This window comes from Lactuca sativa, chromosome 4 (assembly GCF_002870075.4).
Source record: "Lactuca sativa cultivar Salinas chromosome 4, Lsat_Salinas_v11, whole genome shotgun sequence".
Taxonomy (NCBI): Eukaryota; Viridiplantae; Streptophyta; class Magnoliopsida; order Asterales; family Asteraceae; genus Lactuca; species Lactuca sativa.
In genome coordinates this window covers 109,120,388-109,192,476 of record NC_056626.2, presented here as the reverse complement: position 1 = coordinate 109,192,476, position 72,089 = coordinate 109,120,388, and the positions used below count along the sequence as shown (strand labels likewise).

Sequence of the window (72,089 nt, the reverse complement as noted above, 5' to 3'; positions counted from 1 at the left end):
AAACCTACTCTGGAACTAGTCGCCACTAGTTATCATGCCACTATGACTCTAACAACTTTCTAATCTAACCAATCGGGTCCATGCATCGAATCCTGTCATCATCAAATCCAAGACTAAAAGTGATTGCTACTTGACCAATGGTAGCCTTATCTCACACGTCCTTAAGCAGTCCATTGCTTCCCTGGTCACATAATTGTAGTGACGTTCCTATAGTCTTATCACTGGCTTAACCAGATCTAATACCTCCAGGGAAATCCATAAACCAATCTGTAGATTTCCATATCCTCACTGCTACACCCGACTGGTGGGTACTATTGTTCCTTCTGCGTCCTAACAACGCACTCATGCTATCTACCAACTTAGTGAATGCTACGACTACACCCGGAGACTTACAACACACAATCACTATCTGCCAACCCTTGTAAATGCTATGGCTACCCCACAGTCTTATACCACTTTCCATACCGATTGAACACGCACTCGACCTAACACACAACTGAACTTGAGTCCTAACTGGAGCTCTAACCTGGTCCCCTAAACTTGCTATCTGAGAGTCTCGAAGGCTGCCTGCTACTCAGGCCCCCAGTGAAAGGCCACCGACTTCTTCGTCAGTCGGGTCAAAGGAACCTCAATCTCGGAGAAGTCCCGTATAAATCTTCGATAATAACCCGCTAGACACAAGAAACTCTGAATCTCAGTTGGAGACCTCGGAATCTCCCACTGCATCACGACCTCTATCTTGGCCGGATCAACCAGAATACCCTTTTGGTTGACAAGGTTCCCAAGAGATTGCACCTCGCGTGACCAGAACTCACATTTGGAGAACTTTACAAAAAGTCTCTCCCCCACTTAGATTCGACTAACTCTTCACTGCACGTGAGAACTGAAGGATTCCTAATCCTTCTTACTTCCTAGTAGTCCACTGACGACAATCTAAGCTTACCAATGCTAACGATCAATTACCAGTAAAACCTTAAGATCACCCATCCTCTAAAATCTTGAAGAGTACTCTTGAAATCTTGTACAGTCGGACACCTCAGTCCATCTACCATGCTGTCAACTGAAGGCCTTAATCTTCACTCTGGCTGACGAATCCTCGTTCCTACTTCCAATATTTTAGCACCACTGAACTCTAACCGAACATAGCCCATGTAAACATACAATTCTCTTTAACATCCAATGACCAACCACTTATGCATCTAACACTCGCAACTGACACTACCATATTCATGCTACCAGTCCTGTCCTAGCAACGGTAATGCCTTGAACTCTAAGGTTCATCCATAGACAATTTTTCGACCATACCTGAACCATGATAGAACCACTGATCGTTGACTTCACTGGAGAACTATTGCTCTAATCCGAACCAAGTATCCTCTAAATAAGACTCTTGCACATATCCCGACAAAGATCCGGAATGATAACGGTCCACGCGGAACCCACTCCGCAAGATGCGTCCCTCTGTGGGTTCATCAAGGACTTTTCGGCATGCAGGATGGCATATATGATCCTTGACTAAGCTATCACGGTCTCTAGCTCACTTTCCAATGACTAAGCTGCAACAACTGGAACATCTTTTGTCTCCAAATCGGGTCACAAACACTTCCCCGAAGCTTCTCAGATTCTCCAAGACTTTCACCGATTCGAGTATGGATCTTGTGCTTTCAGTAGTACGGGCCCAATACTAGCTTCCACACCTATCCATACTTTGCTCAGCAATCCTCCCGAATCCTCCTAGTCACTTTCTCAAACTAATGCACCCAAGTCTCACAAAACCTCACTACTAAACCACTGAAGCATATCCTAGGCTTTCCTAGGTTCCCGAACTCACCAGTCCACAGGTGCTGAAAGATTCCTAGCAATGTCATATAGCTACCTCATAAATATAGCCACATGAAACAGAGATCAAATAATCCTTCGAGTAAAAGACCCATCCCTAGAATAGTTGGACTCAAACGAGAGCTGTGTAATAGGGTCAAATCTATCACTCTGAGATTATCTAGCCTGTGCCACATGTGACTTAGCATATTCACTTAATAGTTTGCTCACATTACTAAAAGTCCCACAAAGCACAAAGCAAGCAGCATTCAGACAATGGAAAATCTAACCATCATATTCCAATCAAATCATTATATCCTCTAATCAGGAATCTATACATGCAATTCCAAGGCTCATACAATCAAGCATAACCTAAACAGGCTATCCTATCAGTGACCGATCAGCACTAGCATGCAAGTCTACAAGCACATACAATAAGCATATAAGGCATCCTCCTAGATCCTCATCCCTAATCTAACATGCAGTTCTCATAATCATATCATAACATAACATATCATAACATGTATGGGTATCTTGGGGAAAACTTACATGAGCTCGGCTGATTGCACACATCACACACCTTGTTCTTTTCAAAGTTCTTTTCTCTTTTCAAACCTCTTTTATAAAATGATTTTACTTTTGAAAATTCTCATACCAAGTCCTTAGTTTGAGTTCATACACACCCGAGAGTGTGCCCGAATCCCTCAAACCAAGGCTTTGATACCAACTTGTAACATCCCAAAATTCAAGACCAAAAATGTCATTTTAATTAAGTTATTATATAAAATCAACAATATAAAAACATTCATAATAATATCTCATGTCAAAACCAAAGTGTCAATAATCAAAACATATTATCATAAAACCATATCAGAGTGTAATCCCAAAGGTATCATGTGCGGAAAACATAGTGTGATGCATTGCGATCAAGCCGACTCCTTTCCTTTGAAAACGAGTACATGAAACCAAAACTGTAAACTGTAAGCAAGAAGCTTAGTGAGTTCCCCCATCATACCATATACCATACAAATCACATACTTTTGGGCATATTTGGGTGCCCTGCCTAACCTTTCAGGCATATCTGGGTGCCCGACCTACCCTGCTAAGCATAGCGGGGTGCTCAACCTACTCCACTGTCAGGCATATCTACGTGCCCGACCTACCCTCCGGTGTATCTCAACCGGTTACGGGGACTATTTCACCCCTACCACTACCACGGAAAAACATAACATAAACATACTGTCTAGCATAGCTGGGTACTTGACTACCCCTTTGGCCCTATCAGCCGGTAACCGGGGACTATTCCCCCTACTACCACTATCACATAACGTCATATCATGCTAGCACATAAAACATACCAAACAGTGGCTAACCAAACAATTATCTAACAAACAACTCCTACTAGTGGGTCGACATTGTGGCCTTAGACCCACTTCTATTGGAAGGTAACTCACCTCACACTGGTGAAGTCCCGCAGACCCACCCCAGCTGCTGGATGACAGGTTCCCAAATTGTCAACATCAAAATAACACTCATTTAATAATTGGGTTCCAATACATAACCATAAGTCCATGCTTGGGGTTCAAAGACTACTCTACCCCTAACTTGGCTTGGTTCAAGCCCAAGGCCCAAACCAAAGGCCCAAAAGTCCAACTATGGCTCAAGGCCCAACATATGGCCCAATTGGGCCCAAACCTTCACATGGTCGCATTCTAAGACCCAACCATTTATTCCAGTCCAACAATTGACATTTTAATGTCCCAATATCATATAACCATTAAGGTCCAAACTATGGCCCATCTATGGCCCAATTTTCCAAATTGGGCCCAAATCCCTCACATGGGCCTTACCCTAAAGCCCATTAAATTATTCTAGTCCATTTTCTTGTTCTTGGATGGCCTATTGATAACCCATATACCAATGCCCAATAGAAAGGCCCAACTCAAGGCCCAATTAAAATTAGGGTTTCTTACATGAAATGATGATTAGGGTTAAGTGTTCCTACTTAACCCATTAAGGATTTAATCCATCAAGTCCAATATTGCTTTAGGTTGATTGAAAATGATTATTAATTAATATATTAAGTTTAGTGAATAATTCAAGTGCGGGTCCCGATCAACTTCCCAAAATTAGGGTTTCACATAAAATGTCAACTAGGGTTAAGTGTTTCTCACTTAACTCGTTAAGGACTTAATCCATTAAATCCACCACTCTTCTAAATAAATTATATGGTGTGATTGGGCTTTATACATAATTCCCATTCCAAATGCCCAAATGTGGGTCCTGATAAGTCCAAGGCCCATAAACCCAATATTAGGGTTTTCTAAACCCTAATTAGGGTTTCCAACCCCATCTTAGCCCAATAGGCCCAATAACTAGGTCTTTTGATCAGTTAAGGTCCATTAGTCACATGTTTGGGTTTTTAGGTTAATTAGGGCTTCACTGGGCTCATTAGGGTTTATTAGTCCCTTTGTCCAAATATCCCAAACGAGTCACAATACAAACGAGGCACACCACCACCCGACATGGCAGCCGGTGGCAGTAGGAGGCGGCAGCCACCACCTCACGGTGGTGGTTAGAGTTTCTTTTCATTATTCACATTTCTAATTAAATTTTACAATGCTAATCTCCAAAATAACACACATAATAATGCTAAACACACACACACACAGCCACCCTTGTGGTGGCCGGCGGTGGCACATGGTGGCAGCCACCACCTCACGGTGGTGGTGGTGGATTTTCCGGCTAAATAAACCCAATCACATACACCTCTCGACTTATAGCAGCAACACATAACACACACATCCCGAGTTGAACACGAAAAATGCACCCCATCGGCAATTGTGTGGCGACGGCTAGCTGTTGTGGAATGTGCTCCAAAGCGGCGGTGGTTGGAACAGAAGCGGCAATAGCCAAGGGCGCATGTGAGCGGTGACAGAAAAGAAAAGGAGGATGGCAGAAAAGATGGCGACGGATACCTCGGCAGTCACATCGTTGATTGCTCGTCGCCGGAAGACACACGTTGCTACTCTCGGTGGCTCGACTGGTCAGAAAAGCTAGCGACACGGGTGGTGGTGGCTGAGAGGAGAATAAGAGGTGGCGGTTGGGAGGACTCTGGAAGGATGGTCGACAAGCAAAAACACCCGTAAGCTTGATCACTCGATCCTCCCCGACTACGATGTCGGTTCTGTAGCTCTTGTCTTCGATGGCAGCGAGTATAACGGTGGATGACGACCTCAACGGAGGTGGTGTGGCGCCGGAAGTCAAAAGGGTGAATGGAGGCGGCTGAAAACATGTTAGGGTTAGGGTTATGGTGAAGGTGGCGGCTTAATACCCGCATACATGCACACTTTTGCTTATTTATTCATTATTAGTCCCTCCCCACAATATCTTCTTCAACTTAAATCCAACATTTACCCTTTAGCCCTTAATTCCATAAATTCCTTTCATTTTAGGTCCAAAACTTACCAAATAGCCCCTGCCGTCAGAAAACTTTACAAATTGAATTTTGGAATTTACCATTTAGCCCTTGTTTCCCAAAATCTATTCACATTTAGTCCTGATAATTTATCAAGCGGTCCCTGCCTTCATAATTAATTACGAAACCAGTCCAAAACTTACACTTTTAACCCCTGACTTCTAAAATTGTGACGGTTAACTCCTCGAGATCAACCCTTGTTACATAAGTATTGATTTTAGGGCTACTACTCGCTCATTAATTTATTTATTAATTCATTAATAAATGGTGTGTTACATGTGGAAGGTAGTATTAGGCTCGTATTACTGAAAGCGTAGGATCCATACTCGAATCGGGGAGAATCTTGGAGAATCTATGAAGCTTGTAGGATAAGGATCCTTGGATAGGTTCTGATCTTTTGCATGTTGTTTTTTAGTATGGTGATGAGCACACAGGAAGGAGGTTAATGTTCTGGTTCCAACTCAGGTGCAGGTACTGAGCCAATTAGCGAGCAAATATGGGAGTTCATCTCGTCGGAGATTACCCGTGGTATTTTGGAGCAGAATCCCGTGATCTTTGGGTCGGTCAACGAGGGGATTTTGGAAATTTTGGATGAGCGTCTGGGCGCATTCCGTGCTGAGATTTTGGCTATTGTTGGAGCTCTCACTCTTTCTTTCTGTGAGTTTCGTGCTTGTGGAGCTCCCACATTCTCTGGAAATAGGGATGAGAATTTGGCCCGAAAACCCAAACCGAACCGAATTAGACCCGAATAAGCAATTCAATTCGGTTTTCAGGTATCTATATAAGGCTTATTCGGTTTTCGGGTTATTCGGTTCGGGTTACCCGAATAAGGCTTATTCGGTCCAAAGAACCGAACCGAATATGAAGAGTCTTTTTGTTTCCCATGCACAATTTACGTATTCGGTTCTGTGATCATCACAATCGATCCCAAAAAAACCAAATCGAAGATCGTTACCCACTTAATACACCAAATCGAATATCCTATTACACCAAATCGATTCGACTAGTTCCATATTGATGATTGCGACAATTTTGTTTGATCGACAGTTGCTGATTGCGAATTGCTCCTTCCGACAATTTTTTTGATCGACAATTGCTCCTTGCGACATTAGTTTTTGATCGGCATTAGTTTTTGATCGACTTCCGTACTTCAAACTTCTGTGAATCATCTCCTCATCTTGTTTTCTAGTTTCTACTCCATTAAATTCATGGAAAATTGGGTTCCAAATCAAGAAACACAAGTAAGAATTTGTATCTTAATCTACTAATCAATCTTTCAATGTGTTATTATGTATGTTACTCATTGAAAATTGGATGTGTTAATCAGCTACTCAATCTTTAAATGTGTTATTATGTATGTTATCAATTGAAATTTGAATGTGCTATGTTAACAGTTAACTTTTTTTCTATAAGTCCAAGCAATGGGGACTTTGACCTTGAATAAGAGAATTTAATGAAAACAACCATATATGTTCTTTTACTTGTTTCATTCCATATTGATGAAGTTATTCGGGTTATATACTTATAGATAGATTTTTGGGTGTTTTGGATGTTTAATTTTTAGTGTTTAATTTGTTTCTTTAAAAGATTTGTTATGAAATCATAAGCTACAAAAGTAATACAAAATATTCGGGTTACTCGGGTTATTCGACTCATTAATCATCTTGTACATGTTATTTGGGTTATTCGGTTCGGAACCGAACCGAACCGAATAATACCCGAACCAAACCGAACTTGTATTGCTTATTTGGTTCGGTTTTCGGTTCATACAATTACCCTTATTCGGTTTTCGGTTTATTTGGGTCGGTTCGTTTCGGTTCGGTTCCGACCCGAATAACATCCCTATCTGGAAATAAGGACCTCATTGCTAGTAGGTGGTGGTTAGCAGATATGGCTAACGCATTCAGGACGAGTTTATGCCACGAGAAGTAGAAGGTCAGATTTGCTTCATGCGTTTTGAAGGACAGGGCACGGGACTAGTGGGAGGAGGTAGGGCGTGAGGTGGTGACGATGTTGTTGATACGATGACGTGGGATGATTTTCGACCAGGTTTCGAGTTAAGTTTGCACCAGTTATTAACGTGCAACAGTTGGCGCGATAGTTTCAGGATCTCCGTCAGACTACTAAGACTATGGAAAAAATCACTGCCAAGTTCTGGGAGAGGGATTTATTGGTTCCGTAGTACGCAACATATGAGGAAATGAAGAAGGTAAGGTATCATGATATGCCTGAGGATGACATTAGGGAGTTCGTGAGTATCTCAAGGTGCAAGACCCTGAATGATATGATCTCCAGAGCCCAGGAGCAGGAGATCGATTTGGAGCACCTGGGGAAGAGGGGGCAGATTAGGTGAAGGCAGTGGAGGGTCCTGTGAAGAGACTCAAGACTTCATATTGGTTATTGAAGGACTAATAAGGTCGGTTTCAGTGCAACATGTGCGGGAAACTGCACGATGGGGTTTGCGTTCCAGGGGCATGGGATGCTACAAGTGTGGCAGGGTTGGTCATGTCAGTCGGGATTGTCCTCAGGGGGCAAGCCCATTATGTTTTCATTACAATCAAGTGGGCCACAAGAAGGTCGTTTGTCCAGTGTTGAGGACAGGATCCATGAGTGTACATGCTCTGGTTACTTTGAGGATCACTGATGGTCGTGAGGGTAGGGCAGGATCCCTAGCAGAGAGGAGCTAAGCATTACAGTGTCAGACAGGGAAGTCCAGGACTCCAACAGGTGATATTACAGGTATGTTATCTTTTTCTTTCTCCTTGCTTTTTATTAGTTTTATATTGTTTGTTTTATATCATCAAGAATTATTATATGCCATGAATCATTAGTGGGTCAGTAATGGGCCGTATCTTGTTGAGCGGGTTTCAGTGCGTTCGGTTGTTGCTCTGTTCCTTTGATGGGATCAATTCGGGGGTATTGTCGGGAAGGTCTATGGTCAGGATCAGCGGGTTAGTTCTCCAGTAAAGTCAGGGTTCAGTGTTTTAGCATTTGATATGGTGGGATCGACAAGATGTTTATGGAAAAACTTTCAGGTTCAATCACTACCGTTGTTAGGGAAGGAGCGGTAGCAAGAAGATGGTGGTGCCAGTCGCATGAGTTAGTTTGGTCACTGGAGGTGCCAAGGAGATATATGTATCGCGAGGGTTATGGTCTTTGTCACCAGCATGAAGGACTTCAGGATTTGGGTGTGTATCACTGGAAGCGTTTTGGGGTTGTCGGATTTGCTGAGATTTCGGGAGTGTTCATCTGGATTTTAAGATTTTTACGGTCATTGGGTTTAGCTAGTGATGAAACACTAGTATTGGCAGGTTGTCAACGGTTTAACCATAAAGAGGTAAGATGGATTGGGGATCCGTCAAACTTTGTGGGCAGGGAGAGCTGCGACGAATCTAAGTGAGGGAGAATCATTCAAATTTCTAGAAGATAAATCTGGTGTGAAACTAGGATGAGTTTCACATCCCCATCCGAAAGGAAGGTGACTCAAGTGACCGTCTGGATTGAGGATTGTGTGAGTTGGTACTTCAGGAAACTTCCAACAGTTGGTTAGCGTCTTCTTGGTGATGGATAGCAGACATATAGATGGATCTAGGTTGGGGTTCCATGCATGACCCGTACCCCGAATGGGGCGCATAGTCTGGTGCGTGTTCGACTCAGGATGAGAATGGATGGATTTATAGATTAGCGGTAAGGCCATGGGCGGTGACCATAGCAAGGTAGGAGTGTTGTAAGACTGTGGGGCGGCTCGTAGCATTTACTAGGTAGGCAAATAGTGTGGGAGTGTTATAAGACTGCGGGGGCATAATTTTCTACAATGATGTCCTTCAACGATTATAGATATCTATCGATTTCAATGTATCTTCTACACATTTTAATAATACCAATAACCATCATTTTTTTAATAATTATTATGCAATATCTGTAGATATTTGTATGTTTTTTATGTGTTCCCCCACGTTTAACGCGGGTTATAATCTAGTTTGTTAACATCTAAAAGAGTTTTTTGCTAAACGCTAGTTGAAATAGCTTTAGGATATGAATTTTTTGTTTAACCAAAAAGGTAAAAGCTTCTCCTGCTAAACAAAGTTTTTTTTTTCGAGTTTTTTCTTAAAACATAAAAGTTAAAAGCTCCCAAAACTGTTTTGTGTGTGCCAAATATTTTTGCTAAACGCTAGTCGAAATAACTTTTGGATATGAAGTTTTTTGTTTAACCAAAAATGTAAAAGCATCTCCTGTTGAACAAAGTTTTTTTCGAGTTTTTTCTTAAAAATTAGAAGCTAGAAGCTCCATAATCGTTTTGTGTGCGCTATATATATATATATATATATATATATATATATATATATATATATATATATATATATATATATATATATATATATATATATATATATATATATATATATATATATATATAAACATTAAAAAAAATCTAATTATTTGATTGTGGGGTTTAACTAGTCAGGTCTGATGAGCCTATCCAAATGAGCATTTTAGGTTTTGGGACGAAGAAATAAAATGACAAGAAGATTGAAGTTGTTTTCTTTAACATAAATATATAGAATTAAAGATTTTAAACTTTGACCCTTCTAAAATAAAAATTAATATTAATTTAGCAGATTATGAGTCTGTTAAAAGAAAAAAAATTCTTTAAAGTATTGTGCATATATGTAGTTTTATATTCTTAGTCTTTATCCAAAACAGAAAAAATAATATCGACTTGGTATTAAAATTATTTTTTGTTTGATTTTTATTTTCTTATTTTAAAATAAAAAATAAACTTTAATTTTTTAAAGAAGGAAAACCAGACCATTCAACACTGCTCAATTATTTGTTTTTAATTTTTTGTTTTCAGCAAATAACCTTTGCATGTAACAAATGTAATTAAAAAAGAAAAAAAAAAGCTATAAAACACATGGATGCATCATCAAAGATGTACACAGTAAAACCTTCCATGTCATTTTTTTATATGACATAAGACTAAAAGATGCAAAGTAGTCAGAAAGGAAGTAAGATAAGAGTTTTGTACTTTTTGACTTAATGGACCGGATTAAGATGACTATGGGCCAAGGGACTTCTGATTTGGATTATGGAATGGAATGAAAAGATTATTTGAAGAAAATTCAATAGCGTTTACGTTGTTAAACCATCTATCTTCGTATGATGAAAGGCTTGCCTTAGGGGGACCCCATATATATATATATATATATATATATATATATATATATATATATATATATATATATATATATATATATATATATATATATATATATATATATATATATATATATATATATATATGTCATTTTGTTTTCACTATCTATTATGTGCATGTATAATTGATTCTTGATCAATCTTTTTAGTTATTTTAAAAAAGTAGTTAATGCATATTACATCTTGAAGATATAATGGATATTAATTACATCTTCAACATTTAATATGCATTAATTACTTTATTAAAATATCTAAAATAATTGGTCCAGAATTAATCATATATATATATATATATATATATATATATATATATATATATATATATATATATATATATATATATATACTAGTTTATAACCCGTAGGAAACACGGTTATAAAATTAATTAAACTTTAATAGTTAAAATTTAAAATTATTAATAATTTATTTTAAATAAATTATTAATTAAGAGGTTTTTTTTAGTTATATAAATTTATAATCATTGATTTAAATAAATATATAAAATTATATCACTTTGTAATTTGTATTAATTTTATTTTAATTTTTATTCTAATGTTGTTAATTTAATGTAATTAGAATGAGAAATTTAAAATTTGAAATTTGAAATGGAGAATCAATATGTTGACAAATGATATGCATTAATTATAAGACATAATAAGTTGAAACATGACAAAAGAAAAATAAAATTTGCATTAATTATGAGGCTTAATATGGTGACACATGTCAAAAGGAGATTAAAAACTACTCTTTTATTAGAATAGGGATATATATATATATATATATATATATATATATATATATATATATATATATATATATATATATATATAGAGAGAGAGAGAGAGAGAGAGAGAGGGGGGGAGGGTTCAATTGAGAAAAAAAATGTTGAGAATGGGGGAATCATTCTCAGCCAATCATTTAATTAGCATCTTACCTTAAAATACACGGTGGCAAACTTGTAAATATGATATGATATCTTTCAATCACAGATATGTAACTGTGGATAATTTAATAACAATTCAAATTCATTACTACTCGATCGTTCATCATCCAAATTTCTTCTCCAACGTTCAACGATCATCCAGATTTTTTCAATTAAATCATCGATCAACATCATCTAGTGTTAATCAATCATCCATCTTCGTCAAAAACACGTTCATCAACATCATTCAACAGTAGACCAAAAAAATTCGTTTTTGGTTCTTTCAATCCGACCTTCAACTATGCTTGAATACGAGAATATCTTCAACATCTACAATTAATTTTACTCCCAGTGTCATTAGATCAATATCATCGATAATCAACAGCAGTTTCACTTCATATCAGTCATTCAACATCGATCAACAAACAAAACTTCGAAATTAAGGTTAGAAAAACATCAAATCATTTTTTTTTTGAAAAAATTCATATAATTCTCTATCAATCTACTATTTCATAAGTTTTAAATAGTCAAAGTATCATGTTTTTAGCATTTTTAAGAAAGCTTACTTGTATACACTCCAACTGTTTGATGAAATGCATTAAACTAAATTACCACGTTATATTCACATATTAATATATTTTCGCACCTTAATCAGTATATAATTATTAAAACACAAAACAAATATACAATTTTATATGTTATTCATATGTGAATAACATATAAAAATTATATATTTTTATGAATATATCTTGTAATATGCATATGTTAATATCCTGTGTAATATTCATATGTGAATAAACTGTGTAATATTCACATATGAATATATCATCTAATATTCATAAGTGAATATATCATCTAATACTTACAAGTGAAAATACTATGTAATATTCACAAGTGAATGCATCGTTTAATATTTAAATATGAATATCATGTATCATATTCACAAGTGTATATATTATATATTATTCATATATGAATATACTGTGTAATATTCATGAATGAATATATATCATGCAATATTTAGATGTGACTAGAATGTGTAATATTCACAAGTAAATATACCATATAATATTCACATGTGAATCTACCATATAATATTCATATGTGAATATACTATGTAATATTCATTTGTGAATATAACATGTAATATCACATGTAAATATACAATATAAACAACATATATCATACAATATTCACATATGATTTTACATTCATATGTGAATATACCATGTAATACTTAGAATGTGATAAATCGTTATTATTATGAACTAAAAGTATATTTTTAACATTTTTTATGTATATTCACATGTTTTTCAGGCATCGTTATAACTCAATAAAAGAATAACATTTCAATCAATGGTTGGTTCATATCTCGGTGGTTGACGATTGGTTGACGTAATTGAGAATATATCATTGACGAAGACAATATATTTTATATTCACGTGTAAATGTTATACAATTTAATATATTCTTCATTTTGATCGTATTAAATTCAAATGCAAATGATATTCATTAACCAATACAATGTTGTTTGTCTCAGTATAATATTGATTTTACATGTAAAATAATATTGTTACATTATACAAAAAAAAAATTATGCACAAACCAATTCTTATAGTGTATTATTTATTTATATATATAAAGGTTGTATTCACAAAATAAATAAATTAACATGTATAGTTTATTCACATAAATAAAAATAACAGATTACAATAACGATGTTTTTACTAGTGGGGTTGAAGTTAGTAACATCATCAGTAAATATGTTGTAATGATTTCTAAACTTTATTCATATATGAATAATGATGATGTCATCACGAGTAAGAATGAAAATTTAGTGACATCATCAAATCAATTTGTCGCAATGAAGTTTAGTCTCGGAATTGGACGAAATTCGCATATTTGATGCAAAATGGTGCGATTTACAAAACTCACCGCTTAGCTGTGACGTACGGTGTTTTTTTGGCCATTTGGGACTGTTTAGGGCCTCAAAATGACGTTTTTCTATTTTTATAATTTTCTGAAGAAAAAAAAAAGTTATCATTTATTCACAAATGAATATAACATTAATAAAAATATATATGCTTATATAATTATTTTACTAACCTAAAAAGATTAGTTGTATGTGAATAAATATATATTCTTATCAAATATTTTTTATCTTTAATTTTATATATTTTATAGTCCTCGGTTTTATTGACAGTTTTATTCATTTGTGAATAATAAATATATATTCACATTTAATTATTACATATATATTCATTTGTGAATATTACATATGTTTACATGCGGATATAATTCTTATATGTTATTCACATATGAATTACAAACTTGCTTAGGACCTTAAAATGACGTATTAACTGTATTCATTTATGAATATTACATGTATTCATTTGTGAATATTACCTGTATTCGCATGTGAATATATTTTTTATATATTATTCACATATCCATTACATACTTGCTCTGTGTTTTTAAAAGATATACATTGATTCTCGTATAAAGGCATATTCACTTGTGAATATTACGTGATATATTTAGTTTATGCATTTCGTCGAACAGTTGGCATGCAAATAAATTAACTTATATAACTATGGTAAAAAATTCACAATTGAAGCCAATAATTACAAAACAAATCAAACCCTATCAAAATCGATTAATAATCAATAGGTTTATATCAAAAATTGTGAAAAAAAATGTATGAAAAACGAAGTTTTTCAAACTTGAAAAACGATTTTTTTTAAAAATCTTCAAATATATGGTTATGTTAATGAACTTTCGATTGCTACCTTTTGTTTGATATTGGCGAAGGTTCCTTTGATGAAGTTTCGATGATTGGTAATCACTAAATGATGTGACATCGATAAATGTGGATTATTTTAACGATTTTGCTTGATGTCAACGAAATTTGACAAGATTGAATCACAAGTTACACTTAATAGTACAAATAAATGTTTTTAATGACGAATCACAACATTTTGATGAATAAACGAAGATTTTTGATAAAGAATTGATGTTTTTATGAAGTGTCGATGTCTTTTTTTATGAAGAACATGTGATTTTGATGAAGAACACAGAGGAACAATCGAGATGAATGAATAACAGATGGTGTTCATGAAGAACAGATAAACGATTCAGAAGAAATGATATCTGTGATTGAAGGTTAATATATCATATTTACAAATTTGCCACCGTATATTTTATGCTAATATGCTAATTAAATGATTGGCTGAGAATGATTCCCCCATTCTCAACCTTTTTTATTTTCTCAATTGAAATTACCTATATATATATATATATATATATATATATATATATATATATATATATATATATATATATATATATATATATATATATATATATATATATATATATATATATATATATATATATAAGTTAGGTTCATGTGAAACGGCCTATTAGAATATTTCACGTATTTTTCAAAAAAAACGACAATTTTTTTTTATTTTTTTAGGTAATTAAAGCGAAGAAAATAATAATTAAAAAAATCGGATTATTCCTTTTATTTTGCATTTTAAAATTATTTTTAGATTTGGTATCACGGTCTCATAAAATTAACATTGTCTTTTATATATATATATATATATATATATATATATATATATATATATATATATATATATATATATATATATATATATATATATATATATATATAGGCTTAGGTTATTGTATTCTAACTATTTATTGTGTGGATGTAGGATTGATTGTGGACCAATCATTTTAGTTATTTTAAGAAAGTGATTAATACATATTACTTAATTAAAGATGATTGAAAAATAACATCTAATTTCATGATAAGGGTATTTTAGTCAATTAATGCAAATTAAAAAAAAATTACAGATGTTGTGGAATAACTAATTCTCTTAAATTTACAAATATGATTTTTATTTTTGGATAATAATTCTATTAATTCAGACATTCTTTATTATGGTTATCTTAAAAAAAACATATGTATGCCGAGCTTTGCTTGATGTCGGGTGGGGCCCGATGCCAGATGTTGTCTGATGTCGGGCGGGGCCCGATGTCGGACAATGTCTGATGTAGCAGGGCGGGGCCCAATGTATGTGATATGCGATTGTGTGATTATGTGTGGTATGTAGTAGTTTGGAGAGACTCACTAAGCTTCGTGCTTACAATTTTCAGATTTGGTTTCAGGTACTTCCGGTAGCAACGGGAAGAGTTCGGGATGATTGAAGTGTACACACCGCTCGTTCAACCTGGGATGTTTAGACTCTGATATTTTGAGACATGATTTTGATACAGTACTTTGTCATGATGATTGAGATATATAACTTTTGATCTTTATTGTGATGTTTAATGAATTACGATTTTCTTAAATGATTTTTAAAACAAAATTTTTGGACCGTATTTTTGGGATGTTTCAAGTTGGTATCAGAGCCTTGGTTTGAGGGATTCGGGCACACTCTCGGGTGTTTCTGGACTCAAACTGAGGACTTGGTATGAAAATTTTCAAAAGAAAAGTCATTTTATAGAAAGAAGTTTGAAAAGAAATGGAAGAGAGAAAAGGGTGTGGTGCATGCAATCAGCCGAACTCAACTAAGTACTCCCAAATTACCCATACAAGTTTATGTTATGATATGCTAGGAGAACTGCATGCTAGAGTAAGACTAAGGATCTAGGAAGGATGTTTTATGTGCCTGTTATATGTGTTTCAGTTTTATGAGAACTGCATGCTAGATTAGGGCTAAGGATCTAGGAATGATGCATTATATGTCTGTTATATGTATCTCAACTTTATGAATTGCATGCTAGTATAGATTAGTTAGGGATGGCCTGAATGAGATATGCTTGATCATGTTTACTTGATGCTCGAATGTTGTTTGCTTTGTGCTTTTAGGAGCTCTAGTTATCTTTTACTAACTAGTAAACGAATATGTTAAGTTAGATATTGCGAGGAATAAATAATTTTAGAAGGTTGGGTCTAGCTCTATTGCGCAACTCTTGTTTGAGTCCAACCGTTAGGGTAGGACCTCTCATTCGAAGAAGTATTTAGTCTTAGTAATATATAATAGTATTCGCAAGCTAGTTAGGGGGAGATAGTAGGGACTTCTTATGCAACTGATGATGGAGAGTGGGTTGGTGATTACCCTAGGGAAAGCCTAGGATGAGAGTAACGCATGAAGTAGTAGTAAAAGGGATTTGGTGGAGTCAAGGCAGTTCTTGAGAAAAGTACGGATAGATGTGGAAGGTAGTATGGGCCCGTACTACTGAAAGTAGAGGATCCATACTCGAATCAAGGAAGGCTAAGATGAATCCAAGGAACTTGTAGTATGTATGATCCCTCGAGATATGATTAGTATTCTGATGTTTTATGATGTGTTTTTCAGAATGGTGGTACTACGTACTAGACCAGTCGGCACTTCGGGAGCCAGTGAGGGATCATGCTCAGGCTCTGGAGTCAGGTAGCTAGACGACCAGATGAGGGAGTTCATCTCATCTAAGATCACATGCAACATTGTAGACCAGACTCCTGTGATCTTTGGTACGATCAAGGAGGGTATCATGGAATTGTTAGACGAGAGGTTGAGTGCTTTCCGCACTGAGGTGGCAGCCATTGTGTGGTCGCGCACACTGACATTCAGGGAGTTTAGAGCTTGTGGAGCTCCCAACTATCATGGGGCTCGGGAGCCCATTGCTAGCGGCAAATGGTTAGCAGATGTTGCCAATGCTTTCCGTACAATTCGATGTCCCGCGGGGGACAAGGTTCAGCTTGCATCCTGTCTTCTGAAGGACAAGGCACGAGACTGGTGGGAGGAGGTCGGACGAACCATTGAGTTCGGGCTGCTTCAAGTGCATCCGAACTAGTCACATGAGCAGGGATTGTACAACTAGCACCACCACCATAGCAGTTTCATATCTGATTAGCTTTCAGTGCAATTAGAGGGGCCACAAAAAGGCCCAATGTCCGAGTTTAGCAACATCAGGACAGGTGGTTGCACCCGCTTCTACGACGTTGAGGATTACAGATGGCCGTCATGGCCGGGCAGAGGCGCCTACGACGAGGAGCAGGGCATTTTAGATTATCGCAGAGGAGGCACGTGCTGCTCCTGATGTTGTGACGGGTATGTATTCTCTTCTTATCTCTTTATCTGTATTGATTATTGCTTATGTTTACTTGTTTTGTTATAGGATCATTCTTAGTGAACGGTATATCAGCTTTGGTACTGTTTGATTCGGAGACTACCCGATCTTTTTTGTTGCTCATGCTTAGCAAGCGATACGTAGGGGCTATGAGGGAGCTGGATTGCCCACTTGATCTGGAGATAGCAGATGATAGGACTGTTTGGGTTGCGAGGGCGTATCGGGGATGCACACTACAATTGTTCGACAAGCAGTTTTCCGTGGATTTGGTCCCCATTCCCCTACGGGGGAATAAGGTTATAGTGGGTATGGACTGGTAGAGCCCCAATGGGGCAGTGATCGACTATGAGCAGCAACTAGTGAGAGTTCTGACTCCGAGTGGTGGAGGGCTAGTGATTCAGGGCGAGAGGCCGCAGCGTGGACTGATGGTATGTTCAGCAGCAAGAGTGAGGCATTACCTTCAGTAGGGTTGCGTAGGGTATGTCACCTATGTTATGGATACCCGGGATAAGGGTAAGGCGACAGTGGATGATGTACTGGTAGTGCGAGAGTACCCGGATGTATTCCCAAAGGATTTGCCTGGGATACCTCCGAAGAGACAGGTTGAGTTCAGGATTGACCTAGTCCCTGGTGCGGCTCCGATAGCCAAGGCACTATATCGGTTGGCTCCTCCCGAGATGCAGGAGTTGTCTACGCAGCTACAAGAGCTACTATAAAAGGGATTTATCAAGCCGAGTAGTTCACCATGGGAAGCCTCGATCCTGTTTGTGAACAAGAAGGACGGGTCACATCGCATGTGTATCCCTTCCCTAGGATACATTGCATGTGTATCCTGTTTGTGAATAAGGTAACGGTGAAGAACCGTTACCCCTTCCCTAGGATTGATAATTTGTTTGACCAGCTTCAGGGCGCATCTTGGTTCTCCAAGATTGATCTACGATCGGGTTATCACCAGATGCAAGTCCGGGACGAGGATGTGCAAAAGACAGCTTTTAGGACTCGCTATGGTCATTATGAGTTTGTGGTGATGCCGTTTGGGCTCACCAATGCTCCAGCCACGTTCATGGACCGTATGAACCGCATGTGCAAACCAATGTTGGATCGGTTTGCAGACCGATGTTGGATCAGTCTGTAATAGTCTTCTTTGACGACATCTTGGTTTACTCCAAGACTCAGGAGCAACATGAGGAGCACTTGAGTGAGGTGTTGGCAACACTGAGGAAGAGACTTTTCGCAAAGTTCTCCAAGTGTGAGTTCTGGTTGTGCGAGGTGCAGTTTTTGGGGAACCTTGTCAACCAGAAGGGTATTCTGGTCAATCCGGCCAAGATATAGGTTGTGATGCAGTAGGAGGTTCCAAGGTCTCCAACTAAGATTCGGAGTTTTCTGCGTCTAGCGGGTTATTACTGGAGATTCATCCAGGATTTCTTCAAGATCGTTGTTCCTTTAACCCGACTGACCAAGAAGTCGGTGACATTCCACTGGGGGCCTGAGCAGCAGGCAACTTTCGAGACTCTCAGACAGCGGTTATGCGAGGCACCGATTTTGACCTTGTTGGAGGGAGTCGATGACTTCGTAGTTTACTGTGACGCTTCGATTATAGGCATGGGAGCGGTATTGATGTAGTGGGTTCACGTGATAGCTTACGCATCGAGGCAGTTGAAGCCTTACGAGGCTAACTATCTGATGCATGATTTAGAGATGGGGGTTATGGATTTCGCCCTCAAGATTTAGCGGCAATTCCTCTATGGGGTATGTTGTACCATTTACACGGACCACGAGAGTTTGAGGTACCTCATGGATCAGCCGAATCTGAAAATGAGACAGTGTCGGTGGTTAGATATGGTGAAAGATTATGACTGTGAGATCCTTTACCACCCGGGCAAGGCCAACATGGTGACCGATGCCCTGGGCCACAAGACAGTAGTGGCCCTAATTTGAGATGAATGTCTGAGGATGACAGTGATTACTCCATTGTTGGAGCAGATCAGAGAGGCGCAAGTAGAGGGACTGAAGGAGGAGCACCAGAACTATGAGCGGATCATAGGCCATGTGGCCTCCTTTGATTACGATAGTCGTGGATTGTTGACCCTGCATGGGAGGGTCTGAGTACCGTACTAGGGTGGAGTATGGCAGATTTTGATGGATGAGGCCCACAAGTCCAGGTTCTCCATCCATCCCAGGGTGACGAAGATGTACAGAGATCTTCGTCCTGATTATTGGTGGCCCTGCATGAGGTGGGATGTAGCCTGGTACATTAAGAGATGCTTGACCTACAGGAAGGTCAAGGCAGAGCACCAGAGGCCCCACAGCAAGATGCAGCCGTTAGACATTCCCGTATGGAAATGGGAAGATATCACTATGGACTTCATCAATAAGCTTCCCAGGACCGCACATGGAGTTGATTCGATATGGTTCATCATGGATCGCTTGACTAAGAGCGCTCATTGAATGCCTGTCTCGGTGGTGTCAGACCGAGATGTCCGTTTCACTTCTAGATTTTGAAAGCGGTTTCACGACGAAATGGGTACTCTTCTCCACTTCAGCACTGCTTTCCACCCCCAAACGCATGGATGAAAAGATCGAGAGGACGATTCAGACTCTCAAGGACATGCTTCATGCATGTGTTTTGGATTTCGGTGGCAGGTGGGATACATATCTTCTGTTAACGGAATTTTTGTATAACAACAGCTACCACGCCAGCATAGACCGACCTCCCTTTAAGATGCTCTACGAGAGGAAGTATAGGACCCCAATCTGTTGGGGCGAGGTCGGTCAAAGAGTCATGGGGAGTACTGAGGTAGTACTCAAGACCATAGAACAGGTTCAGCATGTCCGGAATAGGCTCCATACTGCTCAGAGCCGGCAGAAGAGCTACGCCGACAAGCGGTGTTCAGCCTTGAAGTTCCAGGTGGGCGACATGGTCCTCCTGAAGGTGTCACCTTGGAAAGGTGTCATCTGGTTCCGGAAGCAGGGCAAGCCAAACCCCATGTACATTGGTCCTTTCAGGGTTATAGCCCGGGTGGGAAAGGTGGCATATCGATTGGATCTTCCAGCAGAGCTCAGCCAGATCCACAACTGTAACACCGTAAAAATTTGAACAATTTTTCACTTTTGAAAAACCATAAAATATCATTCACAATCATTTAAAAAAAACATTGTATCAACATTGTATCAGTACAAAACCCCAAGATCATAATATATAAACTCCAATGTGCGTGTGTACGAATCATGCTGGCGCCTTCTTGCGCTCATCACTGGTACCTGAAACACATAACACAACAACTGTAAGCATAAATGCTTAGTGAGTTCCCCAAAATACCGCATACAACACATACGCCACTCGAGGCTATAATACGACCCCCCGGTCGATGTGTCTCAGCGGGACCCTCCAGTCCCGTAGCTCGTTGGACCCTCTGGTCCGGTCATAGCTCGTTGGGCCCTCAGGCCCGGTCTGTATCGTTGGACCCTTCGGTCTGGTCTATAACATCATACAACATACATATAACACATAGCACAATAATCTCATACATAACACATAAGACCCTCAGGTCCACATATAATACCACTCTAGGTAACGTATAGTGAGAAGACTCACCTCGGGTGTCTCGGTAAGTCTCTGACTCGGTAGAAATGTGATCTAGCCTCCACCTAATCACACAAAATAAATACTCTCATAAATACCACTATACTCAACCCTAAAAGTCAACAAAATTCAACGGTCAAACTTTGACCCGACTCGTCGAGTGCACTTGGGCGACTCGGCGAGTATACACATGTCCACTAACTCTCTTAGTCCCTCTATTGGCACGTCGAGTACTTCCCCTGACTCGACGAGTCACACCTGGCATGAATCGCGGGACCACCCCGACTCAACTCGCCGAATCTCAAGAACAACTCGGCGAGTTCCGCCTTGAAGTCCAGTCCCCCTAACTCTCCCTGACTCACCGAGTTATTCCCCAACTCAGCAAGTCTACTTACTGAGTGATTTACAGGAAACCCTCATCCTACTCGCCGAGTCTGTTCTTCGGACTCGGCGAGTTCATGCCATGCACAAACTCCACAGGCCTCCTGAGGTCAAATCTGTTCCATACATTCATAGATCTGGCCTTCCCAAGCATGATAATCACGTAAATTTCAGACCTTGACACTCATACAACATCAAAATGGTCTAACTTGGTGATTTAGCCCCAAAAATGACATCCCAAGCTCATAGCTCCCAAAATGACTCGTAAAGCTCCAAGGGTTAAGGTCTCTGGACCTCTTTGGGTCCATATCCAAGACATAAACTCGAGAAGGGACCAAATGCTCCACTTATTCAACCTCTAAAAGGGTTATAAAACCCTAACACTAAGAATCAACACCAAAACTGAAGAAGGTCCGAGAAAAATACCTCAATATGGTCTCTAAGAACTCAGAAATCACCAAAATCGCACCTCCTTCAGCCTCCTCTTGCCTTGGTCACCTCCTTCTTGAAAAAACACCCACAAAAGGATCAAGAATGGCCACTCCTTTCTCACAAACGCCCTAGATCTCTTAGGGTTTCTCTCTGGGGGTTGGTGGCCACAAATGACGTCCCTAAGAGCCTTTAAATAGGTCTCAAACCCTGAAAATTAGGGTTTCATTAAACAGCGTGGACTCGCCGAGTCCACTCATGAACTCGCCGAGTCCAGCTGTGAACTCGGATACGAATCCGCAACCATACTCGACGAGTTTAGACGCCAACCCGCCGAGTCTCCCCACAACTCCCAAAAATAAAAGAATAAAATATAATACCCGGGAATCCGGATGTTACAACAACACTTTCCATGTTTCCCAGTTGCGAAAGTGCTTAGTTGATGATTCCGTGATTGTGCCCTTAGAGGATATTCAGGTTGACGACAGCCTGAACTATATAGAGAGGTTGGTAGCGATTTTGGATCACATGAATAAAACCTTGAGGAATAAGGTTGTTCAGCTAGTGAAGGTGCAGTGGCAACACCGCAAGGATTCTGAGTGAACTTGGGAGCCCGAGGAGGAGATGAGGGAGCATTACCCGGAGTTGTTCCCAGACGCAGCAGACTTCGAGGACGAAGTCTAAGTCAAGTGGGAGAGAATTGTAACACCTGGTTTCTGGTACGCATTTATTTATAAATTATTCATTTTGATAGAGCTACTCGACGATTTGGAAGACCCAGACTCGTCGAGTAGAAATGAGTCTTGGACACGGGTTTTAAGCTATCTACTTGACGTCTTGACGAGTCCAGAGCCCTCTACTCGGCGAGTAGGTCTGCCAGAGTGAAACCCTAATTTCGGGGTTTTGCACCCTATTTAAGCATCTTAATCCCCACCTTTTGGCCTCATTTCCAGCCTCCAAGTCTCGAACCCTAATCCACAAAACCCTAGAGCATTGTGTGAGTGTGTGAGCCATTTTTTAGTGTTCTTGTGTGTTTTGAAGCTTGTAGAAGAAGAAGCTTGAGGACTTCAAGAGAAGATTGTAGATCCATAAGCAACATCTCATTCCCTTCACTTTCTGCTACTCAAGTCTCTAACTTGATCATTTATTCATTAGATCTACTTATTTCCACTTTTTAAGGGTTTTGGTTCAAGAAGCTTGACCCTCGGGGTTTTGGACATCCCAAGCAAGGATCCTTTCAGATCTGGGATCATTAAGGGTTGTTAAGGCATAAAGGTGCAAACTTTATGCTATTAAAGCCCCCATGCAAGCTCTAAGGTGTTGTTATGGCCTTTTTGTGCCCCAAAAATCCATGCACGGAAGGAAAGTCTGAGGCTTTACGTGTTCTTCTGGTATCTAGGACCCAGATCTAGGTTATCATGCATTGGTTTGGAGTGATAAGGTCGTTGGACAAAGATCTATATCCTAAAAGAACTAGGGTTCTAGCTAAACCCATTAAGAAAGGATATTAACGGGTAAAGTTAGAAATTTTACCCTTAAAAAGGGCATTTGCAGTATGTAAATGCAGTATGGACGTTGGATTTTGAGAGTAGAGGCTTAATCTGTTAAGATGGCCAATCAAACAGAGGAACTCTTCGAGTCCATAGAGGAACTCGACGATTTGGATTATGTTGTCCCGTTTTATCTTAAGGCAGAACTCGACGAGTCGGTAAAGGGACTCGATGAGTTGATTCGATAAATCACGATCATGAGTAGCCAGGGAACTCGGCGAGTCAGGAGGTGACTCGACGAGTTAGATCGCGATTTTAGGGTTTTAGGACTTGACGAGTAAATAAAGCAACTCGGCGAGTTAGGTCAACCAGAAGGTTGACTTTGACCAAAGCGTTGACTTTGACCATGGGTAAAATGGTCATTTTACCCTAAGGAGGATTATTATGTTTTAACCAAGTGTTATTGTGATATTAATAGTCGGGGAGTCGTTGGAGCTGCCATCGGATATTCCTTACTCGATATTTCAACAGTCAACTTTGCGAGGTGAGTTTCCTCCAATAGGAATGGGTCTAAGGCACCAAGGCCGGCCTGTTTATGTATGATAGGGCGTTCCTGATTAAGGTTCGATGTGGGGCGGGGCCCGATGTAGATGTATATGTTTTTCCAGATTTCCATCCGATGTCGGGACGATACTCGAAGAATGTTAGTATTCTTGATGTCTTTGTGATTCTTTCATGTTTATGTATTTGTATGTCTCCGGATTTCGGTCCGATGTCGGGGCGGTTCCCGAGGATTTTTGCATGTTTCCGGATTTTGGTCCGATGTCAGGCGGGGCCCGAGGAATGTGTATGTGTTATGGCTAAGTAGTTATGCTTATGTTATGTGTATTGGTAGTTATTCTCATATGTATGTCGATCTTTGCTCGATGTCGGGTGGGGCCCGATGCAGGGCGGGGACCGATGCCAGATGTTGTCTGATGCAGGGCGGTGCCCGATGCCGAACAAGTCGATATCAGGCAGTGCCTAATGTAGCAGGGTGAGGCCCAATGTATGTGATATGCGATTATGTGATTATGTGTAGTATGTGGTAGTGTAGGGAGACTCACTACGCTTCGTGCTTACAGTTTTCAGATTTGGTTTCAGGTACTTCCGGTAGCAAAGGGAAGAGTTCGGGATGATTGCAGTGCACACACCGTTCTTTCAGCCTGGGATGTTTAGACTCTGATATTTTAAGACATGATTTTGATACAGTACTTTGTCATGATGATTGAGATATATAGCTTTTGATCTTTATTGTGATGTTTAATGAATTAGGATTTTCTTAAATGATTTTTAAAACGAATTTTTTGGACCGTATTTTTGGGATGTTTCAAAATTGATAAAAATTTGAAGAATTGTAACACGATATCGTATCTTTGTTTCTTCTCCAGTTTACCTTATTTTCAATTTCGAAGCTCTATGGAAGCAGATTTTACAGAAGAGGCCCCATTCCCACCCCCGAAAATTTATAATTCGTGTTCATTACCAGGTTCTTTTGTACCTATTAGAGCCCCCTTGACGATTAATTCAGATTTTGAGTTCTATTTATCAACCAACGCTCAGATTTACACACGATTGTGAAAAACCCATGTGAAGAAAGTAGTAGTGGTGTTATTTTCTTACCAATTTGGGTGTGCCTATTGCTCCTTTGACCAGAGATTGTGACAGAGAAATTGATTCTGTGGAAAGTGGCTGGTGATTTGACTTTCGAATTGATAATAGCATCTTCACCTCCTGTTGTATTTGTGTCTTCCTCGTTCCTTATTCCATGCATCTTTTGTTTTGACCGAAGAGGGTAGTCGTGGTGGTCGTCGGCAGCAGTGGCTACGAGGAAGGAAGAGGCTAGTCGTGGTGGTCGTCTACGATGAAGATGATGGTGGTGGTCAGCAACCGGAAAGACAAGAAGATGGTGGTGGTTGTCTACAATTAGTGATAAAGATATCAGTCGGAGGCACTTCTTGATGATGATTTCGTGGGTTGATGTTTCTTTAGGTGGAAAGGGTTTTTTTAAAGTGACGGTCGTATATCAAGAGATGATAAATTAGGTAAATTACCCTAACATAGAGAATATTTTTGGAAGTTATTAATCAAATTACTTAAATACCCTTATTTATTTATTTAATTATTTAATTTATTTTAAAATTTTTATTGGCTCACAATCATTCCTACATCTACACAATAATTGATGAGTTTAGGCCATAAGAACATCCTATGTGCTCATGCAAACCCTAATGCTTGGATCTAGATTTCTCTATTGTACATGCATTCATCCAAGACTTTAAACCCTAGATCTAGCATGTGATAATCGATATTAACATAAGAATAAGGTTTAGATCTTACCTTGTTTGTTATGTAGCAATAACAATCTCAATTCCTCCTTGTAATTGGCTTCTGAAAGCTTAGAGTCACAAGTGTCACTCCTCTAATGACTCACAAACACCAAGAGCAAGAGGATGAAGAAGGAGAACAGAAGAGCCACCCAAAAACGTCTATAAACCCTAAGGAATCAGTTAGTTTCGTTTTTGGTGCCCTAGGGATCCTTAAATAGTGAGGCTATTAGGGTTATCTAACAAGGAAACCATAATTTGACTGCTTAGGCCCTAAGCAGCCCATGGACTCCCTCTTTAGAGGCCTTGGACGATTTCCAATGGGTTTCCCCATAGAATTCGCCCACTCCTCTAATATGGAGTCCATTAGCCCAATATTTAACTATCACACAATTGATAGTTCTAGTCCTTTAAGTTTAATTAATCTCTTTTAGCCACAAAATTAATTCTTCATTAATTCTTGACTAATATTAATTAAACAATATGATTTCTCCTTTTAATATATTATTCTCATAATATATTAATAAATCATAATTAATCCTCTCTCTCCATAATTCATCCTATCAAGTTGCTTTGGTGAAGGCAACCCAAAAAGACCATGCACCATCAGGTCAAGTACATACCAAAATAGTTATGGACTTAGACACTAATCCAACAGTCTCGCACTTGGATAAGTCTAATAACTATTATGCGTATGACTTCAGATCCTGATCCGCAATCGTAGCTTTCAAAAGCCGTTGTCAACTCTGATCTTATCATAAAGCGTGTCCTTTAGATAAGGGATCATATATTCCTCCATTCATGATATCGTATAGACTGAGACATGGATTTAAATCATTCTCTTAGTCTATGTGTTGTTTCCCGATTTTTGATTTATGACGAATGACAACAGATCACAATTGAACACATCAACTTAATCCCGGCTTGGCTAAGCGCTTAGGTGTCATCACTAAATCATCGAGGGGCCCACAAATATCGCTTTTATCCCACTTTGGGTAAAATGAACAGATAAACTTCGACTCAATGCTCACTTGCACTCATTTACCGAATCACACACAACAATATGTTTTATAACTCCAAGTTAGTGGTGCGTTTACATATTATCAATGTGTAACCGACTCGCAAGATACAACTTACACATCTCGGTTTCAAGAATATAAGATATTATCGTCTCACCAATCACTCGTGATAAAATCCATGAAGCGATCCAAGTGAGCGTGGGTTTAATCCAATGCTCAAATCATATTCATAAGCACTCATGAACGTTGCAGCAAACATTCTCTATGTCTAATACACTTTAGGCAATCTACAAACCAATTCATGACAATCTTCTTTCATACCTACTCCCAAAGTATGAGCGACTGTGGAACGTTCAAATAATCTTATTATTCAAGAAGTCAAAACATGCAAAGTGAAACACAAGAATAATCGAACCCAATATGGCCCCAAACTTTTGAGTATAAATAAAACTCCTTTTATTTAATCACCATATTGATTACACATTATTCATTGTATAATGTTTCAGGTAATCAACTTATTACTTGAATTATAACAACAATTGTCCCATGCTCTTAGCATGCACACTATGTTTACCTATGGTCCTTACTTTGTGAAATAGTATAATTGAATAACATTTTCAATCACACTCATTTCACAATTCCTAATCCATTAGTGTAAGAATACTAAATTCTCACCACTAATAGAATATGTTAGATTCTAACATTTTATGCAACAGTCCTTTCGTAATGTCATGACACAAAAGTCACCAAGACTCGGCCAATGAAATTACAAAGTACTCTATTGGAGATTGTTACAAGACACTTCCATAGTCATGAAGTCTCATATTCAAAGTACATTCCTTTGAACATCCTTCTTGCATAAAAGTTTCTAATGTAGACATTTATTCTCGATATCCAACTCCCAATATGGAAACATTTCCAAATTTTCCATATGACAACTCATTCTAAATAGAATCTTATCTATTCATAATAATGTCAATATGGTCCATCCATGACTATACTTTCAACTGTCCACAAGCGACCAATCCTTGGCGAACCTTAGACTGTCCTTGGCAGTTGTTGAATTATTTTAGTCAAAACCGGTTCTATTTCCTTTTTCCCTCTAAATGCCCTAGGCATTTTGAAAATTTTAGAACGGTCGAATATTACAGTGTATGCAATCGATCCTATACCCGAAGCGTATGGGATACAATTCATAATGAAAAATGTGATACTTTACCAGTTTCTTACTATAATATCGTCATAATATTTCTATTTGCCGTGTTCTCAAAATTCGAACTATGAAGATGGATGATGTAATCATAATCGTATTTTGTGAATGCAAATAATAAATATACCCTTGACTAAATACAATTAAATTTCTCAATCTAAGCTTTTAGATTGGAAACGAAGTATAACATTCTCTTTCTTAATTATAGGAAAAACAACATTTCAACCCCTGCAACTTTGCAAAGTGAAACTTTTGTTTTTCTATAATTAATATTGTCAACTTGCAATACTTAAATAATAATCTTGATCCCACTAACATGATGATTATATCCATTCCAGCATAACATTTATGCTTCCACTAGCTTTGACACGTATTTAGAAACCAACTAAACTTCTAGAAAACAATACTTATTGACTTCCGAAGATCATCGTTTCTAATACGACATGCTTCGATAAGCCTTTATCTAAGTTTCTCAAAATCACACACCTTTCCTTAGACAGCTCACATGTGTGTCTAAACTAATTCAGAACTTATTTTACTAAGTCCCAAATGTTCAGAATAATTGCCAAATCTCACAATTCGAACTATGAAGAGGGATGTCGTAATCATAATCGAATTTGAGAAAGCAATTTTCATAATCACTATCTCCTTAAAATCTCTCTTAGTGAAAGCATTTCCTCACAATCATTTTCATGAAGGAGAGAAACCTTATGACACTTAGATTTTATGGTGTATGTGTTCCTATCCATGTGAATTTGCCATAACCATAATCGAAAGATTATGTTTGTGACAAATTCAAAATCTTATGGACATAACTTGTTCATTCTTAATTTCTTGCCATCAAGGGTCCCACCATTGCTTCCAAGTTATCTAGCAGCTCACCTACGCAGGTCAATGTACTTTCATCGAACAAGGTGCTTTCCTTATGCAGTGTATTGAGAACTCGTAGAACTCATATGCATAATCACTCAACAGGATTGGCATAGAAATAGAATTTTGTCAACACGATAGGTTACAAACCTCAAGTCGTGTGCTAGTGTTTAATAGGTTTACTCTTGATTAGTTCTTGAATCTTTTCAAGATCTTCAGACTCCCACTGACCTCTTGACATATTAGATTCTCTTATCAAGAAACATTTCTTGATAAACAAATATCCAAGAGTTAGTGTGTGTCTATATCAAGACAAAACATTACACACATTTGGTCTTAGTTGGTCTTTGTCTTCTCCAAGACATCATAACTTACCAATTTCAAACGTGCAAGAGTAAGAAAAACAATTTTCTACTTCACATTTGATGAGTGTGTGTCACTCAAATCACAATCTTGGAGTACGATTCTAAGACTTGATTTAGGAACGAAGTATGACTCATCCTTTTGATTTAACCATTTCAACAATTTCTGATTCCTCCTCTTAACCATACTAGTACACTAATATGTTCTGAGACAATCAATTGTGATATGGTTCTTAATCATTAAGATGATCAAAAAATTGATATAAAAGTACTCTCCCTTCTTTTTAGATTTGAGAAAACTTTTATCTTTCTGCCTTCATTGATTCTTCTTATTCGTTCTCCCATTCATTGAAACCTTTCAATGATTCAGAATTACACTTAATCTTGTAAGTATAACCACATTTACTAGACCTTTTGGTAAAGCATGACAAATAGTCTCATTGTTATCTGTGGTGGACTTGACTAGTGCACAACATTGTGTTCTAGTCCTTTAGTCCTTCACTTGACACACGTACTTGTGTGATCAAGGAATTAGTCTTAATTTTCTAAGTACCAAGATTTCCATACATCACATGATTTGAATCATATGATTCCAAGTTTCTTTCCAATTGAAACTTGGGTGATGGGAATCTTTCCTTACTTAGAGAAATTTAACACTTCCATAAATAACATCACTAAGAATCACATCCATTTATAGAAATACATAAACATCAATTTATTTCACAATGATTTCATTGTAAGGATATATATATATATATATATATATATATATATATAAAAGACAAAATAAAATTTATTTTATTCATAAAAGTAGCGGAAAACATGTCCTTACAATGCAAAATCAACTGAAAAACTATGTAATCAAATATTCCTAACAACTTTATCATAACTTTCTAAGCTCAAAATCTGATCTTTGAATCCATGCAATCGTGATCCATTCCTTTGTGATCAGATTCATCTTGCTCTTCCATCAAGCTTCCTCTCTTTTCCCTGATCCTGCAAAACATTCAAATGTAATCTTATCACATTATGTATTAAGAATCAATGAATAGGAACTTAATGGAGTTAGATAGTGGATATTACCTGAAATAGAGCCATACTTCTTGACTCTCCCATCTTTTAGATTCTTCAGATCCTCTGGGCAGCTTCGTATCCAACGTCCCTTCTCTTGGCAGCAGAAACAGCTGGCTTCTCCTAGAGCGACCACGAAAGCATGGTTGGTTGAATTACCAGACAAATATGCTCCATTACTTTGCCAAATCATTTATGATTCAGCAGTAATAAGCATGTAAGTTAGGTCAATGAGGGTCGCGTCAAGATCCATCATATAATACTCTCTTACGAACGTATCATATGATTTAGGGAGTGACTGAAAAACCCAGTCTACAGCCAACTTCTTTAGAAAGATGCACCCAACATTGTCAACCTATCGATGTGTGATTTCATCCCTAGGACGTGAGCACACACGGATTTTCCATCTTCATGTTTCATTGCCAACAGGGCTAGAGTATTTTGAACTTTTCAATTCTTCGATCTTGTGGGTTTGGGAGAACAACAAGAGGAAGTGAAACCAAGCTAGTCCACAATGTAGGGATTGATCTTTCACCTTCATTGTATAACAGACTTTCACTTTGAGCAGAAAAGCCTTTTCCATGGGATTTGGGAAGACCACAGTTAGATTCATACATCTACAAAACGGGATAAAAATCAAGTTAGTTGATTGATTGAGTCCTTAATAAATCACCCAAATGAGATATTAAGGCTAGGACCCAACACAATATTCCACAAGTTGGGAGAGGGATGCTGTAACCCAAATTGTAGAACATTTTAAGGTAAGTGAATGACGATTCACTAATTTTCCACCATGGAAAACAAAAAAGAGATTAGGTTTTAAATTTATTGAAAAACTCCTAGATCCTTTGAGATTCATTGAACTCTTCAATGACATGTTTAAATCTCGATATGCCCCTTGATTTGTGACTGGGATGCCGAGGATCACAAAACAGGGTGTGAATAACCATGCAAACTTACATGGTGCCCCCAATGTTACTGTCACCTATTCAATGTGCCGGTTAACCACACACGCTCCACCAAACTATGACAAACATTGAGTCACCCTTTGCTATATTTTCTTAGAGCCATTTAGTGTGTGTGTTAACCATACACGCTCCACTAACGTCTTCGCAAGGGTACAAAGTGTAATTTCATGGAATTGCATCAAATTCACTTTTGCCTAAAGTAACTAGGATTGGGAATGTTGTAAAAACATTTAGTTACTTTATAATTCATTATAATTTTAATGGAAAGGGTTTGCCCTATCCTACCCGTTCGGCTAACGACCCTCCACCAATAAAGAAAGCGGTGGGTGAGAGTGAACACCCATTAAACGGCCATTTTATAGGCCATAACCTTATACCCCGTTTATAGATCGACTTCGTGAATGAGGCCTACTAACGGTAACACTAGCAGTTTAAGTTATATATATATATATATATATATATATATATATATATATATATATATATATATATATAATATTAGACTTTTAATGTTATATATAGTATAAGGGTGTATTTTACACTTTTAAAATACTAGGTGGTCTAATTTAATAAATTACAATTTTAATTAAATGTAAACCATATCACTATGGATTTATTAACTCTCTTTTAATTATACACTTAATTAATTTAATAAAACCATAAGGGTGTAATTTGAACTTTTTCAAAAATTAGGGTTTTAGAATTTAACATTTTAAAATTAAACTTTTAATTAAAATTTAAATTCCAAAACTTGAGGGCAAGTTTTGAAACATTTCAAATCATTAGGGTTTAGAATTTAAATATTTCAAAATTAAACTTTTTAATCAAAAAAAATTTAATTCCAAAACTTGAGGGCAAGTTTTGAAACCATTCAAAACTATTAGATCAAAATACAAATAAGGCAATTAAACAATTAATTAGTGATTATCTAATTATGACCTAATTCAATTTCATTCAAGATAATGATCAAATAATCCAAAAAATTAACATTTATCATATAAGGAAGTAAACATTTGATTAATTTGAAATTATCTTTTATTTTTGTAAGGATAATCATCCAATATCAATAAAATTCGTACTTTATCAATAAAAAACGATTTAGCAATTATCCCTCAGCAAAATAGGCATGAAATCCTGAGAATCCCTCTTTCTGACAGCAAAACTCGTCGAGTTCACATGGGAACTCGTCGATTTCATGCAACTCGTCGAGTTCCTCATGGAACTCGTCGAGTTCATCAGACAGAGAGCCCAAAAATCGATTTTACAGCAAGAATGAATATATGAGGCATCAATACAATAGAAATCAATCATGGCTCTGATACCACTGATGAGTTTAGGTCATAAGAACATCCTATGTGCTCATGCAAACCCTAATGCTTGGATCTAGGTTTCTCTATTGTACATGCATTCATCCAAGACTTTAAACCCTAGATCTAGCATGTGATAATTGTGACAACCTGATATTTCGACTCTATATAATGACCTAAAATGTCTAGTATTGTAACCACTTTTGATATAATGAAATTAACTTCGAAAAATAAATGTGCAAAAGTCTTTATAGGAATATCTATTATGTTAGATATTGTGTCAAGGTTTACAGAAATACTAAGAACACTAAAATCCGAGTTATAACGAAGAAGTTATGACCCTTCTAAGATTTCCAACAAAACCGGCAACACCGATTAAACGAAAAACGCAAAGTTTCAATACAATGGTTTTTAGCCTTAAGTATCTAAATGAAAGTTGTAGATATCATTAAAGCGTGAGCGTACACAAAAATAACGTCCAAATCTGACTTCGTATGAGGAAGTTATGATTTTTCCAGGATCCGGATATAACAGTTGACAGCTAAAAACTCGAAATAGAGCTCGAGAGACTTTTGACCAAAACAACCTAAATGAGAATCGAAGGTCTCAACAATATTAGCGCAACGGCGAAAAGTCTGACGAAAACGGACATCGGATGAAGAAGTTATGGATTTTTAACGGACTTTTCGTGTCCCAACCCGTTGAAAATAGATAATTAAAAATAAAGTCAAAATTAGCCGACTAAGTCTAAACGAGAGTTGTAGAGCATATTTTCAGCTACGCGTGCATATAAAGAATGTCGAAAACGGAGCTCGTACGCGAAAGTTATGGATTTTACAAGTTCGGGGTCCAAAATCCGAGGTTGTCAGGTCCGCCACGACGTGGCACAGTTTGCCGCGACCCGACAAGTGACTGAGGGCGTCCAATCAACAGAAGGAGATAATATTTTCTCCCCACAACGTGGCCAGCCTTTGTCACGACATGGCACCCAAAAATCCACCCCTATAAATAGAACTCTTGGGGTGCCGGGTTTAGGTGCTCCATTCTTCCATCTCTCGTGCCGAAACTCTGCGGTTAAGCTCCCGAAGCCCTCCCGAAGCCCCGGTTTTCACACTCAAGTTCCGAAGGAAGGTTCTACACTCCTGAGATTCCCGAGATTCCCAAGAAAAATCAACTCTTCCAAGTCGAAGTTCTGCTCGATTATCATCTCGCTTTCTTCGATCTATCAAGTGAGTTCATACCCTTATAAACTACACTTTCAAATGTTTTTATCAATGCTTTTTATACACTTTTAAGGGGGGGGGATACAAGTAAACACACGGTTATTATCGTGTGTAACATAAAGTTTCACTATATACTCTTTTTATCAAGTAAATCATATGTGATTCATAACTACTACATAGGAACTTTCGTATGCAATATATATACTCGATAACGTCTTGTCTTTGGAAATAAAACATGTTTATATATATATATATATATATATATATATATATATATATATATATATATATATATATATACGAATCAAACATTTTATTTATACTTTAAGTATATGTGATCATTTATGTCACTTTAAATGTTACACTTTACATAACAAGTGAGCATTACACTAGGGTTTACTATATGAACGAAACACACACTTTGAAAAACTATAATAGGTATAGTTTACGAGAAAATCATGAACATTTACATACTAGAAGCACTATATCAAAGAGATATTTTCATACACAAGAACAAATGGACATTTTCATACGTAAATTTGTTTTATACTAAGTTTTGTGAGACATTTCACGTACTTTCGAGTATGCATTTTAAGTCCTGTATTATATACCATAATCCCTTGTAGGGGGAGCGTGATACTTGTGTATAGATCTATACGGGATTGACAATCCCACACCTAAGTTGTTAGCTACAGTTAGGCCGGCAGGCCTGGGGTGACAAACGTCATAACATTCCAACGCCTGAAGAACGTTGTTACAGGCAGTCTGGGTCATTAGTATGGTTATAAAACTCACATGGAGTATTAGAAACACGTTGGTTTACGGGGTTATCAAATGCCTTAGTGATTTTATATTTACACAAATCTACTACTCTAGGCATGAAAAACACGATTTCATTTCAGTTTTGGAACTTTTAAACTACCACACACTCATGGATAAATGTTGGACTTTTAGAAACAAATATTCAAAACAGTTGGGCCTTGATAAAAGGCTAATTTTATACTAGTAGAAAATATGGGATTTTCTAGGAGTTTTCAAAACATATGCAAACAATTACATTGAACGATTCCAAATGTTATCATCAAACTTATACGAACAATGACATTAAATACTTATGAACTCACCAGCTTAAATGTTGACCTACACTTTCAAAATAACTTGTATTCTCAGGTCACCAGTAGACAGATACGATGACCAGGTTTTGCGAAGACGGAGCAGTCAAGACTCGTCTTTTATTTTGATTACTTGTTGTAGTGTCTTATTACTATAAAAGAACACACATGTATTAAACTATTTCTATTAATTCAATGGACGATGTTGTTGCTTGTTTACTACTTTGCATTGTTGTGATACATTAAATGACGTCCTCCGCCCCAGAACGTTTCCGCCGTTCCGGTTTTGGGGTGTGACAATAATCGATATTAACATAAGAATAAGGTTTAGATCTTACCTTGTTTGTTATGTAGCAATAAAAATCTCAATTCCTCCTTGTAATTGGCTTCTGAAAGCTTAGAGTCATAAGTGTCACTCCTCTAATGTCTTACAAACACCAAGAGCAAGAGGATGAAGAAGAAGAAGAGAAGAGCCACCCAAAACGTCTAGAAACCCTAAGGAATTAGTTAGTTTCGTTTTTGGTGCCCTAGGGGTCCTTAAATAGTGAGGCTATTAGGGTTATCTAACAAGGAAACCCTAATTTGACTGCTTAGGCCCTAAGCAGCCCATGGACTCCCTTTTTAGAGGCATTGGACGATTTCTAATGGGTTTACCCATAGAATTCGTCCCCTCCTCTAATATGGAGTCCATTAGCCCAATATTTAACTATCACACAACTGATAGTTCTAGTCCCTTAAGTTTAATTAATCTCTTTTAGCCACAAAATTAATTCTTCATTAATTCTTGACTAATATTAATTAAACAATATGATTTCTCCTTTTAATATATTATTCTCATAATATATTAATAAATTATAATTAATCCTCTATCTCCATAATTCATCCTATCAAGTTGCTTTGATGAAGGCAACCCAAAAGGACCATGCACCATCGGGTCAAGTACATACCAAAATAGTTATAGACTTAGACACTAATCCAACAATAATTAGTTAGAATACTTGAACCTCTCTCTCTCTCTCTCTCTCTCTCTATATATATATATATATATATATATATATATATATATATATATATATATATATATATATAGGCATAGATATTTGTTAAAAGTTAAAAAAAATGACATTGTAGCACAACTAAGTTTCGGGTTTGTCTTGAATTGGTCATCAATTTTTTTTTTGCATAATAGGTCTATAAAATATCATTTTACCTATCAAATGAACCATTTTTTTGAAGGGAAAAAGAAGCAACCTGTAACACATATGAGTTACATGTGACATGGCTCGTCAGGTGACACTTTGGTCAACAGAATTTGCCAAGTTGTGTTGGCATGGTCTCTCTCTCTCTCTCTCTCTCTCTCTCTCTCTCTCTCTCTCTTTCATGTAATTTTCAATAATTCTATTACAAATGCCCCATGTTTCAATCTCAATTATCGATCCAGTTTTTTGGCTTGTGGTTGTCCTCTATCACTTTTAACCATGGTTCTAAAAAGTGCGCCATGGCGTGCCTTAAGGCGTGCCATGGCGCGAGGCGTGGTGTAGCCGTTACGAAAACATCCAAGGCGGGTTTGTGAAGCGTGACGCCCAAATAACGTGTCAAGGCGCGCCTTATCGCGTTATGGTGCGAGTTTTTTTCAAGGCGCGGGTTTTTTTAATTTTTTTGATTTGTTTTTTTTTATCGAGCCTAAAATAAATGAGTTTTTGTTAACTTTTTTCTATTAGATATTAATATAACATTTCTAAAAACTTCATGTATTTGATATAATTCAATAATTATATGATTTCTATCTTTTAATGTATATAATATAGTCACGCCTTGAAAAACGTCATGGCTCGCCAAAGCTTGTCATGACTTAATTTTGACCTTGCCGCCAAGTCACGCCTTACGTTATTTAGAACGTTGCTTTTAACCCGTCTGGATTTGGTAAAATAAAATCGTTTTTATTAATTTTTATCTAAAACTCACTAAATGAAGACGAGAGGGAGCATATCGAAGAAGGTGAGAATAATTTTCCAACAATGAATGATGATAATGAACCTACTTCTTCGATAGCTTTAGAAGAAGCTTCAATTGCATTGGAAAAGGACGTCGTCAGCCGGACCACAAAAGTCACATTGTGAGGGTTTGTAACGGAGCTACGTCAGATGAACAGAACGTCATCGGTGATATTAACGCCATTAATGAGAGCTATAGACTATGTACGATCTTTGATGCACGATGTACAAATATTACTGCATGATTGTTCTTATCTATGAGCATCCAAGCATATAGAGATGTGGGTTTATGACCAGTTTTTTCAAAGATGAAGATGGAATGATGTTGGTTTTCGATTTGAAGGTCTTAAACGGTTTCAAATTTAAGTAAGCATAGATGAGAAAGGACGAAAGGACGAGATGGAGAGAGTAATTGGAAAACACAATTCACCATTTCACTCATACAGCAGAGGAACAGAAAACCAGAAGATGGCTCACCAAGAAGAACAACAACAGCATGATGAACAATTTGTACCAAAAACTAATATCCTGAACCCAAAAAACCAAAACACAATTCTTCGTGGCTTTGAGAAAACAAAAACGAAAAATAATTGCAAAATAAAATCTATGTTGGGGTTAGAAAACTCTTCTATTAAACACTAAAATAGAATTACAATAGGAGGAGCAACTCTCACACTCAACTATTACAAAAAACCTAACCCTCTCACTAACACTCTCACTCTAAGTGTTATACTATCTGTTTCTCTGTGTTTTTGGGATGCTTACAACTGAAGATGAAGCCTCTATTTATACCCATGACAACCACCATTTGTGTAACCTTCATTAATTGTGTTCATCATAGGGTAGGAAGAAAAACTTGTCACCGTAGGTTTCATTTTGTCAACAAAGATGGCTACTGTAGCTTTGGAGACTTTGGAGGCTGGAACACAACAAATCTCCCCCTCTAGTCTCCGTCCAACAATCCTCATCCCAACTATGTCACCACATAGTTTGTGTTTCTCTTGTGTCACCACCTTTGTCAACATGTCTGCAGGATTGTTGTTGGTGTTGATCTTTAACAACTTCAATTCTCGTCCCTCAATTGCTTCTCTAAGCCAGTGATAACGGATATCAATATGTTTTGTGCGAGAATGGTACATCGAGTTCTTACTTAGGTCCATAGCACTCTGACTATCACAATGAATGATGTACTCTTCTTGTGGAAAGCCTAATTCTTGAAGAAACCGTTTCATCCATATAAGCTCCTTCCCAGCTTCAACGGCAGCAATATACTCGGCATCTGTTGTTGACAGTGCGACACACTTCTGTAACTTGGATTGCCATGAGATAGCTCCCCCTGCCAAAGTGAAAATATAACTTGATGTAGATTTTCTATTATCAAGATCTCCTGCCATATCGGCATTTGTATAACCTTCCACGATTGGCTTTGCTCCCCCGTAGCATAAACATAGTTTTGAACTACCTTTTAGGTATCGAAGTTTCCATTTGACTGCTTCCCAATGTTGCTTTCCCGGATTAGCTAGATATCTACTCACCACACCAACAACATGAGCAATATCTGGTCTTGTACATACCATCGCATACATAAGACTTCCTACGGCTGAGGAATAAGGGACTGCTTTCATCTCTTCTTTTTCTTTCTGAGAAGAGGGACAATTTTTCTTACTCAACTTGAAGTGATTAGCCAAGGGTGTTCCAACGGGCTTGGCACTTTCCATGTTGAACCTTTTGATCACACGTTCAACATACTCCTCCTGTGATAAGAACAATTTTCTTGATTTTCTATCACGGATAATTTGCATGCCCAATATCTGTTGTGCTTGGCCTAAGTATTTCATATCAAAGAACTTAGACAAATCCTTCTTCAAGTTGTTGATCATCGTTGCATCTTGGCCCACTATCAACATATCATCCACGTAGAGCAAAAGGATGACAATTTTCCCATCTGGAAACTTCTTCAGATAGACACAATGGTCTGCAATAGTTCTCTTGTACTCATGATTCATCATAAATGAATCAAACTTCTTGTACCACTGCCTTGGGGCTTGCTTAAGACCATAAAGGCTCTTCTTTAATTTACAGACGAGGTGCTCTTTCTTTGGGACTTTAAAGCCATCAGGCTGCTCCATGTATATTTCTTCATCCAAATCACCATGGAGAAAGGTTGTTTTCACATCCATCTGCTCAAGTTCAAGATCTAGACTGGCAACTAATCCGAGTACAACTCGAATAGACATCATCTTCACAACCGGCGAAAAAATTTCATCAAATTCAATTCCTTCTTTTTGTTGGAAACCTTTGACAACGAGTCTCGCCTTATACTTAATAGTATTTCCCTTGCCATCTTTCTTCAACTTGAAAACCCACTTGTTTTTCAAGGCTTTCTTTCCTTTGGGGAGTTTCACCAACTCATATGTTTGATTCTTCTGCAAAGAATTCATTTCTTCTTCCATGGCCTTCTGCCAATTTGCTATATCAATATGAGATTGAGCTTCTTGAAAGCTCTCCGGCTCCCCCTCACTAGTAAGAAGGATGTAGTTTGAAGTCGGATATCTTCTTGATGGAGCACGAACTCGTTCGGATCGTCTAACTTGAGTTCCTTCATTTGTAACTTCTGGAAATGTATCTAAAGTATCATGGGGTGGAAGCTCCCCCTGCTCAACACCTTCTTGATTTGCATCATCAACTTCTTCATCCTCTTCTTCAGTGGAAACATCATCTTTATTTTCAGATATTATATCTGAAACTTTGGAGCTTTGTTGCTTGTTAACCGGTGCCTTGAAATCATAATACTGGTTTTCATAGAAAACCACATCTCTACTTCGAATAACCTTCTTTAGTTCTGGGTCCCATAGCCTGTACCCGGACTCTTCATCTCCATATCCAATAAAGATGCATGGAGTGGATTTGATGTCCAACTTCTTCCGCAATTCACTTGATACATGTGCAAACGCCTTGCACCCAAATACTCTCAAGTGAGAATATGATATGTCTTTACCCGTCCATATCTTCTCCAGAACTTCAAAATTCAATGGAGCGGAAGGTGACCTATTTATTAGATAGCAAGATGTCAATACAGCTTCACCCCAAAATGGCTTTGGGAGTTTAGTCATGCTGAGCATGCATCGAACTTTCTCAACAATAATGCGATTCATCCGTTCTACTACACCGTTGTGTTGTGGGGTTCGTGGGACAGTCTTTTCATGTCTGATACCATGTTTTGTGCAGTATTTAGAGAACTCACGGGAATAGTACTCGCCTCCATTATCTGATCGGAGACATTTTAACTTCTTGCCTGTTTGTCTTTCCACCATTGCATGAAAAGCTTTGAAGCGGTCCAATACTTGGTCCTTCGTTCTCAAACAGTATGCCCATACTTTTCGTGATGCATCATCAATGAATGTCACAAAATACCGGCTTCCACCAAGAGATTCTACTTCAATTGGTCCACATACGTCAGAGTGGACAAGGCTCAGCAACTCAGAGCGGTTCTTTCTTGTGGAGCTAAAGGAAACTCTGTGTTGTTTCCCAAATAGGCAGTATTCACAATGATCTAGGGCAACATCTTTTGCCATTGAAATGAACTCCTTCCTTGCAAGAGTCAGCAATCCCTTCTCGCTCATGTGGCCTAGTCTTCTATGCCACAAGTTTGGTGATATCTCTTCTTCAATAGCATTGAGACTTGGTTGAAGTAGCTTTGCATGGCTTTTATAAAGAGTACCATTAAGTTGTCCCCTTGCAACAACCATAGCACCTTTTAACAACTTCCAGGTGCCATTTTTGAATTGATTATCATATCCTTGGACATCAAGAGCTCCAACTGAGATAAGATTCATTCTTAGCTCTGGGACATGACGAACATCTTTCAGCACCAATGTACATCCAACATTGGTCTTTAAATGCACATCACCAATACCAGCAATGCTTGAAAAACTGGTGTTTCCCATCTTCACGGTACCATGGTCTCCGGGTTTATAAGTAGTGAATAAATCCCGGTTTGGAGTCGAATGATATGATGCGGCGCTATCAATCACCCACTCATCATCATGAGTTCCAACATGTAGGCATGCTTCTTCCTCGTATGTAACAAGGGCAACGTCTTGTGTTATGGTGACCATGGTTTCACCATTCTCCCTGCTTGGATTCTGACTTGACTCGGGCTGCTCTCGTAAGAACCTTCGACAATCACTTCTTTTGTGGCCATAATAATTACAATGATTGCAATAGCCTTCGAACCATGTATTTGAAGATTTACCTCGCTCTCGCGATTTCCCTCGATCTCGTGATTTCCCACGATCTTGGGATCTTCCTCTACTTTGACTATGTCTGCCTCTACCTCTACCTCGACCTCAGCCTCCGGTTCTGCCCCCGCCTCTTTCTTTATTTTCTGAAACGAGGGCAAAAGACTGGTCTGTACCAGCTTCTCTCCTTCTGGCTTCCTCGTTCATTAAGGCGTCTGTGACCATCTCCATTGACACTTTGCCACCGGGGGCAGAGTTGCTGAGAGTCACAACAAGCGTCTCCCAATTATATGGTAGAGAACTCAAGAGCAATATGGCTTGTTCCTCATCTTTGAGAACCCAATCAGCAGCACCGAGCTGGTTTACGAGATCCTGGAACTGACTCGTATGCTCGGTTATGGACATACCACTTCGTAACTTGTGGTTTACAAGGCGCCTCATCAGCAAGGTCTTATTGCGTGCCGTCTTTGCCTGATACATATTCTCGAGCTTCTCCCAAAGTTTGTACGCGTCTGTCTCTTGAGAGACATGGTGAAAAACATTGTGGTCGATCCACTGTCGAATTTGTGCCACCGTTTTCCTGTTTATTCTTGTCCAAACTTCATCTGTCTTCGTGTCGGGTTTAACGCCTTGCTTTTCTATAGGCTCTGCTAAATCTTTCAGATTAAGAAAATCTTCCATCCTTGGCTTCCACATGTTGTAATTTGTGGGCATAAGTCGAACCATCATAATCGTACTTGTAGATTCCATCGAAAATAATTGCAAATTTATTTTACAAATATCTCGAGGAATAATTAGATAAAACCGAGCTCTCGGTTGGATTCAGAAGCATCAAAAATGGTGGGGTAGAATTTTTCGGGCTCAAAATATACTTTCTTGAAAAGTTATGTGCTAATTGGTAACTTTTCAGAACTATAGGGGCTAAACTATAATTTTCGGAACTTACAGGGGCCTATCTGACACGTTTCTGCAAACCAGGGACCTTTCTGAAACTTTTCAGAAGTCCAGGGACCAAAACAGGTGTTTTTAGAAGAACAGGGACCGAACTGCAGTTTTTCAGAAACAGAGGGACCTTTTTGCAATTTTCTGGAACTTCAGGGGCTAAAACGCAACTTTTCTAAACTTCTGGTCAATGATGACGTCACTGATGACGTCACTCCTTCTCCGGCAGTCTTCTCTGGCCACCTGGTTTTTCCGGCGAGTTTGACCAATCTTTGACCGGCGTTTTGGAGGTCTTCCCGTGGTCAAAAAATCACGAAAAATATATTTTCGAAATCCCTGAAACGAGACCTTTCTAATGGTGTACCCAGAAATCGATTTTGAGACAAAAAAAAATTGACGAAAAAACAGAGAAATTCGTGAAAAAATCCCTGGACACCAAACCAAGCTCTGATACCAGTTGTTGGGGTTGGAAAACTCTTTTATTAAACACTAAAATATAATTACAATAGGAGGAGCAACTCTCACACTCAACTATTACAAAAAACCTAACCCTCTCACTAACACTCTCACTCTAAGTGTTATACTATCTGTTTCTCTGTGTTTTTGGGACGCTTACAACTGAAGATGAAGCCTCTATTTATACCCATGACAGCCACCATTTGTGTAACCTTCATTAATTGTGTTCATCATAGGGTAGGAAGAAAAACTTGTCACCGTAGGTTTCATTTTGTCAACAAAGATGGCTACTGTAGCTTTGGAGACTTTGGAGGCTGGAACACAACAATCTAAACTCAGTTAACACCAAATAAAGACTAACATCAAATTGTGAACACAAATCCAAATGCAATAGAAGAACCAATTTCACAACCCAAAAGCAAGAATAGAGACGTACATAAACTATCAGCAAGAACAATTACAAGCGCAATTACATGAATCGTCTTTTCAAAACTAAATTTTAATCGTCGTCAGATATCTACCAATTTAGGGTTTCGTTTTGGGTTCTTGCACCGGCAATCTATCGATTTAGGGCTTGTAATCGTGGGAGGTTGACTGAGGTTGAGGATGGTGATAGTGGAACTAGGGTGGTGGTGGGAGATTGATCGACCGGTGATTTTTTTTCCATGATCTTCATAACTTCATCTTGAAAAAATGTCATAAACTTCAAAAATGGTCCCTGAAGTTTCTAAAAATATCAAGTTTAGTCCCTAAGTTCAAAAAACCTCACAGATGGTCCCTGTGGTTTCAAAACTTTTAACAAATGGTCCTTTTCGCTAACTCCGTTAGCTTTTGACCGTTAAGTGAAGGGCATTTCTGTCTTTTCACTACTACAGGGACCATTTTTGAAGTTTTGCCCTTCTTTAAAAAAAAACCTTATTATTTAATATTAAAGGTCTCTCTCTCTCTCTCCCCCAAACAGTCGATAAGATTGGGACCCAAGTACAATCTTCTCTTCTCGGAACCGCAAATTCAGGCACAATACCTGATGGTAATTTCGAGCTTTCTCAATGCTATGGAGATCTTTCTACAAGCGATTGCATCATCTACTATGATTCAACACATTATCTTGTCCCCCGTTGCTTTCCTTACACTGGAGCTAGGGTTTATCTTGATGGCTATTTTATGCGATTCCAGAATTACAGTTTCTTTGATGTGTATTATGGACCTAACGACACTGTTGTTTGTGGGAATACCACAAGGAAGAGTAACACGTTTCAAGATTCAGTAACACAGGCTGTTTTGAAATCTGTGACTGATGCGTTGACTAATGTTGACTACTTTGCAAGAGAAGTTACAGTTTCTGCGAATGGAAATGAATCAGTTTATATAATGACACAATGCTTGAAGACATTGAATTCAAGTTCTTGTAGGAGTTGTTTAGACACTGCATCTAATTTGATGTTGCAGTGTTTACCATGGTCTGAAGGGCGTGCATTAAATACAGGGTATTTTATGAGGTATTCTAATGTCAATTTTCTCAATCTTGTGGCATCAAGAAAGAAGCAATAGAGGTAATATAATCGGTTGTTGTTCTTCATAAATTGATAATTTTAAACACTTGGTAGTTAATACAATCTTTTTTTTACCGATAAGTGACTAATTTCCAACACTTTGAATAGGTTTTCGTTCAATTTCAATCCACTTTCAAAATGGAATTCCAATGACAGGGATGAAATCCGAGTTTCTGTCATTGGAGACATATCTAAGCTTCCACAATCATTACGAGATTTCAATATTACACATTGTGAGAACCCTATTCTTGGTAACTTATGAGTCGCGATGGGTGGTTCTTGATGGCTGCTACGGTCCAAAGGTAAAGGATAAAGGTTGTTGGGTATATGTGGTTGTGTTCTGTGGCCGGAGGGTGGATTGACGGTGGCATTTAGTGGCCGGAGATGGCAGTTAGTGAGCTTCTCCTCTCGTTTTTCCAGCACAACAATGGAGAGAGAGAGAGAGAGAGAGAGAGAGAGAGAGAGACCTTTAATATTAAATAATAATTTTTTTCTTTTTTTTTAAAGAAGGGCAAAACTTCAAAAATGGTCCCTATAATAGTGAAAAGACAGAAATGCCCTTCACTTAACGGTCAAAAGCTAACGGAGTTAGCGAAAATGACCATTTGTTAAAAGTTTTGAAACCACAGGGACCATCTGTGAGGTTTTTTGAACTTAAGGACTAAACTTGATATTTTCAGAAACCATAGGGACCATTTTTGAAGTTTTGTCTGTAAATTAATATTCAATTTTAATATAAAGTAAAAAAAACACACACACATAGGGCTGGTAATTCTCGACACGACACGCGACACGACCCGCGACACGAAATAAATGGGTTTGGGTTGAGTTTTTCAACCCGCCAACCCGTTTATTAAACGGGTCATATATGGGTTTCTCAAAAAATAAACGGGTTGACCCACCAACCCGTTTATATTCTTAATAAAAAAATTATTATATTTTTAAATGTATTTATGTATCAAGTATTAATATTTAATAAGTATTATATAATGTATAACATTTATTCATAGACCATTTGATTGTTTTGACATTATTACTCGTGGTGGATGGTCTAAGGTCATAAGTCGTAACCTATAAGGCTAAGTCTGTAACATGTTTCTACGAATGTTTTTAATTTTCATTTAATTTTCATTTGGATGTTTAAGACTTAAATATCTAATATTTAGACCCACAAACCCGCCAGCTTGTGAACCCGTATAAATAAATAGGTTGGTGGATCATATATGGGTTTATGTTCCAAACCCGCCAACCCGTGACTTGTATATTTAAATGGGTCGTGTTTGGGTTTGCATATTTTGATCCGCCAACCCGAACACGACACGATTGTCAGGCCTACACACACATAGTCCATGGTAACCGGTGAAACCGGAATAGTTTTGGGTCTTTTCCCCAATAGATAAAATGATATTAGACATATTGCGCAAAAAAATAAAAAATAAATAAATAAATAAATTTTATGACTAATTTGGGACAAACCCAAAATTTAGCTGTGTAAGAGTGACATTTTCCATTAAAAAATCCAAGGCTAAAAATCTTATATGATGTTTACATTTTTTTAATATTTGGTATTATTTTAATTTTAACCATCGATCGAAATATGATACATGTGAAGGTAAGTTAACATGTTTAAAACTTTTAACATAAATTTAAAACTTTGACAACTCTAAAATCAAAATTACAATCAATTCCTGGATACGGAAACGAAATTCCAAAAGGAAGACAATAATTTAACCATAAGACGAACATACCAAAAAGACAATCTTGATGAAAAGAAAGCGAGTATTTATTCTTCCTTTCGACTTCATAAACCTATTGTATTTGTTAAAAGTATTTGTTTCGTTTAAGGAAAGGTCGGCAGCCATTCGAGCGATTCCCCAGCCGACATAGGAACAATGCTTCCGGATGCATACGAGTACGATTCCGGAACCTTCCATGGCGTCTTTTTCAAAGTGATTTTTCTCGTGTTTCTTGGAAGCCCGTAAAAGTCTGGCCCATTAAAGCTTGTAAACGCCTCTAGTTTGTCAAGCGCACCCGCCTAAAACCAAATTACAAGTTGCTTAATGGTGTTGGTGACTTGTTTCTTATTTACTTAATGGATTAAGCACTTAATCTGGACAGACATATATGCCTGTTTCTTTTTTACTTGGGGGTTGTTTGATAGTTGCTGATTGAATCAGACACAGTGTGAATCTGAATCTGACCGAGTAAGAGGCACATCAAAGGAGTGAGGACCGAGTCAGGACCGAGTCAGAGGCTTCTAAGTGTGATATCAAAACTCAGCCTACTCCTAAGAGACATATCAAACAAAAAAGTTACCTCTTCGAAGACCTTAGCATAAATAGAAAGTGCCACGGGAGCATTAAATACACCCGCACATCCACAAGAAGATTCTTTGGTTCGCCTTTCATGAGGTGCACTATCCGTTCCTAGAAAAAATCTTTTATTTCCACTTGTCACAGCAGAAACAATCGCCTGTCCTATATGAGTAGTTGAATACGAAATGAATGTTTTAGAAAATCAAGACTTGAAACCAGAAATAGCAACCTACTTTCAATCATTTTCTTATAAAATATAAACAAATCAATGAAATTGAAACTGAAATTAAGATTAACAGGAAGATACATACTGTGGGTTTCCCTCTTGAGCACTGGAAGGCAGTAATTATGTGGCTGCAATCCTCCTTGAAAAAGTGAATTTCTATTCAGAAGAAGATGTTGTGGGGTAACTGTAGCCGCAACTGAACCTGATAAAAAAAAATTGTTTGATTTTAAACATAATAACCACAAACAAAATAGAGATATGGTTTTTTTACTAAGGAAAGAACAGATTACATAAGATGTTTTTATAAATAATAGTATACCGTATACCTTCTTCACAAGATTCAACAAATTTAATGGCGTCCATAGTAGTAACATGCTCCATAACAACCTTCAATTTTGGGAACTTTTGTATTAAGGGTTTTAAAACAGTTTCAATAAATACCCTTTCACGATCAAATATGTCAACTTTGGGATCTGTTACTTCTCCATGGACCTGCATAAATGTTTTCCTATTACAACAATGTACTTTGAATAATCTATATTTATACCAGTGAGAATTGTTTTGTATTCTATGTAAGTGTGTTGCTATTTTTTGCATTTAATTTAACCCTATAACTACTTATTGAAGATATAGAAAGATGAGAATACCAAAAGGGGGATATTCTGATTAATCATTTCCTCAAGTGCAGGTACACATTTCCCAAATAAATCTGTAACTCCATCTTGAGAATTTGTAGTAGCTCCAGCAGGGTATAACTTCACAGCATATACAACACCACTTTCCCCTAACAAAGCTCATATATGTTGTTATCTGTTTCTAATCATGTATAAATATCTAAAGCCATTTTGTTAAAAGTATTAAACAAGGCTGTAAAGAAACTTGATTGTGGACAATATTTAAGTCCTGTTTTCTTTTTTCCCATTAAGCAGCTTTGAATGGGTGAAAATGTAAGATTCACTCACTTGCTAATTTGATTTCTTGTGGAGTTGTTTTATCAGTCAAGTAGAGAGTCATTAGAGGTGTGAAGTCAGTGTTGTCTGGTAGTGCCTTGAGGATAGAATCGTAATATGCCACAGCAGCTGTGGTTGTTGTAACTGGTGGTTTCAGATTTGGCATGATTATTGCCCTCCCAAATTGTTTTGCACTATATGAATAATTGTCATCAAATTAAAAGTATAAAAACTTAATCACACAAATATTTATGTTTTATTTAAAAAAAATAATGCAATAGAGTGACTTTGTGAATTCTGATGGAATTCAAGATTCCATTTTCATGGTCTGTTTGGTTGCCATATGGACGGAATTGAATTCCCTTGAAAATGGATTTCACCATTCCTATAAGAAATCCCATTCTTCCGATTTTCATTAAAAGACCAAAATACCCTCACATGACAGATTATGATTCCTTTAGATTTCAATTCATTTGAAGATCATCAAGTGGGAATTGAAGAAAATGAAAGTCAAAATAACCTGTGAGAGACAACTGTTTGAAGGAGTTCACCATCACGAAGATGAAGATGCCAATCATCTGGCTGAGCAATAGAAAGTTCCATCTTCACTCTGTACCCTTTACCTCTTTTCAGACCTTCAATATTTGGGCCAAATAATCTTGAGGGCTAATCAAAGGAAAAATATCAAAATTATTAAGAAACAAGTTACTTTCCTTAGCTTTTATAAAGAAAAGCATCTACACAATTACAATTCTGAATTCTTTTGATTTCATTATATAGAATTTAACAAAGAAAATCTTGATGGCTATAACATTAAAAGCAATAACAAATTGCAATGGCTGCTTACTTTGCTAGGAAGAGCCAAAGTTTTTATCATTCTAAATGCTACCCAACTGCAGGAGCAAATTGTTCATCTGTTCATAGACATGAAACAAACAATTAAAAGTAAAATGTTAAAATTGGTTTTTTGAAGTACAATGCCTTGATAAGAAAATAAACGGACAGTATAATGCTAATATGCTATAGTAGAATGAAATAAAAGTAGGATGCGATGATAGACAAATAAATGGAAGTATGTTATGTTGCTCTTTCTTGCCCTAAAGAAGAGAAGGGAAAAAAAAAGCCCTAAAGAAACGATGGGTGCACGTCAAGGACAAGAAACCGCAAATCTCTCACAAATCCAAACCTCAGAAGATAAACATGAGTCATAAGTACGCCCACGAGAAACGATAACTAAAATATAATAGGAAAACAATGAAATGCATGGCTAGATTATGAGCGAATGAAGGAAATTCCCACGTTTGTTCCTCAAAACCTACCTTCAGACATGAATCTAAGAAGCTTGAAGGATATTGAATCCAGAAAAGTAAGTGTTGTAATTACGAATGGTAGTCTCCCATTGAAGTTAAAATGGAGAACTAGAAACAAAAGAGGTGAAAAACACATTCATTTGTGCATCAGCAAAGCCATAGTTGAGTCAAAAAAGAAAGAAACCAAAACCCTAACTAGTAACAAAAGAAAGAAGTTGAGATGTTACCTATTGATGAGAAAGGCAATGCGATGAGTGAAAGATGCAAGCAGTAGCGTTGAAGCAAATAAGAATCAAAAGTCGGCGCTTAAGTTCAGGCGAAATCGGGAGTCATATGTCCGGCGAATCTGATATGTTTTACGGGTTAACAAATATGGTCCCCCAACTATTATGCAACTGATAATTGCAACAAAAAATATATATTTTATGCTTTGATTATTTTATCTATTCATGTTATATAATGATTTTTTTTTTTTTTTGCTTTTAGTATATTAAACTTATAATCTTTTCCATTTTATATAAAATATTAAAAATGATAAATTTGGTAGATTTAACAGATAAAAAAGATGTAACTATGCAGGTCGTCCCTAAACACATGTGGGGTGTGCAACCGCACAAGAGACGTGTCGTCATGAGGCCTATAATTTTTCTAATTTTGCGTGGTTCCATCATTAATCCGTTGCTACTCCAAAATTTTAGGAGTCCATTTTTAATTTTCGCACAAAGTCTTCAACAGACATGCCCCGTAAATATGCATTTATCCAATAATATCTCATATTTTTTTAATTTATACGAACACTATTTTTGTAGATGAAATATGCAAACAACATTTTAAGTTTTTTTTACCAAAATATACAACCTCTAAATTATGTCATGAGTTAAATATTTATTTATATAAAAATATGTTACTTTTTTTATCAATCTATGCTAGCAACATTGTTTTATATTAATTCATGTAGCGGTATTTACCGATTTATGTAAATGATTTTTATTTTATCGCCAATTTGTGTAGGAATTTTTTTTTACCAGTTTATAGCACTATTAATATGCAAACACTCCTGATACACAACAAATTTGTGTCTCAAAATGAAACGCCATTGCAAATTTATATATTTATGCATTACATAAATTGAGCTTGTGGTATTAGTATGCGTTTATCCTAGAAGAAAATTGTGTTGTATGAATAGGAAAAATCTATAAATTGATATTGCCAATTAGCTCTTATGCAAAATGCAAATAAGAATGATATATCAATTAGAGTTATATTCCCTTTAATTCATGGGTTTTTTTGTAAGTGATACCTAAATTGGGAGGTGACAGTAAATTTGCTTTGCAGACGAACGAAGATCTGTAATTTTTTATTGGACGTTTGACCATCTTATAATTACTACCGAACATTAACAAGTTTATTTCAAGATAAAAAGTTAGACTCACCTGAAATCAAAAGATGAAGCATTATATACAACTTACAAAATCATCTAAACTATTAAAACAATGATATTAAACTTAATAATTAGTGATTCCTTTCATACTCATAACCCACTTCATTGTCTCGGAGAAGATAAGGTATCAAAATGGCCGGTGGTTCATCCAAAAAACACTATATTTCTCACACTGATTTCCCCCCAATTTGGCTAACAAATCTGCAGAATAGTTGAATCAAAGTGCATTTTTGCTCAATCATAATCCTTCATATATCTTCAACAACAAATTTCATTGGATTATCTTTATCAGATTCTCCTATGCACCCTAAGCATCAAAGCAGCTTTACAATCAGTCTCAATCAAGAGGTTTGACAAGTTCTTCTTTTTCACCAAACACAATCTCTTATAAATACTCCAAATTCAGCCTCTAAACTCGTATATGATCTTCCTTTCATTTTACCCATGTATCCACACACCCACATTCCTTTACAATATCTAATTAAGCCCCCAAGCTTGAAGGACCCGAATTCCCTTTCGAACTCCCATCAGTGTTTAACTTCAGAACATTAACAGGGAATGTCCAGGTAGATTTTGTCGGCGTTTTTTCTCTGTATAACATGTTTTTCTCGTTGTTGTGCTTGAAGTAGAAGATAAGGATATACGTAAGCAGGAGGTAGATGGAAATTAGTGAGCGTCGTCATGAAAACAACCCCAAGAATTTTGTCCATATCTTCCGGTGGAATGTGACTTGCTATCGTTAGGTTTTCTTCGTGGTGTGGATGGAAGGCGTAAGGATATGGAGCAGGATGTAGATGGAAAATAGACAGCCTCGGTATGAAAACGACCCCCATGAAGTTTCCCATCCTTTCTGGTTGATGCGACGGCGAGATTGAAGGCTTAGGCGAACTGTGACGGCTTAATTGTTCTGATTGAGAACTTCAAGAACTGAACTGAACTGAGATGAGGAAAGTGGCGATGAGAGTGAGTTTATAGCTTTAAATAGGGATATTGAATACGTTCGTAAGGTTGGAGGGTGTATTGCACTCATTTTTTGTTGGTTTCTTGCCACACCAGGGAGGAGTGGTGCCTGTTGGAATTAATTTGCTCATTTATCATATTCACGTGACATGCAGTTGGGTATTGGAATAAAGAATATTTAGTTTAGGTTTTATTTCTTTAGTTATTGATTTTATTAGTTTAGAATTGGTATACTCCTTTGACCGATTTGCAAGTAGGTATACGTTAGAGAGTGGGTCTTTAGGTGTAGTAAAAATAGGAGTCTTTTATTCCTACTTTTTAGAGAGTGGGTCTTTAGGTGTAGTAAAAATAGGAGTTTTTATTCCTACTTTTGTGTTGCAAGTTGTAGTCAGTAGGCTATTTAAAGCCTTTAGAGTTAATGAATAATGTAAGTCTTCATTTTTTTTCAATACAGTGCATATTCCTTTCTTCTTTTCTGTCGACATTTTGAGTAGTAAACAAACACATGTTTCTTTTGGCTTTATATTCTACATTTGGTATCAGAGCCCCAGGCTCGGTTGAGGGTTTGAGTGGTTCTTGATTGCAAAAAAAGTTGCAGCATCCTTCCTTGATCAAATATGTTCTAGAAGCCTAACCAGAAGCGGAAAGGCAAGCAGAAAAAATCAGAACGGGTGGGGTTTTTGGTTTGGCTTGTTTGCGGGTAAAGAAAACAGAAGAAAAAGGCGTTTGGTTTTCTTGACTGGTGGAAGAGGAGTCTCAAGAGAGATTTGATCAGAAAATGTTGGTGCTGTCACAACTCACAGAAAAAAAATGGCCTTGGTACCTAGAGAAGGAAGTTCGATGTCATACCAAGTTCCGGTCTTGACCTCGACGAATTATCCGGTGTGGGCAGTCAAAATCAAGTCAATTATGGATGCTCATGGTATATGGGAAACAGTGGAACTGAGACAATTGCATGAAGATTCAGGTCCAAGGAAGAAGAAACAAGCTCTTGCTTTCTTGTTTCAAGCTATACCGAAAGACATGGCCTTGCAAATGGCTGATTACACCGATCCAAAACAGGTGTGGGATGGATTGAAGACTCGCTATTTGGGTGTGGATCGGGTGAGAGCGGCTCGGCTTGCAACATTGAAGAGGGAGCTTGAAAGCTTGCGTATGAATGATGGCGAAAACAGTGGATGAGTTTGTGTCAAAATTGACCGGTCTAGCCTCAAAAGCAAGATCTCTCGGTTACGAGCTTGAAGAAGTTGATTTGGTGAAAAGATTGCTTGATTCAATGCCTAAGTCATTTCTCCAAATTGTGGCTTCAATCGAGCAATGTTTTGATTTGGAGTCAATGCTTTTGGATGAAGTCGTTGGAAGACTAAAGGCTTACGAGGAGCGTTTAAAAGGGACGGAGAAAACCGAAGGCATTCAAGGCGGTTTTACTTTTGGCTAGTGAAGAAAAACCGCATGTATGTAAGCATTGTGGTAACGGAGGCTCAAGTCGGAATGGTTTTGGACGTGGCCGGGGAAGAGGTCGTGGGTCCGTGAATGGTCGAGATGGCAATGAGCGTTACCGGGATAAAAGCCACGTGAAATGTTACAAGTGTGGTGAACTTGGCCACTTCAATAACGAATGTCCTAAGTGGGAGAAAGAAGAAGTTAATTTGATCGAAGACGAACCGGAATTATTGTGAATAGAATTGGTAAATAGCCAATTAAGGGGGTGATTGTTGGAATTAATTGGCTCATTTACCATATTCACGTGACATGCAGTTGGGTATTGGAATAAAGAATATTTAGTTTAAGTTTTATTTCTTTAGCTATTGATTTTATTAGTTTAGAATTGGTATACTCCTTTGACCGATTTGCAAGGAGGTATACGTTAGAGAGTGGATCTTTAGGTGTAGTAAAAATAGGAGTCTTTTATTCCTACTTTTTAAAGAGTGGGTCTTTAGGTGTAGTAAAAATAGGAGTCTTTTATTCCTACTTTTGTGTTGCAGGTTGTAGTCAGTAGGCTATTTAAAGCCTTTAAAGTTAATGAATAATGTAAGTCTTCATTTTTTTCAATACAGTGCATATTCCTTTCTTCTTTTCTGTCGACATTTTGAGTAGTAAACAAACACATGTTTCTTTTGGCTTTATATTCTACAGTGCCACGTATTTCTTTTTTGTATTTTTTTAAACTATTTTAATTTAATAAAACTTCTTTTTTTTTTAACTATTTTAATTTAATAAAACTTCTATTTTAATAAAAAAAAACATAATTTTTCATTACTTGAAAATTAAAAATAAAAAAATAAAAAATAAATAAATAAATAAAACATTACATTGCATTACCAAAAAAAAATTAAAAAAAAAACACGAAAACCACATACATGACATTTAAATAATCCTAGAAACTTAAAAAAACACAAATAAAATAACTAAAACAAACTACATAAAGTTGTTCTCCGAGAACTCGTCTTCGGGGTCATCCGGTGGATCCAAATTAAGGTTAATGTTTTGAACCCCGTAAATGTGCTCCACCAAGTCATTGTTAAGATTGTGAAATGTTTCAGTGCAACATATCTCTGCTCTCATGTTTATATACTCTTCACCACCAATTTCTATTGGTTGTGTCTCTAGTATGGTTTCTTCCTCGTCAAACGCACATATCGCTAAACCTTCGTCTTCAATAATCATGTTATGCAATATAAGACATGTATACATGATTTCTTGAAGTTTTTCCTCGCCTAAATAAGCTGCTGGTTTTTTCAATATGAACCACCGTTTCTTCAGAGCTCCAAAAGCACGCTCAACATCCTTCTTAGCTCTTTCTTGAGCTCTCTTGAATTTCTTTCGTCTAGAACCATGTGGAGCTGTAAACGATTTAACAAACACAACATACTCAGGATAGATTCTATCGACCAGATAATAACCATACTTATATGGCGTTCCACGCACTTGAAAAGAAGAATCTGGTGCGGATCCATCGTATATGTTGTTAAATATTTGTGAACGATTAAGAACGTTGATTTCGTTAATCGAACCAGGAGAACCAAAAAAAGCATGCCAAATCCACATATCTTATGATACAACTGCTTCAAGTATGACCGTTGGGTGACCATGATCACCTCAAGTAAATTGTCCATGATATGTTGTAGGGAAATTTTCTCATGCCCAATGGAGACAATCTAAGCTTCTTAGCATTCCAGGAAACCCATGCACACTATCATGATGAGCTTGCAATTGTAGGATGTCATTACGTGTAGGCTTACGTAATTATTTTGGACTATAAAACTGAATCACAGTTTTGCAGAAAAAATGGAGACTGTCTCGTGCTATCCTAGCAGACATCCTAAAACTTTCGTCTAACGCATCAGGCGGAATGTCATATGTTAACTGACGAAGTGCGGTCGTGCATTTTAGTAAGGGAGTGAAACCGGGTGTACCTCTAGCATCGTAGCGTTGTTGGAAAAAATTGCACTCCCTCGTTACATCTTCAACAACACGTTCAAATAAACCTTTAAGCATTTTGAAGCGTCTACGAAAATAATACCCTTGATAAGTGGCATTCTCTGCAAAATAGTCTTGCACCAAACGTTGGTTGGCTTCTTCACGATTTCTGCAAATATATCTTCGTGTTCTCCGTTGAGAACTTGCAGCTGCGTTGTTACATAAAACGTTGTATGTTTGTTCCGTCATTTGAACACACGCAATAGCGGTATCAAAAGTAGTCTGAAATTCTTTAGAAGATGAAGAAGATGACATTTTTGAGAGAGTGTTGATTTTTTTAAAAAAGTTTTTTGAGAGAGACAAGAGATTGTGTTGTGAAAAAAAAAATGATGTTAAATATGTATATATAAGAAAGAAAAAGCAAAATATATATATATATATATATATATATATATATATATATATATATATATATATATATATATATATATATATATATATATATAGGGTTAGGTTCAATGGAAAATGAACAATTAGGGCAACATATGCTGGAACCAATGATCAAGTGACACGTGTCCATTTCTTTATTCATAAGCAATCTACTATGAAAGTTATTTATGTAGTTATTCCCAAATGATGTGTTGTCATGCTTTCATTGGTTTCAACATGTGTTGCCCTAATTGTTTATTTTCCATATAACCCTTCCCTATATATATATATATATATATATATATATATATATATATATATATATATATATATATATATATATATATATATATATATATATATATATATATATATACACCCAACAACCGGTGATCCTCCCTTTTTCCCCTCAACCAATCAGAAAGTGCGATACTTAAGGACCGCAGTGCGGCCAAGACCCCACCAGACCGCGGTCTGGGGGCAGTGTTCCTAGTCTACGTGGCACAAAGTGCGGTCTGGGATCGCACCCACACCCTTTAGCCTAAAGTTTCCAAAACTTAAAATAAAGATACTTTTGGATTTTTTTTATGGCTTCGTCAACAAGTTATATTTCTTTAAAAGGAAATATGTGGAAATAATTATGTATTTAGTACTGATTTGTTTTAATTATGAGAGTTGATCCGTACACAATAATTTTTTTCCATACACAACAATTGATGTTTTAAAATGTTGTAATGTACAACTATATAATACATGAATTGTTGTGTATAACAAAAAATTATTGTGTACAAATCACTTTCCTTTAATTATGATATTAGCATTATAATTTTCGTTAGCCGGTTTAACTTCCCGTTATTATAATTCAATAGATACTATTAATTTACTTATAAAAAACTGATATTATTTAGTATCATTGTTATTATTTAAAGTTTTATATAGTTTATTATTAAAAGTTTTATTTTAAGTATTATATATATTATCACTGAAAATTAAAATCTTTTAGGATTTTTTTTATGAATTTGTTGGTAAGATTTTATATCTTTATTTAAAGGATATTATTATTATTATTATTATTGTTTAACAACTATTTCGCTTAAATTCCCGTATGCCTTGACTAATTGAATAAAGTTACTTGGTATTGGCATAATACACAAGTTTCTTGGTATCACACATCATCATCCTGAATTTTAGAGTGTTTGTTGCCTTTCATAAAAAAACATAATACATTTGCCAATAAAACAATGCAATACTTTTTTATTTTTTTATTTTTTATTTTTCTGGAAGTACGAAAAAAAGGTTGTGTTAGGCTACTCCCATTACAAGGTTTTGATGAGCCTCACTAAATTTTTAAGAAAGAAAAAAAAGAAATTAATTTATTTTTGGTGACCTAAACAACGGGAGCAACTTAGGATCATGCCCATTTTCCTTATAATTTTTTTTGACATTTGTCCATTTTTGAAGTGGTTGTGTAATATATTTTTTAAATAAAACTTATCTCAATACAAAATGTAAAAGTAATTACTAAAATTTGTGATTCCTGTAAATAAAATATAATATATACATATTTCATATCCCCAATTCTTTATTACTAAATCTTTTTTATTTAATCTTATATTGAAATTATTTATTTATTTGTTTTGAAATAAAATATTTATATTTAATAGTTCTATTAGTTTTTAGTGAAATATAAACAAACATAAATTGTATTTATTAAATAAAAAATAAGTTTAGGTTGGATTGGGTTGCAAATGAATATGAATAATTAGATTGAATTGGATTGTATATGTAAAAAAGAGATAAACTAGTTTTTTATAGAAAAATTAAGTTTGATTAAGTTGCTAATGGAGATAACCTTATAAGGCAAAAACAAGGTCCAAAAAATTAGAGTTGAGCCCAAGGTCCAACCTACACCAATTCAATCCCAATACCAAACAATTTTCGACAACTTTAGAAATTTTGGAAATTAATTAATTTAATTTTTTTGTGGTATTTTTTTAAATAACCGCTTAAAATATTATTTTGAAAAATGGTCATTCAGTCCAAAATGTTGATTCTGGACCTGAATTTCGAAATGGATAACCAGATAAAATGACATGACCTGGTAATGTGGTCCCCTAATATATAACATTTTGGAATTGTGTTCAAACTTACTATTTCAGCAAGGACGAAGCTATGTAACACCAAGATGGGTCCTAAGACCCGCCTAATTTTTAAATATTATTTATTATTTATACATCAAAAAATAAAGATCTATCTTGAAAAAAAAAAAATAAGACCTACCTTCTTATTGTATGAGACAAAATAAAAATAAAAAATGGTGGAAATGTTTATAGTTAAATTTGTAAAGAAAATAGTTAATGTTTGGCAAAACTTATCCCACATGGAGATAAAGATAACAGTTATAGTTCAAGGGTTATTAAAAAAAAAACTTTTGTAAAAACAATACAACTCCTCCCACATTGGTGATTGTAGTAAATAGTAGTTGCAAATTGCGTTAAAAGAAAAGAGATCCGTTCGTACACAATAATTATGTTTTTTTTTTGTAAAAATCCGGTTTTAGATGTTAAATAAGTTGTTGTTATTGATTTTTAAGGCATTCGACCGATTTAGTTGAACGTAGTTTTTTTACAAATCGTACGGTTTGACCCGACCCGCTCCACCACAAGTGTTGTTGACTTGTTTTTTCAGCTTCACTTAAATAAGAAACCATGTGCTTCTTTATTCTAGATTCGCCACTGCATATCATTGTGACTTCTATGCTTAAACATATTTTTGGTAAAATTTGAGAAAAGGTCAAAATGTTAAATAGTTAAATAAATGGAGATGGCTGGTTTTTATTATACAATACATTACTTGCGTGATACCCATACATTTACAAATTTCTAGTGAATTTCTAGTTTTCAACCATCTGTTTCTAGTTTCACTTTATTATTTGGGCTGTGTTTTGAAAAAAATTATTATAACCTATATTTAAAAAAAAAAAACAAAAAAAAAAAACAAAAGATGCAACACAAGTTTAGTATAATACCAAGTAAAACACATGGCTAAATTCAAAAAATAGTAATATACTTCCTAATTTTCTATTATAACATTGTACATCCATACTATTTCTTATTAGACCACTATACATGCTATTTCTTATTGGACCACTGTCTGCATATACATGTACATATTGCTAACATGTCAATGTCATCATAAAAAGACAAAACTGCAGAATTGGTCCTTGTGTATTCAAAAATCTTTGGATAGGGTCCAAAAAGTTTCCGACTTGCATGGGAGGTCCAAAATCAAAGTTTTTCTGTGTTTTTAGTCCAAAAAAACTTAAAATGATAGTTTTACCCTTTTACTTTCTTTTTTATATTTTTAAAAATTTTTCATCTACTATTTTAATTTAAAAAGAAAAGAAAATAACTCTCTCTCTCTCTCTCTCTCTCTCTCTCTCTCTCTCTCTCTCTCTCTCTCTCTCTCTCTCTCTCTCTCTCTCTCCGGATGAGGCCAATGGATTTTTATAGAGTTTTCATAGAACTAACGAACGGAGTGATATTGAAATATTTCTTCCATGAATTTTTTTTTCCGTATTCATCTCAAAATTTCTAATTCCCGTATCCTTTCCAACAGATCAAATGAATTTACTATGCAAATCCATCAAAACCCTCACTGTGAAACTCAATTCCCCAGCTCCTCCTATTTCCCCTTGTTCTCACCTGCTCCCTTTATACTCCTTCATATTCACCACCACTAATACTTTCCTCCAATGACGCTGCTCAATTACACCCCCTTCCTCCTCCGACCACTCAGCTTCCCCCGCTTCAAGGTTCGAAATCGAAATGGTCCAGATAAAGGAAGGAGACTTCGCTGCCAAACCTAAAAAGGTCGTAATCTGGTGGGACCAAATCTCTCTCTCTCTCTCTCTCTCTCTCTCTCTCCATGGTCCAGACAAAGGAAGGAGTCTTCAAGGTCCGAAATCGACATGGTCTAGAGAATAGCGGTGACGACTCTAGGATTTTTTACAGTTCTTGAAAAATTCAAACGGCTGTGTGTGTATTTGTTTTCAGGTTCATGGGTGTGGTTTACAAATCCATATTCGTGTCACTTTCTGGATTTTGTATATGAGAAAGTTAGGGTTTTACAGATTTTGTAATCAGGTGTTCTTGCTTGTTTAAAAATTTGATGGTTATTCTTGCTTTAGAAGTATGATTGTCCAGGTTCTGAAGTGTTTATGTGTTTAAGAATAACCAATACTCGTCGTTGTATGTGTGTTTGTGTTAGAAGCTGGTTCAAATCTTCATCTGGTCCGGATCTTCATCTTTGTATATATGTATATAAATCAGGAAGAGAGATAGGGAGAGAGAAACATTTTATTTTTATTATTTATTATTTAAATACTAAAATAAATAAAGAAAATAAAAAAAGAAATAAAAAGGGTAAAATCGACTTTTCAAGTGTATTATGGACCAAAAACCCATAAAAACTTTGATTTTGGACCTCGCATGCAAGTCGGAAACTTTTTGGACCCTATCCAAAGATTTTTGAATACCACAAGGACCAATCTTGCAGTTTTGTCTCATAAAAAGAAATGTAAGTACAATGCTATAATAAAAAGGAAACTGAAAAATACATTGTTGTTTCTTGCATTATCTCTTTAGACACATATATACATATACATATCTTTCAACCTCCAACTCCATTCACCACACTAGAAAATACTGAAAGAAAAAAAAATACACATAGACATGATATAAAAGCATGTCATCTTGTTGTCTGTTTTCAACATCCAAACAGATAGATTATGTTGTTTTCAAGTGGAATTATTATTAGCACGCACACGTTTAGCTTCATAATCCTTCACTGCTGCTTTAATGGCATCCTCTGCAAGCATGCTGCAATGGAGTTTCACAGGGGGAAGGGACAGGTGTTTTGCTATCTCCCTACAACAACAACAACAACAACAACAACCATTTTCATGGATTTTAGATCCATAAACAGATATATATATATATATATATATATATATATATATATATATATATATATATATATATATATATATATATATAGATGAAGACAACATCAGTTTTTTATTTCAAGAGTGTCATGATCATAAATTTCATAATTACATGCTTCGGAGTTCTGGCTTGTTTAAATCCACACCTGTAATAATGAAACCAAGGATTTTCTGTATTTTTCAGAAGATTCACTTATTTCTTCATTCTTCCCTTTTTTATGTGATTATTTCCCTCTGTATCATTTTTGTGTTTTGCTTATATAACTTATAAATGCTTGTATGTTTTTACTCTGTTTAATTTTTGTGTTTTGTTTAATACTACTGTAGTCTGTATGTATGCTCCTATTATATATTTTCTTTCTTTTAGTTATCTTCAATTACAAATTTAATCCAGTTCGTGTTCGTATCAGAGTTGTATTACAAATTTTAGGCCTACTTCCTTTTGAGAATGAGAGGTTACAGGCATATATAAGAGCAATCCAAAATAGGATTTTGGTGTTTTTAAACATAAGCGTATTATAGATTTACAAGCAGATGAGTATAAGTATGCAGTTCAAGCAAAAAGTATTAATTAAAACATGAACATGCATAAGGGTCTGAACTGAACTCACGTGTTCTTGATGGTCAAAACTTCTTCCATCTGTTTCCCTTTCACCCATTCGGTAGCTGAAAACATAAACATAAAAATTTACAACAGCTATCTATCATTATGCCAAAACTACCCAACAATATAAAAGAACTACAGCTATTAATCCTTTCATTGTTATAAAATCCATCACTTAAACTGTTTCTTTTTTGGACAGAATGGAAGTACATGACCATTTTACCCTTCGTATAAAAGTGATGCTTATCAAACTTCATCAACTTATCTTGCATCAAATAGGAGGCTAACTTTTATGTTTAGAGAATAAACAATCATATGACCACTTAATAGAAACCTATTTACAACTCCAAGATTTTTAAATAAGCATATGATGGATTTTATGCACCTGACACATCACAATGCATAAACTAATTTTCACAACTATGGAAGAGGCATTTGATACATCAAAAACCACTGAAAGCACACAACTTTGCATAAACTCAATTTCAGATCCAACTTTTGATTCTAAACAGAAAGGTTTCAGTTTCTTTATTCTAATCACTAATCAGACAAACAAAAGGATTCAAATCATCACCATTATTCAGGGTAATCAAACATCAGCGCTTAACCAATTCAACAAACCCTCTTAAAATCACAAACAACAATTCACCCGAATTGACATAGACGTTACATGCCTCCTCCCATTTTCTTTGACTAAATCAAGGGACGAATTCTAATACTACGAACATCAAAACATAGCTAGGGTTTTGGAAAAGAAAACTAACCAACAGAAGAAGAAGCGATGGCAGACCCACAACCAAATGTCTTGAAGCAAGCATCCGTAATCTTGCCAGTCTCTTCATCAACCTTAATCTGAAGCTTCATAACATCTCCGCAAGCCGGTGCACCCACAAGCCCTGTTCCGACGGTAGGATCGTTCTTATCAAAAGCACCGACGTTACGAGGATTGTTGTAATGGTCCACCACCCTCTCATGGTAAAACCTAGGTAGAATCCGAGTCCGAGCCACCGACGTTGCAGGTCCCAACCCTAGAACCCTCTTAGTAGCGTGCCTCAACATTTTCGTGATTATCTCTTTCTGGATTGAAAAAGAATTCGCCTGCGATGTAAAAATCAGGGTGAAGTAACTATTTAGGAAATATGGATGAGGACGGAGGACGAACAGGTGCTAGCTTTATCCGACCCATAAAAAAGTAACGAAGTTTCAAAATGTATAAAAAAAACTGTTGTTTTTTTAATACACAAAATACTATTAACCTGGCTATTATAGGTAATCTTGTTACTAACTTATTAAAAGTTTAAACATTGTTGTTTTTTTTTTTACAAAAAAGTATCATTAAAGTGTAACACTCCAAATCACGTATGATCTTGTAGCCCTTGAAGTATTTCAAATATAACATAAGAAGCCCTTAAGTACGTTAGGCGTATTTATGAGTACGCTTAGCGTACTTGGCAAGGAGGATCGCGGAGGGGCAGCACGTACGTTGGGCGTACGTGCCGGATGTCCAAACCCTAATTTCCGGACTTGAGACCTATATAAACACCCTTAACTCATTTGAGCCTCACCCTAATGAGAATATTCCACCTTCAAACGTCTATGAAAACCCTAATATCATTTGTGAGTGCATTTTGAGCTTTAAGAATGCATTTGTGGTCCTTATAGTGTTCATTCAAGAAGGAGAAGTTGTCAAGGAAGCTTGGAGTTTCATTTGGCTTCAAGAATCTGCATACAGTCGATCTTGAGGAGCTTTTGGATGTATAAAGCTTGGACCTTTCCATCTTAATCACTAGATCTAGCTATGGTTTTCTAGTTTTATCCCTTTTGTTGATTTTGGATCTTCTATTGTGAGTTGAGCAACTCCAGAGGATGAGAATGTTAGATTTGAGGTCCTTTGGTCCATTTATACCATAAAAATGAAGTCTTGGTTGGTGTTTTGACCTCATGCATGGGTTAAACCTTAAAAAGGTCTTAATGGGGGTGTTGGGAACATATGAGACATGCAAAGACATAAAGTTGCCAAATTTATGCCATAGGTCGTCTTAATAAGCTAAGATCTGACTTTTTGGACGTGGGGGAATCGAGTATTAAACACTTAATGGAGAAAGTGCTTAATATGTTAGTACGTTGGGCGTAACCTAGCGTACGCAGCGCGTAAGTCCTAGAGACCCAGTACGATGCGCGTACAAGGGTAGTACGCTAAGCGTACGCACCACATATGGGCTTGGATCTGTTTTTTGGGCCTTTGAACTATTGGGCCTCAATTGGTCATTGGGCCAGGTTGTATTTTGGGGATGGTGGGCCAGTTTATCTGTTTTGGGCCATGGATGTTATGATTGGGCCTTATTAGGCCACGAGGCCCATTAATGGTTTTTGGTCATGGACTTTGGGCCCATTATTAAGGGAAGAATATTTGGGCCTTTGTAGAAGGACTTGGAGTTTGGGTTTCCCTTTGATTATGTGAGGCCCTAACATTGGTTAATATTATTATTCATCACGGGAGGTTACAGACAATTAGAAGGGCAGTTTCAGATTCTTCGGACAGAGGTGAGTCTCCTCACCATACCAATGGGTCTAAGGCACCAAGGTCGGCCCATTTTATGATATGTGGTACACTAGCTGTAGTAGAGAGATATATGGTATGATAGTTAACTTTATGTTGAGTTGTATGTTAATGAGTTTGTGATATTTGCATGAAAGACCATAGGGGGAGCTGTCCGGCAGGGAAAGACCATGGGGGGAGCCCATGGCATTTAGGTGTAAGACAATGTCGAGGAGCCCATGGCATCCTTATGCAGGGATATATGGTATAGATAGCTTATGGCTAACATGATATGTTATATGGTAGAGATAGCTTTATAGTTAATATGATATGTGGCTTGTGGCTTGTGTGTGGAGTAAGCTTTGGGGAACTCACTAAGAATTAGCTTATAGTTTATGGATTTATTTCAGGTACATCTGAGCCCAAGGGCAAGGGCAAGGCTTGATGGCGCGGCGTGCACTCTCTCACTGATGTTTTATGGGACACTCTGATGTTTTTAAATAAATTTGTAATGAATGTGAATTTGAAAACAACTGTTCTGGATTTCATGGTTATTGGAAATGCGTTTGATTATTTAAAAATGAAAATTTTCTTTTGAAAATTTGGGTCATTACATAAAGTTACTATTTGTACATAGAATACCAACGAAATACATATGTTTCAAATAAAACCTTGTGGTAATCAGTTTGAAACGTCCCAAAAATTACAAAGAGATTTTCCAATTTTAAAATATAGTAACCAATTAAAATCTTAGTTTCAAAACCATCAGGTATCATTCATTTGATTAAAACCATACAATATCAAAAGTTAATTTACAGAACCGCGGAAACGAACATCTTCGATGCGTGTGTACAGTTTTGTCGAGTTCTTCCTACGAACTACCTGCAAAAATGTTTAATCCACGACTGTAAGCTTAAAGTTTAGTGAGTTCACCAATATACCACATATTTCATCATACATACATTGCATCTACACAATAGTTCGGCTCTTGTATTGAACAATCCAATCTCCTATCCACATAATCATACATAACAAACATACATGAAGTAACGGGTATGCTCCAACCCCAGGTGAATGCTACGGGCTAAATCATAGTCTTACATTTTGCCATGGGCTACCCCCATGGTCTTTCCTTGCGAAACCAAACCAAAAACCATAAATGTTTACAAAACACAGTTCCCAAAAGTCATAATCATAAATCAGAGTATCCCAAAATCTAATCTCATAAAAAATCCGAAGGATGTGCACGATCAAGCCTTCATCTTGTCTCTGTCCTCTGAAGTAGTTGAGCTCATAACAATCAAATTATAAGCCAAAGCTTAGTGAGTTTCCCCAAAGTACCACACACAGCTATACAAATAACAATGTAATATTCGAAAAAGATCTTGAAAATTTAAAACTTTTGAAATAACCACAAACCATCATTTATTAGAATTTGTTTTCAAAATAAGTTTCACATCAGAGTGTTCCCAGAAATCATAACACAGAACACAAGGAGGTTCACGATCAAACCTTAGCCTTCCCGCGATCATCTGAGGTACTTGAAACATAATCAACAATTGTAAGACTAAAGCTTAGTGAGTCTTTCCAAAATACCACCACAATACATAATCATAAATATCACGCAAAAACATGCATACAAAACTTTCAGCATGTCTGGAACGTCACACCAGACCTATAGGCTGTCTGGACCGTTCTCCGAGCCTTTGGCCTGACTGGTCCGCCTTGCAGGCCTTCAGTCTATCCGGGCCGCCCTGGGTTTATTGGCCTTCAGCAAGCAGGACCGCCTCAACCCAACCACAAACACGTGTCGACATATACATAACTCATAAACACATAATCAATCAACGTGCAAGTATAAATCATACAGATCAATAAGCATAACATCATCCTATCTACCATGATTCAAATCTAACCGATTACTACAGTACTCAATCATACGATAACCAAGATAACAATCCAAAGGGTCGACCTTGGTGCCTTCGACCCATAAGTACAATGAAGGAAACTCACCTCACAAGTAGTGAAGAACTGATAAGGCCTGACTCTGAATCTCAACTCCCGAATCAATGCCTATGACCATCATGACCCGACCCATCAAAATCCCAAAATACCCAAAATGCCCTCAAAAGTCCAACTTGGTTAACCATGGTCAAGGTCAAAGTCAACAGTCCATGTTGACCCAACTCGTCAAGTGCACCTCTCGAACTCGTCGAGTTCTACAGTACTCAGAAAGTCGGGGAAAACCCTAGCCAACTCGCCTATTTTTCCCTAGCTCAACACATACAACTGATTCTACGATTCCAGAGATTCTAAGGCTCAGATCTAAACTCCAAATGTGTCTAAAAGGATAAAGCTTCCAACTTTATCCTTTGGGACTACTCCAAATACTCAAAACCCTTCCACAAGGCTTGAAAACTCAAAGTCTTAACCATTAAGCATAAAATCCATGAGATCTAGAACCCAACTTTTCCAGAAGATATTCAAGCCCCAAAAACATCCCAAAGGTGGGTGCTTTATAGACATGCAAGTCCAATGCATGTCTTAAACCAAAAATGGGTCAAAATGGGAAATATGACCTAAAATCCATGCATGGCATCAAAGTTTGACTAAAGACAAAATCTAACCCACTCTAAGGTCATCTTGACTTAGAGATTCATAAAGTTGCAAGCTTTATGAAGTCCATCCATTGCAACATCCAAGAATAAGGAGAAAAGGGACACTTAAGATCTAGCTACATAAATAGATAAAAATCGGATTTTGAATACTTACAATGGTCCAATAGAGTGTTAAATTGAAGATGAGGGCTTAGCCTGCTAGATCATTGCTTCCTTATCTCATTTTTCTCCTTATTTTGCTTCAAAATGCCACACTAACTCACAATATGAGATGGAATGAAGATTAGGGTTCACAAAGCCGATACTAGGGTTTGGAGGCTGATAAAAGATCATCCTCAAGGACTTAAGGAGGTTATATAAGGTGCAAACCCTAAAATTTAGGGTTTCTCAACCAACCGCCAACTCGTCGAGTTTTCCTCACCAACTTGTCGAGTTGGTCCAAAAAGATGCGCGACCCAAAAGCTTTTCAACACGTCGAGTTGAGACCATCAACTCGACGAGTTCTAAGGAAAACTTGCATTTTTAATGAATAAACCTCATACCTGGAAATCAAGATGTTACAAATCTCCCCACTTGGACTAGGCTTCGCCCTTAAAGCCTGCTACGGTGAAAAAATCCGGATAATTCTCCCGCATCTCAGCCTCCGGCTCCCAAGTCCACTCAGATCCCCTCCGCCGCTGCCACTGCACATTTACCAAAGGTACCTCCTTGCTATGCAAAACCTTTACCTTCCTTTCCAGAATAGCTATCGGCCTCTCGACATAGTTAAGGCGTTCATCAACCTGAATATCCCCTAATGATACCACTGCATCCTCATCTAATACGTACTTTCGCAGTTGCAAAACGTAGAAAGTGCTATGAAGCTTGACGACTTATAAAGGTCCAACAATAACAAAAGATGATAGAAAAAAGCTTGCTTGCTCCAAACAATACACCATTGGAGTCATCTTCTTTAAGAAAGAGCTAAAAACAACCCACAAAGGCCCAAATGAGCTTAAAAGCTTCAAAGGACGTTAGGGTTACAAAATCGAAGGTTTAAGAGTGATGGAGGCTGAGGGTGGGCAATCTTAGCCTCCTTTTTTTCCTGTAAATACCTGAGAAATTAGGGTTTAATATTTCAGCCGCTCGCCACGTCATGGGCAACCAATGCCACGACGTGGGGGCTCATTAAAGTCCCACGAACATTCTAGCAAGGCCATGTCGTGATGAGCCTTCACCACGTCATGGTCAAACAAAATTCAAGAACTATTTTTAAAAAATTCACCTTAGAGAAACCGGATGTTACAAATACTTGTGTATTTATGACTCCTTACCGCAACATGAGGTATTAGTTATCCGATTATCAATGACGACGTGCATCATATATGGGGCTAAATTCACCGAAACTTAGAAATAATTGTTGCAACTTTATTGTGTCACACCCCGAAAACCAAAGGCGGAAACATTTCCGGGGTTGACTCTACGTTGAGTATCAAATCCAATGTACATAGTAATCACAGTAAACAACCATTACATTACATATATTTGAAAGTTTACATTTGTTTCAAAAGTAAATTGTACAAGTGTTATACATATATCATATGAACAAAAGTTGAGACGAGTCTTCTGAGCACTCCGTCTTCTCCAAAAGATATCGCCGGGTACCTGTCTAACGTGGACCTGAGAATACAAGCGGTTTGAAAATCAACAAAAAGCTGGTGAGTTCATAAGATGTTTGTTTGCTGAAAAATGTACCAGTTTCCTTTAGTTTTCCGAAAAGGTTTGTTATCCAAGAAAATCTCATATTTTCTTATGTAAAACAGTTTAGTTATCCTTCATTACAGTTCAATTACGCGTTATACGTTACCCCAGGAAAATCCCATATTTTCCTAATTACAAGACCGATTTAATATCACATAGTATAGTTTAATACACGAAACTATATATTGAGAATCTTGGGATTACTATCCCGAATTAGATATAAAATACTTTAATATACGTGAACTGTAGATGGAAAAATAGTTTGAAAGCCTTGGGATTAACATCCTGTACTACAAATAGATTTAATACCATGGGACTATCATCTCGGACTAGATACAAGATAGTTTGTTAAAACCATGGGATTAATATCCCGAAGTAGATATAAGATATTTTGATAAAACCATGGGATCACTATCCCGAACTAGATATAGATTCTAACCATAGGAATAACATCCTGCAGTAGATATGAAACTTATATACTAAAAACCATGGGATTACTATCCCGTACTAGATATATATCTCCAAAACCAAAGCCGTGAATAAACTTATATTAATACATATTGTGAGTCGGGTAACCATGCTGATACGACAACGAGACCTCCTTGACGCTTGTCAGACGTCGGACGATATCCAGAATTTGTCACCCCAGGCGTGCCCGCCTAACTGTAGCTAGCAGTTAAGGTGTGGGATTGTCAGTCCCGAATAGATCTATTCACAATTTCCTCGCTCTCCCTCCAGGAGACTCTGGTTACACTTCCGGGGAGGATTTACTGATCATCCATAAAGGGTAGTGACTAACTCACAAACTAGTACTAAACTATTCACAGGGTTCTCATACGATATCAAACATACAAAAGATTATGAAACATAATACAGTGAATATGGATACATACAATGAAACTATCTGGCAATACATTCAAATGATACAGAGATAAACTGAATCAGACATAGTTTATCTAATAACTTTGTAAGCATATCAGTACATGATAAAACGAGAACTAAAGAACCCCCAAATTATTCCCATAATAATTTGATTAGCTTGGTTATTTTCTTAACTAAAATCCATTTAGTTGTAGTTGATAGATCATTCCTTATGCTCAGCATAATACATAAGGAGTAAAAGTATTTATAAATTTGCCAGATATTGTTTGAAACACATCAATGTTATGTTTTGAAAACAGTTATAGTTTGCTTGTATTCCCCCCTGAAAACATTGAAAAACACGGAAAAGCGTAGGGGTGTGAACTCACCGGACGAGAAATGTGACGATTTCGGATGTTAAACGTTGGTTCGGGGCTTGCAAACGCACGAGATTCCTAAGTATAATGCAAAGATACACATTTTTATCTAATTAGGACTTAAGTTATTTAATTTCTAGGGACAAACACTTTTAGTTGCGGAAACACCCCATTACAAGTGTTTGGAGGGACCCGGGTGGCCTTTTGGGACACATATAGCTAGGATATTGAATTGGGACTTCAAGAGTAAACTCTTTAGGGAGTTTACGGCCCTAATGAACCCCTCCCCATGAGTTTACGGCCGTAAACTCTTGGTGGGGTGATTTATGGTGCAAATTGGCTTGAAACACTTAGGAGAAAATTTCTAGGTTTGGTTTAAGGGCTTGGAATGAATTTTAAACACCAAATGGACATACTTAAGGGAGTTTACGGCCTAGCATGGGACTCATGGCCGTAAAATCCTATATACCCATGAATAATTGTTTTAATGCTTCCAAATCAATCACATGTGATTTCTAAAATTGTTCCAAGGCCTTGCATGAAATTTATGGGACTTATGGGGTGTTTTTGGAGTTTACGGCCTATGAGACCCCCCTCATGGCCATAAACTCTCCTAAAGTGTGATTTATTATGTTTTAAGGCCAAAAACTTGTTTGTATGCACTTCTAAAAATTATTCTAAGGCTTTAGGGGTGTTAAAGTGGCTTTCTAACACCTTTAAAGGAGTTTACACCCCAAAATGAAGGGTTTACGGCCCAAGCATAAGTCTTGGCCATAAACTCTCAATTATCCTTCAAATAATGTGTTTAAGGTGTTCTAAGGCTAAAACCAATATTCTAAAATTCATATCTAAGCCTTATTAGTGTTTTTGGAATGGTTTAAGGTCACAAACCCCCATATATATGAGTTTACGGCCCAAGCATGTGCCTTGGCCATAAACTCCTTCAAATCCATCAAAATCCATGTTTAAAATGTTCTAAGTCCATTCCATGAAGTCATTAAGCCATATCTAAAGTCTAGTTGTGGTTTGGAAGGGTTTTAGGGCTTAAAAACCCCTTAACTATGTGTTTACGGCCTAAGCTTCTACCAAGGATATAAACTCACATTCAAGGCCTTAAATCATGATTAAATCCCGAATTTGGAAGCCAAATATGCTATACATTAAGGTTAGGAAGGTACCTTAGGGATTTGAGGCCTTAAAATTGAGTTTTGGACCCTTAAACTTGGATTTAGGAGAGAGGTTAGAGAGAGAGTAGTGAGAGAGATAAAAAGCTTCAAATGAAAGGTTAAACACGTTTATATAGGTCGCAAAACTTGGACACGGTGGAATTCTACCCGATACCGACATTAAACGGGGCTTTAGGTCGCACCCGATTAAGTTTCCGTAATCCGGCGAGGACATTTCTAAAATTTATGAAATAAACATTTTGGGCTAAATTCATGAGTTCCTAAGAGGGTTTGGACACTCATTAGCATCAATTACACATATAAGTTTACTTAACTTAACCCAAAAACGACATCGGAACGTTTCGATATACGGCGAGTTATACGGGTAGAACGGGTTTTCGGCGATGAACAACTTCGGGTTGTTACATATTGAATTTGAATCATTCCACTCCAGTTCTTTAGAGATTGAAATTTTAGTAACTCTAATTATATCACCTTTTTTTACCTCATGATAGAACTTGTTACAAGCTTGCATGCCATTTTAATTGCAACTAGCTAAACAAGTTGGTAAGAAGGACCAAATGAGGACAAGAACATTGTGTAGAGCCTTTAATCTCATTGATGACAATGTGAGTATGGGTCATTCATGTTGTGAAATTTCCTTCAAGGCAAACTTACTAGGGATGAGCATTAGAACCGTCGGAACTGGAACCGGAACAGGAATTGGTAATAGGTCCGGTTACCGGTTCTCCATTTTATGAAAACCGGTCCAGGTTCTAAAAACCGGAACCGGTTTGACATTTTTTTTCATTTTTTAAAATGCGTATAACTCACTCATATGAAGTCGAAATTATTTGATTTTTTTTCCAACATGTAATATGGAGTTTGTAATTCATTTTTGACGGTACAAACATATGTTTTTGTTAGATATGGAATTAGACACACGCCCCGAAAGAAAGCATATCGATGTTGCGTTTTTTTTATTTCAGCATTATTTTTTTGTTTTTTTGAATATGTCCCATTTTTTAAATGTGTATAACTCATTCATATGACGTCGAAATTATTTAATTTTTTTTTCCAGCACGTAATTTAGTGTTTGTAGTTAATTTTAGACTATAAAAACACATATTTTGGTTAGATATTGAATCAGTTATAGACCCCGGAAGACAACATATCAATGCTGCGTTTTTTTTTGTTTCGGCATTTTTTATTTTTTTGGAATCTGTCCCCGCTTTTAAAATGCGCATAACTCACTCATATGAAGTCGGAATTACTTGATTCTTTTTTCATCATGTAATTTAATGTTTGTACTTCAATTTAGAATGTAAAAAGTCATAATTTGGTTAAATATTGAATCATTTACAAGTTCTAGAAGATAACATATAATGTATAGTATTTCAACCGGTTCTATTTTAAAAAATAACCGAAAAACCGGGACCGGAACCAGAACCGGCGCTAGAACCGGCGGTCCGGTTCCCGGTTCTTTTAATATAGGAAAACTGGTTCCGGTTCCAAAGCTCATCCCTAAAACTTACTCTTCTCATCCAATTTTCTTTTTAAATCGACAAGTCGTTGGCACTCTTGATAAGGATCAATGTTTCTAATTGTTTGAAGAACTTAATAAAAACAGGTAGTTAATAGCCTTTTGTATTTCAGTTGTTGAAATGATTCACTGGTCTTTTAAGTGTTCTTGGGTTGGTAATATCACTTTCTGAAAAATACATATATTGTATTTGCCCCCCACCCCAATCTTGAAGTATTCATATTCAGGGAACTAAAAAAACACCTTTTATATAGGACACTGGCAAAAATATCAAAACAAGACTTTGAGTTGATATTTGATGCATTGGATGACAACCATGATTCTATGGTAATTTTTGGTTTTTAGCCTCTTGTTGAAATGAGTTGCCGAAGTTATTCTTCTTCCCAATGTTTTACATGGATCCCATTAGTCTTTCTAGCTATTGCATGCAACGAAAACCACTTG

The 72,089-nt window shown here is 36.8% G+C and overlaps 4 protein-coding genes across 7 annotated transcripts; all 4 read right to left on the bottom strand.

The window, feature by feature from the left end:
• Positions 1-45,754: 45,754 nt before the first annotated feature.
• LOC111899942 (dihydroorotase, mitochondrial) lies at positions 45,755-49,304 on the bottom strand. Of its 4 annotated transcripts, none has more exons than XM_023895831.3 (10): positions 49,170-49,283; positions 48,952-49,050; positions 48,480-48,546; positions 48,153-48,298; positions 47,645-47,826; positions 47,330-47,466; positions 47,009-47,174; positions 46,768-46,884; positions 46,458-46,618; positions 45,755-46,176 (listed from the first exon to the last, which is right to left on the bottom strand). In XM_023895831.3, exons 3-10 carry the CDS (start codon positions 48,507-48,509, stop codon positions 45,982-45,984), a joined length of 1,134 nt encoding a protein of 377 aa, XP_023751599.1. In that variant the 5' UTR covers positions 48,510-48,546; positions 48,952-49,050; positions 49,170-49,283; the 3' UTR covers positions 45,755-45,981. The 4 variants fall into 4 exon arrangements, with proteins under 4 accessions (XP_023751599.1, XP_042757058.1, XP_023751592.1 ...); XM_042901124.2 differs by having other exon boundaries at positions 48,153-48,267; XM_023895824.3 differs by lacking the exon at positions 48,952-49,050 and having other exon boundaries at positions 49,170-49,304.
• A 4,457-nt stretch (positions 49,305-53,761) lies between these two features.
• LOC111899674 (uncharacterized) lies at positions 53,762-54,391 on the bottom strand. Its single transcript, XM_023895534.1, has one exon. The coding sequence runs from the start codon at positions 54,389-54,391 to the stop codon at positions 53,762-53,764; it is 630 nt and encodes a 209-aa protein (XP_023751302.1).
• A 198-nt stretch (positions 54,392-54,589) lies between these two features.
• On the bottom strand, positions 54,590-55,078 carry LOC111899684 (uncharacterized). Its single transcript, XM_023895544.1, has one exon. The coding sequence runs from the start codon at positions 55,076-55,078 to the stop codon at positions 54,590-54,592; it is 489 nt and encodes a 162-aa protein (XP_023751312.1).
• Positions 55,079-59,759: 4,681 nt separating this feature from the next.
• On the bottom strand, positions 59,760-61,977 carry LOC111899959 (iron-sulfur cluster assembly protein 1). Its single transcript, XM_023895840.3, has 3 exons — positions 61,566-61,977; positions 60,809-60,863; positions 59,760-60,120 (listed from the first exon to the last, which is right to left on the bottom strand). Exons 1-3 carry the CDS (start codon positions 61,858-61,860, stop codon positions 59,991-59,993), a joined length of 480 nt encoding a protein of 159 aa, XP_023751608.1. The 5' UTR covers positions 61,861-61,977; the 3' UTR covers positions 59,760-59,990.
• Between the last annotated feature and the right edge of the window lie 10,112 nt (positions 61,978-72,089).

Bases quoted from the DNA above. Each gene is read 5' to 3' on its own strand.
- LOC111899942 (XM_023895824.3), bottom strand. From the start codon at position 48,509: ATGATAAAAACTTTGGCTCTTCCTAGCAAA. The intron at 47,827-48,152 runs GTTATTTTGACT...TTATTCATATAG, and splicing joins CAAACAGTTGTCTCTCACAG to TGCAAAACAATTTGGGAGGG. The intron at 47,467-47,644 runs GTGAGTGAATCT...GAGCTTTGTTAG, and splicing joins ACAAGAAATCAAATTAGCAA to GGGAAAGTGGTGTTGTATAT.
- LOC111899674 (XM_023895534.1), bottom strand. From the start codon at position 54,391: ATGTGGATTTGGCATGCTTTTTTTGGTTCTCCTGGTTCGATTAACGAA.
- LOC111899684 (XM_023895544.1), bottom strand. From the start codon at position 55,078: ATGTCATCTTCTTCATCTTCTAAAGAATTTCAGACTACTTTTGATACC.
- LOC111899959 (XM_023895840.3), bottom strand. From the start codon at position 61,860: ATGTTGAGGCACGCTACTAAGAGGGTTCTAGGGTTGGGACCTGCAACG. The intron at 60,864-61,565 runs GTTAGTTTTCTT...TTATGTTTTCAG, and splicing joins CATCGCTTCTTCTTCTGTTG to CTACCGAATGGGTGAAAGGG. The intron at 60,121-60,808 runs GTGAGTTCAGTT...TTGTTGTTGTAG, and splicing joins GTTTTGACCATCAAGAACAC to GGAGATAGCAAAACACCTGT.